This window comes from Eptesicus fuscus, chromosome 12 (assembly GCF_027574615.1).
Source record: "Eptesicus fuscus isolate TK198812 chromosome 12, DD_ASM_mEF_20220401, whole genome shotgun sequence".
NCBI classification, from domain to species: domain Eukaryota; kingdom Metazoa; phylum Chordata; class Mammalia; order Chiroptera; family Vespertilionidae; genus Eptesicus; species Eptesicus fuscus.
The window spans coordinates 54,291,774-54,363,690 of NC_072484.1; the positions used below are offsets into that span (position 1 = coordinate 54,291,774).

Consider the following 71,917-nt stretch of genomic DNA (forward strand, 5'->3'; position numbering starts at 1 on the left):
GGGGAGTGGAGGAAACCAGGAGAAAGCTAGGAGATTCCAGTCCCACCAGCTTCCCTAGTCATGGAGCAGCCTGTGGAGGCCCCTCAGACACGGGGACTCAGACCAAACCAGACCCACCATTGCCTCATTGCCCATAATCTGCACACGGGCCGATGGGCAGCAAACACAGATGGAAGGGATCTTCAGAACACACCACCTGATTTCCCTATTATATGTTTGCTGAGGCCCAGAGAAAAGTGACTTGCTCAAAAGCTAAGAGATATCTAAATAATTATCTTACCACAGAGGACCACTTATGACCAAAATATAAGCCCTTCTATTAATTAAACCTTATTTCATCTTCAAATGCTGTAGTTTAGCCATTTTTTAAATGTTTAAAAAAAAAAAAAAAAGCCACGAAGAGAATGAGTATCTCTTTAACAAAAACGGTGATACTGACTGTGGAACGGACACGTCCCTGTGATAGCTGAGCAGGGAGAACAGTGCAGACCAGCTGTCCTGCTCCTTCTCCATTGCAGATTTGGGACCTGCCTTAGTGGACTTGGTGGGGGCATGATCGCTCACTCTGCCGTGAGTCTCCGAGGTCGACGTGCACCTGCAGCAGCCTGACTCTCCTTTAGAAGCTATTTGGAATTATCAACCAGAATTTATCTACCCAAAGTTCCTATGAACTTAGGCTTTCAGCCTATAATATCTTGTAGTTGAAACAACTGAAGACATCGTATGATTCCTCTCCTCTACAGATCCTACAAAGAGCTAGCACCCTGACCCTGAACTCTGTCCCGCCTCCAAAACCCATAGCAGATGGGCCTGAGTTAGCTGGAGCTAATGGTTCAGCCACACAGAATCCATCTCGAGGCCCCCAGTGGCCAGAGCTGCACAGAATCTTTACCCACAGACCCTGTTTCCCAAGATTTGATCTAGCAAATTTATTAATAGTTCTCGTATAAAATAACCAAACTCCTATCTGACTGCCCTTTAAAGCTTCCAAACAGGAGATTCCCAAACTGACTTGCTATTTCAACCCAGAAACAAAACGCATCTTAATTAGTTAGGGCTGCTTTACTCTGCGTCCCCCTTCCAGCCTCCCACACACCTAGCATTTCCTCCTCAGAATCACAGGGATCTGAAGACCCCATGGGCAATGCCTAGGCATGGAGAGACCTTAACGCACCGAAGGCACCACGCTGCCTTGAAAAAAAAAAAAAAAAAGGCAGCCTGGAATCTGGCAGAGTCACCGAGGACCTGCTGTGTTGCCCTTCCAGCAGCTAACCTATCTATAATCTGAAATTACATCAATTTTCCAAGGACTGGGGAAAACATTGCCCATGAGCAAGAAGTTAATTTATTTGCAGGGGGAAATGAATGGCTCCCTTTGCTTTCCTGACCCTCCCATAGGCACCAGGAAACAACACAAAGTGACCCTGAAGAGAAACCCAGACAGAGCCTTCGGTTATGTAAGATGGCCTAAAATCAGCCAGGAGTGACAGGACATAAATTCTGTAACCCTCGGTAACGGGTCTGAGCACTCTCTAAGGTGCATCTATGTCAATGCCATTCTTGAGAAATAACTTGCGTGACTTTGTAATCCTCACCTGAGGATATGTTTTCACTGACTTGAGAGAGGGAGAGGGAGAGGAAGGAGGGAGAGGGAGAGGGAGAAAAACGTCCACGTGAGAAACATAGATCGGTTGCCTCCCACACCAACTGGGATCAAATCTTCAACCCAGGCATGTGCCCTGACCTGGAACTAAACCAAAGACTCTTCCGTGCATGGGACTACACTCCAGCCAACTTAGCCACACTGACCAATGCAAGAAATGACTTTTCTTTGATTATCATACTCTGGGGTGCCGATTGTAATGTTTGGAAGAAATGATCAAACTTCCACTGTGCACAGTCACAGATGAGAAAGCGCCCGTTGAAAAAGCCCAGATCAGCGGAGTTCACGGTGTTAAAACAGGCTACCAGACGTCCCCCCCTCCTCCTCTGCCCCTGGTCATTTCTCGAAAGCCACACTTCCTTCCCCTTCGTGTTCTGAAGAGGAGCTTCAGCAACCTGATGGCACTTTAGGATTGGAAGTAGCAACATTTGGGAGCACACCCATAAGAAAGGATTTGGAAGCCTCAATAAGAAAAATTCATTTTCCAATCAAAACATATTAGCTCAACAACTACCAACCCACCAGAAAGGACTCAGAGTAATGAAAACCATAAGAGGAATGAGGGAGGAAAAAAAATGAGGGATAATAACTTTCTTTGCTGCCAGACCAGCCCTGTTCTATTAAACAATCAGCTGAACTCACACTGGTATCTTTCAAGCATCCTCCCCATCCATCTCTGCCACCTCCTGGGCGGGGGGAATCCCTTGCATCCCTCTCCCCAGCATTGTTGAAGAAGTGCAGGTGAGCCAGGGATGTCTTAGTCCCTGTGATTCTGCAAGGGCCCAAGACATTCCAAACACCCATTTGGTAAGAGCTCCTGCTACCCTTTTCCAGTCATGTTCACACTCAGTGCTTACTATGCACCAAGCCCTGCACTAGGCACTTTATATGGACGCTCTCCTTTGAGTTATAAGTTGTATGTTTCCGGCATCATTTTACAGGCGAGGAAAATGAGTTGGATAACTTGCCCAAGGCCACAGAGCTCATGCATGCAGAGCAGGACTTGAAGCCCAGTGATCTGACTCCAAACCCAGCACTCTACCCATTGTTCTAGCCCACCCTATGGTTTTAGCGTGCATGCGGGCTTCAGTGACTTACTTCCCCAGACACACACATACCCCAGCCCTGTGTCTGACTTCCAACACCACCCCACCCCAGAGGAAGACTTCCCTTCCCTTGAATCTAACTGGACCCCACGGAATGGCTGTAATCAGTAGATGAAAAGTAAGTGCCCCACACCTTGGAGCCAAAATGGAATCACACCATTTTGTGTTGTGGAACAGCTTCTTGACTTCCTGAAACCCACCCAACAGGGAAGGAAAAGCAGAGCTAGTTCAGATCATTTTGTATCTTCTGGTGAGTGGAAGGACTTCAACCTCAGATGAGCTCTGAGACTTAGTGGCACTTTGCAAAAAGGAGGTTCCAGAGAGGAGACCGTTTCTGGACTATCAACTATTTCATTCAAAGGGGGAAAAACTCTAGACTTTTTCAGTGTTTTTCAAGAACTGTTCCTAAAGAGAATGCTTATAATCTCAGATAATGTGATCTACTACTGGGTCCCTTTTACTTATAAAAAGTGTCCCCAATGCAAAGTGAAAGTGATAACTCCATGCCATGTGCCAACTTCAAATAAACCAAGTTATAAAACAACTCCAAAAGGACAATTCATGGACAGGAAGGCCATAAGGCAATTTGCAAAAACATCACATGTGCTTGTTTTATAGGAATGTCTATACAGTATTAAAATGAAACTAAAAGGGAAGGAATTCACTGTACAGAAGACAAAACAATACCCTTTTTATTTTTAAAACTCTGGTGAAATAGGTTTCCATATGACATCCCATTTTTAAAAAATTAATGTAAACCAACCTGCCTGTGGGTTAGTCACACTGTAGAGACTTCACCTTAGTGTGTACAGATGCCTAGAGTATTTACAAATGTTGTCTGTTAGGTAGTAAAGTTTTGTTGCAATTTTTCCAGCACATATTAAAGGGGGGATATTGGTGTTCTTGTATAAGAATTCTTAACAAATGAATAAAGGCAATTTTCCTGAGAGAAGATTTGTTCTTGAAATATTTTTCTTTAACAATTGGAAATATAGAAATGGGATGTAGTTGTAAAAGAAGCATAAGAATGTCTAAGTTAACATTTTTCTTTTAAATTATTTAAGTACCATTAAGTTAAAATGTTTACATTCATTATAAAAAAAATGTTGTTAAATCTTATGCAAATGATTTAACACTGATTGCTGCAACGCAAATTGCACTTTTTTTAAAAAAATTATTGTATACATGGAAGAAAAATATCTTGTTTGCTACCCTGTTTACAAATTCCGACTGACTTCAGGTCAGTCACACAATATGAACTTTGAGAAACGTCAGTCACAGTGTATGTTACAGTTATAATGCAGTCCTGCAAACTGAGCAATATTTTTGACAAGTGACCTCATGAACCGACTCAGCCTCCAGAGGTGTGTACCAAATGGCCTCAAATGGTCTTCTCCGTGAACGCATGTGAAATCTGGGTGCGGAAAGGTATTAAGAAATCAGAAGAAGCACATGATTTGGGGCAATACACATAAAACCTTTCTTTTAAAATCTCAATATTCCTTAGCAGGGCCTAGTCCAGGTTTCTGGTAGTGGCACAGCGGGTGCCCTGGCAGACCCGGAGGCAGGCTGGCTGGAAGTGGCTGCAGCCAGGGAGGAGGCAGCGTGCTGTGGGCTGCACCGGCCTTCCCAGGAAGCGCTCCATCTTCTCCCTGGCTCTTCATTGACAGGGGCTGGCTGGTAAGGCAGAACAAGCCTCTTGGGAAATGCATCTCTTTCAAAATAAAGGCACGGAAATCACACATCAGAGGAATGTTCTGTCAGCATACTCGACCCAGTTTGCACAGTGTGGCATAATCACTGCAGGTCCCGAGGGCCTTCCCGCTCCAGCAGCGGCAGCAGGCTCAGGCCAGGGCAAGCGCACACCACGAATCCTGTCTCACCGAGGAGGACGTGACTTCGGCCGGTGAGGCCAGGCTGACGCCTATGTACAGCCCATCTTGACCTGAGTACTTGAGCTCGCTGTTCTCGGGGTTAGTGCTTTCTCCCGTGCCAGACATCACCGGGGCACCCGCCTGGCAGAAGATGGGGACAGAGAGGAGGAGAGAGTTATCCATAAATTTGTTAGGTGTCATGCTCCTACTAGGTCAACGCACGGGGACAAGTGAGATGGGCAGTGCAGCCTGGCCAGGGCAGCTCAGTGTGCTGCCCAGTGCCACTGACCTAGCCCTGGAGATTTAAGCTCTCCCAAACATTCTCCTGTTGTCCTGAGGACTCATGGCAATAACCACACAGCAACATGTTCAGCTGGACAAAAGTAGAAAAGGAACTGGAAGAAACCTATTTGTAAAAAGTGCCACACAATCTCATCATTTCAAGAGAAAATGCAGAGCATTGCATACGCACACACAGCAGAGCCATAAGATTTAGCAGTTATGTCAAAGCCTAAAAGAGAAAGCTACACAGTTCAGTAAGGCCTGATAAATAAAATTTTTGAGCACTGACTTCATGGAAAATTAACCCATGCATATACAAATTTAATATCTAACTCATTTACCTTAATTCTTTCCAAGAAGAATGGGCTATGTTTGAAGCAGACCACACTATAACCAGAATGGAAACATCCTTTATCTGTCGTGATTGTGGCAATTATTTCTCAACGCAAAAGGTGACCTTTATATTGTTTCATTCATTCCTTCCATCCACATGAGAAAGGCCATATAGAAAACATATAATTTATGTGATATAATTTAGTAGAATAAAACTAAAATCACGTTTAGACTATGGCTTGAGAAAGCAGTGCATTTGTTTTATTTTAAATATCCAGCCATGCCTTAGCTGGTTTGACTCAGTGACTAGAGAAGGGTCCCAGGTTCGATTCCAGTCAAGGGCACATGCCTAGGTTGTGGGCTGGATCCCCAATACGGGGCATGCAGGAGGCAGCTATTCAATGATTCTTTCTCATCATTGATGTTTCTATCTCTCCCTCTCCCTTCCTCTCTGAAATCAATAATAATATATTTTTTTAAATCCAGCCATAATCACATAAACCCATTATTTCTTCTGTGCTTTCAGGGTTCTACCCCACAAATTACTAGATACTTGTTTTTTGACACAGGTAGGATGTTTTGTACTTCTCAAAGCATTCATTTACATACACAATCCCATTAAATCCTTGAAATGTGTCTGGCTGAATTGATGTTACATTCACTTCCGGGAAACACAGGGCACAAGACACCAGGCTGAACTGATTGGAAGGTGCACGGAGTACCCTTGGTTCCCGGGGCCTGGAAATAAATGTGGTCCTACTCTTCCCCCAGATAAAATCTGGTTTTCTCCCTAATCCTCACAATAACCACATGATGCTGGGAGGTAAGGCTTCGGGAGACCTAACCATATGACTTAGCTGTTTTCCCATCCCAACTTCCTATTAGTTGGACAGACCAAAGCCAGCCCCTCTATAGGTATCCAATCCTTTCTTTTCCTAGCCAACATGAGTGTTTGTTAAAACCCAGCAACAACAGTACCCAAACACCCGTACTTCTTTTTAAGTAATACAAACTTAAAGACTTAAACTGAGGGTTTTAGGTGCATAAAAAAGAAAATTTCAAAAAGTCACTGACATGCCTAAAATTTAAAATCGATTTTTATGAAATAGCTGAAATAATCCTGTCAACACACTAAAGCTATGGATTTGGTTGCACAAAGAAATATGGTGATTAACTTCAGCCCTTAAATCCAGAACCTCCACAATTAGCAAAGCCAACATGGATCCAGACTTAACTCCCAGAGCAATAAACAAAAGGGTGGTATTAAATTACAAAAGGACTCTTCATTTTAGAGTCTTCATTAGCTATCACTCAACTCGTAGAAAGAATAAGCTCCTTTGTAAATGACTTATGCCACACTCAACTTTGTGTTGATTTATTTATTCCCCCAAAATAAGCACATGCGCGTTTATCTGACTAACCCTGACTTCAGCATAGCAAGTGCTGTTCTCTGAAATGAAGAGGGTGCCTGGATTGGCCCAGGAAGCAGCCCACCTCAAATAGCCAGACGTGCTGAGATAGCAGAGCGGTCTGTCGTCACCACAAGTCAGTAGCAAGGTACCCATGAGAGTCAGGCCCTGGGACTGTGAGCCCCAAAGAGATAGTTGCTCCCTGGACCAGCTCCCAGGCCACATGAGGAGCCAGGACACTCACACACGCGTCACTAAGACTGCTCAACGGCCTATCGTAAATGATAAATGAGTGGCTGAGACAGGGAGGTGGGGTAAGAGGTCATAAAAAGAATCAAAGAGGGGGAAGGATTCCTGGAGAAGAGCCACAAGCAGCCTGCACTGGGTGGGGGGGGACAAGCGTGGGCTTTCAAGTACTGTCCTGATTCTGCCACCCACTGAGTGTGGTCACCTCACTGAGCCTCCTCCTCAACCTGCCCTTGCCTCACCTACCTCAAGTATGGTTGTGACAATTCATTGAGATGTTGGTAAAAGCATCAGCATGATGCCTTGCCATGAGTTAAAACATTCCATTAAAAGAAAGCTATTGTGATGAGTAAAGAAAGGGTGCTCAGGTGGGAGGTATGCAGGACATAGGAGAACTGTTCACAGGGAAACCAGCTAAAACAGAAGTGCTAAGCAAAGGAGTTAAGAGACAATGTGGGAGAGGTAAACTAGAAGACCCAACCTAGCACTTTCTGTACCTCAGTTTCCTCACTAGAAAATGAAAATAAAGAAGCACCTATGTGTAATGTTGTTGCAAGAATTAAATTAGCTAATAAACTGTACATAACTATATGCTATTATGAGTATTTTACTATTGTTAAGGATAAGTAGTGTAGACCTAAGTTAATCTTCCAGTTCCATCCTTTACCACGTGAGTTAGCACCATCACTGGGTGGGAGCAGTGGGAACTCATCTAGAGATAAGGGAAACCACCCACTTCAACAATAACTTATTCTAAATTGTTATCGACAACATTTCGCAAAAAAAAATTTAGCAAGTTGCTTCCACAGCCCTTCAAAAGCTCAATGTCCCTTTTTCAAATAAGCCACATTAAAGAAATCTTAATACCTGGATTATTATTCTTATACCTGAGCAATAATCCCAAAGGCTACCAGTTAAAATACCTATTGTCTTCTTAGTTCAGACAAGAACATTAAGCTATACAGCAGGCCAAGAGTCCTACTGTCAAGGGGCAGGCAAACCCAAAATTACATGAGTGAAGAGTTTCTTAAAAAAATATATCAGCTCTAGGGGGTTAATATCTAAATTTTATAAAGAACTTATACAACTCAACACCAAAAAAGCAAACAATCCAATTAAAAAAATGGGCAAGGAACCTGAATACACACTTTTCCAACGAAGACATACAGGTGGCCAATAGACATGAAAAGATGCTCAAGGTCACTGATCATCAGATAAATGCAAACTAAAACCACAGTGAGATATCATCTCACACCTGTCAGAATGGCTATCATCAATAAAACAACAAGTGTTGGCATGGATGCGGAGAAAAGGGAATGCACTGTTGGTGGGAATGCAGATGGGTGCAGCCACTGTGGAAAGCAGTATGGAGTTACCTCAAAAAATTAAAAATGGGAGTGCCTTATAACACAGGAATTCCCTTCTTGGAATATATCCAAAGAAACCTGATTCGAAAGGACATATGCACCCCTATATTCACTGCAACATTATTACAATAGCCAAGATTTGGAAGCAACCCAGTGCCCACCAGTAGATGAATGGATAAAAAAGTTGTGGCACATTTACATAATGGAATACTATATGGCCATAAAAAAGAAGGAAATCTTACCCTTTGCAACAGCATGGATGGACCTAGAGAGTATTATGCTAAGTGAAATAAGCCAGTCAGAGGAAGACAAATACTATATGATTTCACTTATATGTGGAATCTAATGAACAAAATACACTAACAAAAATAGATACAGAGAACAGACTGACAGCTGTCTGGGGTGGGGGGGGAAGCTGGGTTGAAAGAAGTGAATGGATTAAGAAAAACAAACAAACAAAAACTCATAGATATAGACAACAGTATGGGGATTACCAGGGGGGAAGGGGGGTGGGTGAGAGAGAAGATGGTACATGGGGGATAAATGTTGATGGAAGGAGACTTGACTTGGGGTGGTGAACACACAATACAATATACAGAGGATGTATTATAGAATTATATGATGTATTATAGAATTGTACATCTGAAACCTATAATTGTATTAATCAATGTCACCCAAATAGATTCAATACTTTTTTTTAATCAGCTCATTTGAAATCAAAAGGAACATTAGAGTCTCTCAGAAAAAGTGGGGCAAGTACTTGTGTCCAAAGCTTGAGAACCATATTTGTATATGGAGATACACTATTTAAACATGAAATACTACAACGTAAAACTTTTATGTATGTCAATCATATCTCAATAAAAAATAAATTATGATTTTTATGTAAGATACATAAAATCATAATGATGAGATCTGATGAAATTGTGATAGCCCCAGTACGCTCATCCATAGCCAGTGGGCTATATTCTGGTACATGCCCGAGAAAGTAGTTAGCAGAGATATCAAGAATTCTATACCCTACTTAGCTCTGTAATTTCATTTCGGAAAATGTATTATAATGAAAGAATTCAAAAGAAGGGAAAGGCTCCACACAGGAAGACACTCATTGCAAGTTTACTTATAATAGTGGAAACCATGGAAATAATCTAATGTCTAATGATATGGGAATGGTTTGGAAAAGCAGAGTGCATCCGCTCAATGAACTATTATGCAATTATTAAAAATAAAAAGATCATGTAGCAAAATGAAAAAAAATCCTCTAATGCAATGTTAGGTGAAAAACAGCAAGATATAAAAATTCTATGTCATAATTACAATACGCACGAGTATTTCAAAGGGAACCCAGAAGAGCATGGGGGACAGGGGACCATTTGAGAGGGGCCAACCTATTAGCCCTTTACGCCTTTTAATATTTTAATTTGAATGGCATAGTACAGCCTAACTTTTTGGTAAGAGTAGAAGATACTAGCACCAGAAACATGGGGCACAAGCACTTGAGGGGTGAGTCAGGCTGGATAGAGTCAAAAAGTAGCAAGAAAAAATAGGGAGGAATCAGAGTGGAAGCACCAACAGAGAGAAGCGGGGATTGGAAGGGGCCTCATGCACCCTGGGAGTCACCTCCATGCGACCTGGCATAGGCTAGAACCTGGTTATCCGTGCCCATGTGAAACATGGTTCCACATAAGTTAAAGCACCAAACACGTTACATGGACTTGCCAATGGAACCTGAGCTCTTGAAACTGGCATTCTAACTGCAGAAGTCGTTGGCACAACTCTTCTGAAGAAACCTGCCTTTCATGTCATTCATTAAGTGCCTTTCCCTCATAGGTGATATTCAAGAGCTACCTAGTGAGAATCAGTACAATTTGGGGAGAAAATCAGATTATTGTGACTCTGGACCCAATAAACACAACACAAAAATACAAGTATAAATTGCAAATAACCAGTTGAAGACACATGGGAAGCACATCTAGTTAAAACCCTTGAAAGGACTTAAGTTCAGATCGTAGATATATCAACGTAGCAAAAGCAGACACTTCACTAACCTAAACCAACCCACTCTACCAAATGCTTCTGAACAACAGGAGGGAAGAGCGCTTGGGAATGCCCATCGCTTGGGAATGCCCATCGCTGAATCATCCTTCCTCCTTTCAGAGGGCAGCCTGGGCCGGCGGAGGTCCTCACTCTTTCTCTGATCAAAGTGCAGTGAGGGTGGAGCAGAAATCTGTTCTGTGTTTCCATTCACAGCTTATCTGCCCTCCACCCTCCCACAGACAACTGAAAATGGAGGCACTTCCTGTTGAAAAAAAAAAAAAATGTGTTATCAGCACCAGACCCAGCCTGGGCTTAGCGCTGAGCGCAGGCCAAGTTAGGTGGGAGACGACTGATGGCAGAGCGGCTGGGCTGGAAAACTCCCTCCCTAAAGGAATAAATGACTTCAGGGGCGACTCAGCTGCTGCAGGGGCATGGAAAACCTCCACTGGCCTGTGAACAGGCAGAGTTCATCTTTAGATCACTGGATTTTTTTTTCCCTGTGAGAATAAGCCTTTGTTCATTTTCAGACATACCAGGATGAGCAAAAGTAGGTTTACAACTGTAATACAAATAAATAATAATTAATAAATAATACAAGAATAAACTGTTTCGTGGCCTCACAACTGAAAATCTACTTGTGTCACCCCTGTATATCGGAAAAGTCAAGCGTTTCTGATTTGATGAACTCTTATAGTCAATGCCCAGCAGTTGTCTGGCTCACAGGGCTCACCAACATGGCCAGTTCTCTTTCTTTTCCTTTAGGCCACAAAGAGGCCCAGGGACAGCCTCCTGCAAGGCCGCCCTGGAAAGGCAACACATATGAGCCAACAGCATAGATTCTCTGGCTTGTGGACTGTAAACATGCATTTCATTTTTGAGAAAGAAGACCAATAAGGAGTCGACAGGGATGTACTCAGTCCTCTATGCTGTAATCTCTCTTAATGCAGCCTTCATCTGAAGAAACAAAACATTGCACCCCAGGCAGGTGGAGGGTGAGTGTGTGATCATTTCCAGAGCATGACTTTGATGATGCTCACAACTGCCTCCTGAGCTCAAATTCAGACTGTCAGCTTCCACGGCCTCTGATCTGTCCTTCCTACACATCTGAGTAAGTCTGTGGTTACGGCTTTTTCTTGTGTGAGGAGAGGCCAGCCGTCCCTCATTGCCAAAGCTCTCTTCTCTGCTTTTATAACCTCTAGGTTAGACTCTCGCAGTGCTTTATAGCGGCCTTCCTCAAAACAAAAAGTAAACGCTACGTATAAGTTCCAACAAAGAAACACTTTCAGATAAATCTAAACTTCTACCCTAACAACGCTCATTTCAGCTTGAGTGGAGGTAATAGGACCAGACGAAATGTGATTCAATCAACTAGGAGGCAACACGGGAAGATCCACAAACACCAGGACTGGAGACAATCATCGGTCACAACAAACCCCAATTCTCCCATAATGGCTCAAATAAAAAGCAAGAGAACACGAGCACTTTCTCTCACAAGAAAAGGGAGTCACGGTCCCTTCAGCTGATGACCTAACTCGGTGTTTAGCAGAATTGCTATTTTTGGTAATTTAACAAATTCCTTACTGGAGAGCTTGCTGGCTGCCCCTTTTACCCCTCTTGCCCCTTCTGGGCCTGAGTAAACTGGTTATATCCACACCCCGGGATGCTGCCTTTTCAAGGACAGAACAATTCTATGCTCACAGTCTACTCTGGGCAGAGGAGCACATTGCTTTGCACATCTGTACACACTTAAACAGAAAGCACGCTGTGGTGAGGAAAGGCATGGCCCCAAATTTAAAAGAATTCTGGGGTTGTCTGTAAAATATGGATGTACAAATATAAATTGCAAGGGAGAGGGGGTTTGTTCTACAACTCAACGTCATTAACATACAAAAAGAGTTTTTCTTCTGAAATGAATCAAAACAAAGCAGATGACTATTCTAGCCTTCAAATTAACTGGTAAAGTACCCTGAGGCAAGATTTAAAACCTGGTGAGTTACGGTCTTTTATAACAACACTGGCCTCTCAGGAGATTGGATGAGCGCCTTTATCTCGCCAGCTCAATTAGAGAAAGCATCTCAATAGTCCAAGCACCAAGCAGCATTTACAAGAAATGCAGAACGAATATGCTTGGTATCATAAGGAATGAAAAATCGCTGCTATCAGAGAAATAAAAGCAGTATTTAAAAACAGTTACTTTGTTAACACAATAGCTCTCCATCTCTATAGTTCCCACATTAGGAAAGTAAGGATTTATTTCTAATGTCCTGCGATGAAAAACACTGCCATGCAAATAAAGCACACCACTATTAACTTCCAAGATTAAATTTAAAGTGCGATTCTTCTTGAGCTTCAAAGAGGTCCACAGGCATCTCCCACTTACGCTACACAATACTCCTAAGAACCAGATGGTGGGAATGACTTCTCCCCTTTTGCAGAGGAAAGCAGAGGCTTTACAGAACCTTGGCAGCTTACGACAGTCACACACAGAGCTGCAGCTAAGCGCCTGGCTGCCTGAAACTGTTTCCTTCCAGCTGCTAATCTGTGAAGCCCCCAAAATAAACTTCAGACCCTATCCAGGCTTCACCATCAATCAAGCAACTAGACTTAATGAGAACTTTAAATTAAAACTATTTGTGCGTAATAAGATAAAAACGATGCTGGAGCGCGTGCCCCCAGCTCCGGTGGAACCACGCCATGCTAAGGGGCCGCTCACCAATTCAATCAGCATTTAAACGCCGGCAGTTATTTATTTGGAACTGTTTTACCCACAAAACTACAACAGGACGTCGAAATCAATACTTGTTGTTTATTTGTCCAAGACTTTCTTAAAATCTGAAGTCAATACAATAATCTCTTTGTACTCAGTCTCACAAGTTCTGAGTGCTGGGCCTGCATCGTGAATTATCACACATGCCAACACCTGTCTTTGGAGATGCTTTTTCAAATCGTTAAAATTTCAGAGAAAATTACCAGGTAGGTGCGCTAACACAGTGTATTTACTTCATATTCATTAGATCTTCATATTGCTAGTAACTCTTTTGGCAGACACCCATGAAATGCATAATAAATTACTATTGTTCCAGTAAAGGAATTCATTTTCTTCAAAGATTCATTTACCAATAACATTTCAGAGCATTCTAAGCCAAATTTCTTTAAGTTTGGCCATGTCTTCCCGTAACATTATTTCCCGCTTTGTGACATTTTTGTATGTTCTTATGGAGGTGGCAGGGGGGACAGGAGCTGCAAAGAATCTGCAATCCATAAAGACAAGCTGTGTTCTGAGACAAAGCCTTCTACCTGAGGACATGTGAAAAGGCAAATGACATTCTGCCTACACTTACTCTCTGCCGAGGATTATAGTTCTCAGATTGTGATAATGGGTCATGTATTAAATAAATCACAGTCCTGTGATCAACTGGGTGAACACGTCTATTATAAACTATGTAAAGAGCGTTCGTTTTACTGTTTCCTAACACATATGCATACAAAGCCATCAGATAGTCATGTAGTACCATATATTCCCAACTGCTCCTTTGTATCATCTTCCCTGTGGCACACACCCGCGCGCGCGCACACACGGCAAAAAAGAGGGAAGTCCACAAAGGCCTTGAGATCAAAAAGAAAGTATGCAAACTCCACATGCCTCAAGGTTCCTCGCCAGGGTGACGTGTGACTTGCACAGCGAAGGCCAGTGTGGTGAGACAGGAACGTGAGTTATTAGAAGGGGCTGTGGAAGAAGAAAGAAAGGGAGCCTGGCACATAGGGAGCGTGAAGATAAAATGCCAGCAAAATATTTATGTTCATGGCTTGTAGCAAGTGGCAAGTGGGATATTAATAACTATGATGATTGGTCAACTCCTGGGAGTGGTAACAGCCCTGGCCCGGGAGGCAGGAGACGTCGGTTCCAGTCCCGGCTTCAACACGGCTTGTTTTGTGACCTTATGGAGTCACTCTGGGCCCTGGTTTATAAATGAGGCAATAATAAGGTCTAACTGCAACTCTCGCTCAGGCCCTTGTACGAGATTAATGACTTTGTAACTCTTTTTTTTTATTATTATTCATTTAGAAAGAGTCTGTTGGGCTATAAATGCTGGGAGGGAAAAAATGAACACTTGCCTATTTTTAAAAAAATGCGTTTTTGATGATTTTGTAAAAATTAACTGAAGGCAATTTGAACATTCTGAAAAGTTCCAATTAACTTAGCATTCACTGTGTATGAATTTAAATCACACCATTAGGAGAATTTTAGCACTGCAATGTTATACTTAATATTTTACGAGAATCTTTTTCCAATCACATTAACAATAGTAAATTTTACTGCATATTTGTCTATTACCCAACTCACATAGTCTTAGTATTATAATACATTTTATTAATAAGTATAATATTAACAAGAAAGCTTCTACAATGTCCTCATGAGCAAGTCACTTCTCTGGCACTCTTTTCCCACCTGTGTCAGTGGGACGACATTTAATGCTGAAAATTACTAATCAAAATTGCTCATATTTCACTAAGAAAATATTATTCCTTCTCTTTAAAAATTCCAATGTCACATACTCTATCATATATTATACCAGTATGCCACAGTGATGACAACCTGGATCCAAGTCCAAGCCCTTAATACATACCCCTGGGCCTGTTACTTACCTTCTGAGTCTCACTCCTGCAAACAGAAAATGGTAATAAAAGCACCACCTTAGTAGAGTGATAATAATTAGGAATAAAAGGTACCAATACAAGCTAGTTTCCTGCCTGCCTATGTCCACTATCTTAGAAATGAGAAAACATGGGAGAGGGAGAAAACTTCTCAAAAGCAAGAGTCCGACTGATAAATTACAAGGTTAATCCACTAATGTCTGGCTTTCAAGCACTCTAAAGGCCCTTGTGGAATCGTCCAGTAATGGGCTCAGCGGTCATTTTTGTCCCGTTTTAGCAGCCTCTTGAATCAGATCCTCTCTTCAGAGCCAAGCTCCTCTAAGTGAAAGCAACTCACACTGTACGAATGACCTTTCAGCTATTTAATTATTATAGGACTAGTTAATAACAGTAAGAACTATCACTTTGTGGCCGACCATAATGTCACCGTAAATTCAATTACTTGGAGAAAAAGTAGAGCATAAATTTGACAATACGAAGCTACTTGACAAAAGTGGTGCTTTCCAATTTTTACCATAGGATGCAACTAGCAATACATGAAATAAAATCTACATAAAGATTTTAAAATATTAACCTGCAAAATACCTCACCTTCCTTTAAGGTCTTATAAAGACATCCATCCAGATATCCTAACAGTGTCGGTCCTTAAATCACCGCCTGTCGGCTACAAGCACTTGCCAGTGTGCATTAACTCTTTCAAACCACTTCTAGCACAAGTCTTAGCCCCACGCAGCTCAGGAGAAGTACACTGTCTGACAAGGTCACTGAATAATGTCATTAGCAAGGGATGGATGGCTGCAATAAGAAAGCAGGGCTAGCTAGGAACATAGTATCCCAGAAGAATAAGTCCGCCCAAAGGCACAGGACCAGGCCCGTGAGAACAGGAGATGAGCTCCTTGTCTCAGTCTAAAGACATCTGCCTCTCTGTGGAAGTTTATCGCCAACGATGGACCACAAAGTGAAGAAGCTCTTTCCTATCACGGACACACCATGCCTGGTGCATCTCGTTCGGAAGAGCCACACGGCAGCCACCCTAACCCCTCTTGCCCCGAGGAGCCCTGGGGACCAAGAAACTAAACATTATAGGCTGTGGGGTCAGGGCATGTCACCAGCCCCAAGGAAAGGTTTTCTTCTTACTGTCTGTGAGGGGAAACCCTGCTTGTAACATGTACGAGTAGGAGCATGCCAGCATTTGTTTACATCAATTATCAAAATACTCCCAGCTAAGAATGTTTTAATTGTTGGGCTCCAACATAGACAGAAGTACATTTGTGACTGCGGTGGGGCTTAAGAGAAAGTCCATCACTTAGAAATGAATGTGGTTTGGGATCTTCTTACGGCTGACTTGGTAGTAATTTGAAATCCTTTCGAAGGTCCACCTTCCACCTATTTTACCAGCTTCATCTCCTGCCTTTGGCTTCTTACACCCTGCACTCCAGCCACACTGAACCCCTAAAACTATCCCTGAAGTACCAGATACCCATGCTCCTCTTCTTCCTGGAGACTCTTCTCCCACTGTTTCCCCCACAAAAATCCTACCCAACTAATTTGAATTTCCTCTTCGCTGTGGAGCCATCTCCAACTCTGCAGTCAGAATTCACCACTCGCTCCTTTTATCTACTACCTTACTTTGTGGCTCATTCAACATACTTCCCAATCTAACCAGCAGTAAGATCTGTCTGTACCTGCCCCCACCACTACCACCACCTTATGTACAGTTTAAGATCAGGGACCCAGTTTTACTCCATTATAAACAGGGCCTCCCATAGCACAATGCTTCGTAAACGGAACGGTAAAGCAAGGACCTGAATAAAGGCTGGGGCAAAAGTAGGACCACAGCTGTTCATAAGGAAAATAATACAATAATTAAAAATACAAGAATATAATTTCAGTTCGCTTACTCACAACTGAAAACCTACTTTTGCCACATCCTGTATGTTCAGTGATTTCTTATTCTCAGACATGAAGTCTTCTCGCTTATTTCATTCCCAAATTAATCTTTTCCATCCCAAAGAAAATTTAAGAAATACCTTTTACCTACTAAAACTTGGGGATTAACATATATATTAAGTTTATATATTATATACACATACATATTTTGCCTGTCTAAAAGTAATTCTATAAAGAATTATTAAAAATTAAAGCCTACTTAAGTTTGTATTAAAACTGCAGACATAGTATTGAAGTCATCATTAAATATATAATGTCGAAATACATGGAGATGAACTATACAGGGGTGAGCAAAGGTAGGTTTACATAATACAAATAAATAATACAATAATAAATAATACAAAAATAAACTATGTTTCACATACTCACAACTACAAACTTATATTTGCCCACACTTGTATATATAAAATATCTTGTAATTTTACAGATTTTTAGTTACAAGTCATAGGAAGGATAGTAATATTTATAAACTGTTAGATCTTATTTGAGAATTGCTGAAAAAGAACATGTTACTATATCTCCCTTCTAAATAACCAGAATAAAAAACCTATAAAACATAACTCAGTCAATAAATTGAAATCAATGCAAGGTTTTAAATATTCTTATAATCCAGAATATAAATGCCAACTGAACACATATTTTTCAGTAAAACTACATGTATTAAGACTATTTTAGACACAATGAAAGAGTATTTGGGGGAAATTTATCTTTAAGTTCAAAAGTCACAAAATTTAACCAACTGTCTCAAAAATTAAGTTTAATACATTATTAACAAACAAAGATTCCAAAGCAACAAGACAGAGGCCATTTTAATCCTGGGCTGCATGGAAGCAGTTCTTCCCAATCTCACACAGAACAAACAAACTACTCTCTCTCTACCTCCACCACACACACACACACACCACTGCACCCACAGCCTACAACAAAGAGAAACTGAGTCCTAAAACAGCCAGGTCATTCATTGACCTAAAGATCATCAGAAGGAATGTCTCCATTTTCCCCAGGCAGGGGTCTAGTTAAAACACAAAGTAGCAAGAAGCACGTAAGCTAAGACATGCAAATAAGCCAAAGAAATGAGGCTTCAGAGCAGCACAAAACTTATTTTCCTGGCACTTGTCCTGGAAGAATGCCAAGTGCTGTGCGCGCGGAGCCCTGCCCACACCTTCGCCCTGCTGGGGAGGGAGCCCTGGAGCCTCCTCTCTTAGCAGCAGACAACAAGGAGTGCCTCCTCCAGAATCCTCAGCCCCTGCCAGGTTAGTTCAAGAACCAGGCCCCGCTCGTGACCTGGTGCCCCCACCTGCCGACATGCCCACATGACCACAGGGGCATCAGGACTGAACAGAAGCATGCTGGGAATGCCTACTGATGATCTAGAGCTGATTTCTCAAGGGGAATGAAAATAACCAGCAGCTTTGATTAAGACCGCTGCAGCGGCCTGACATCTATGCTGTAACTCCCCATCAGTAAGGAAAGGCGGAGCAGTTATGCTGCCATTTACATCTCAGTGGAAGAACAGGTGATCCTTTCCCTGACCGGTTTGGCTCAGTGGGTAGAGCGTTGGCCTGCGGACTCAAGGGTCCCAGGTTTGATTCCGGTCAAGGGCATGTACCTTGGTTGTGGGCACATCCCCAGTAGGGGGTGTGCAGGAGGCAGTTGATCGATGTTTCTAATTCTCTATCTCTCTCCCTTCCTCTCTGTAAAAAAAATAAAACATATTTTAAAAAAAAACAAAAACAGGTGACCCCAGTTCCCGAGTTCCACTGGGAGTGTGCCTAAGGTCCTTTGTTTTGTAGCTCTGTTGTCCCTATTAAGGTAGGATAACCCTAATTTCCGCCAAAGGGGCCACTGGAGATCAATGGGATGTATCCATCGTCACAGGAAGTTTAAACACTGAGCCAATGAAGATGCCATGTACTACGTACCAGAGCCGACCTTGCTATGTGAATATAACATTTTCCTTACATACAGTCCTTCACAAAATCCTGCAAGTGGTCAGTACCAACACCCACTGCTCTCCAACATCATCAACCATGATCAAAATGGGGGGAAAATACATCTTTGTCAGTACAACCCCCTTTCACAAATGCTTCTGCCAGCGGCTCACAGATTTAACTCCTCTAGCATGCTCTGTACAGCTCCCCTGCTGCCACACTGGCCAAGCACACACAACGGGCACACACTGGCACTCCTTGGTGGTAACCTGGGGAGACCACTGGAGTCTACAATTATTCATAGAAGGGCACAGTTTCCAAAGGCCGGGAGCAAACTGGCTTCTGCCAAGCAGGCCTAGTTCCCCACAACAGGTACGGCAGGTAGGAGCGGATGGAGACCTTCGTGATGGGCTCACCGTCCATAGAAAAAAGCCCACAACCCAGGTGACAGTTGAGTGCCTGTGGAGCCAGGCCAGGAGTGGGTCCCTGGGGTGAAGGGAGGATGGCGGGCAATCCACCCCACACCCCCACACCCGCCAGGAAAGCTGCCCCAAAGCATGTCTGAGGCCAACTGCAGATCATACTGTACAGCCGGTCTCTAAGGCTGATCTCACTGCAGGATGGATGACCCAGCTCTCAAATCCCTGTCTCTAAAATCCTGTTGCTTTGCCTCCTGGCCTCTAGGAGGGAACTGAGTGTTCCTCCCAAGGGCACTGGCTGGCAAGCCACCTCTGGGGTGCTGGGTCCCAGGTGACAGACGCTGGGACACCAAAGCAGAACTCCCAAGATTCCTCTTGCAGACACGCCAGAGCCAGAGCCAGTCACTGCCTTTTCTCCCCTGGGAGGGCAAATGATTGGACTTGCACATAGCCAATTTTGAAATTTCACATCACAAAACCACAAGAGCAAAATATGGATTCCACCCACTAGGGTTCCAAGTCCCCAAAGCCCGTTGTTGGCAAATGCCCATTTCTTTGCCATTTTTCATTCAAATCTGGCCTTTGCCAAGTTTAAGCTGGACTGTATCACCAACTGACGTGGAGCTGGCAGCAATCCTCCTTTCTGCTAAAAGAGACTGCGGCCAAAAACCTGGCTGCTCCCTAAACGCCTTGGAAAACCAGAGCGTTGTTTTGCCTCATTTAGCCACATAATTGCTTTTGAGGACTTAAGGCATAATAAAAAATGTTTTTAAATAATTTCGACCTTTTCATTTCCCTACAAGGAACTGTTCTACTTACTACATTAGATCTTTTAAAATTGCTGCATGAAACCCTTCTGTAAAAACATGATACGCTATAGAGTCCACCTTGACGAAGGCTAGAAGCATCCTTTAACCTGTCTGCAACAGACCAAAAGGAATGAGAGGCTTTTTCCCTTGTGAATCTCAGATTGAATTTCTTGTTTCATTGAAGAAAAAGCCCAAATGAAGTTGGGTCAGAGGACAAAGAGAAATAAATATAGTTTTAAGCACAGTTTAAAATTGTGTTAAATGTTTAATTTTCATTTGTTTTAAGCCTGTAAAAATACCATGAAACAAGCCAGCTCTGTGGTTCCCAAACCCTGATGGGAAGACACCTCGAGGGCTTCCATTTCACTTGGGACACTTGTTCAAAAACATGCATTTCCAAGCCCCACCCCAGAGACTCTGACTCAGAAAATATGGGGGTGGGGCCCAGGAATCTGTAGTATTTCAACGTAGCCCTAAAAGGGCAAGATTAATTGTAGAAAAACATTGTGTCCATCGAGATTTTAATGCCGGTGTGTCATCCTAGTCTCAGTATAATCCTACCATCACCTGGGACGTGCTGCCCAAGCTCATTCTGGATTTCGGTGAGATCTAGGGTGAGACCCCGTCATTTTTAAAGAGCATTCCATAAAAATAAATAAATAAATAAATAAATAAATAGCATTCCAGATAAATTTGGGAAAAGGTGGGAAAATGCTCTTCACTTGAGAAAAACTGAGTTTCAATCACAGCTTTACAGAAACAAACTCTGTGTGTGATCTTGACAAAGACCCTCACTCACAAACCAAATTGCTCACAGGTTTATAGCAAGGTTGAATGAAAGAAGCCTGGGTACGATTAAGGTGCATTGAAAGAAGGCAGGCCTCCCAGCAAGAGGACAATGGGGTGAAGAAAGATCAGTGACTACAGCAGCATCTGACACATTATGATGAGCTATGTTTTGGGTAGATAGGAAGAAAGGAAGAAATGAAAGGAGGGAGGGAGGAAGGAAAGCAAAGGGAAGGGTTTGAGAAAAGAAAATTGAAAGCAAGAGTTGATATGATAGGCAAAAGCAATTTAAATATGAAACCACTGAGCTGATAGATTTTTTTTATCTACATTAGAAATACATATAAACTCAGATAAAAACCTGGAAATAGGACAACTAAAGCACTTCAAACCAAAACTTCTAGCTTTTACTTGGTTTAATTTAACCATAAAAATATGATATAGATCTTAATTAAGAGGTTTGCAAAGTACTTATGTTTGTCATTTTGTTGACATTTAAATGTAATTTCCTCTATAAACTATTCTTAGGTATCAGCTAACTAAACTGAACTGTTGGTTTAGACTATTGTACTATCAGATAAAATTTGAGATAATAAACTGGAGAGCTACACACTAGTTTAGAAGAGTCTATACTATTTTAACACTTACCCCTGAGGCTGTTGGTTGTGTTGTAGGGGAAGTATTTTTGCTGCAATCATCTGAGTTAGAAGAGGTGGAAGATGGAGTCATAGGAACGGAATTATTACTATTGCCTGCAACAGTCAAAATTAACCTCATTAATATACTTTACTGTTAAGGTTAGCAAATACTTAACAATCTAATAGCACTTTATTATATTTACCAGAGCAAGCCTTTGACTTATTTATGTTCTTGGGTTTTCGTTTCCTGGTTTGAATTCCCTCTTTCTTCATAGCAAGCGGTCGGGGCACCTAAAAAAATTTTCACGTAGGCCATACAGTTAATGTATATTGAAGAAAACCCAAACTTCAGCCAAAGAACCAACGTCAGCCCTGAAGGCCCTCATTTAAAAGAACTTGGCATAAATATCAATACCATTTATATATTTTTTCCCCAATAGATTCCAACTGCACAAAGACCCCATCAAATGCAGATTCCTGCAGGGAAAATGAGGTGATTTGCCAAGGAGATATTATTCCTTCAATTAATGTTTATTGTTTTAAACAACTTCAATTTCAGAGTAAAACCCCTGAAGATTTTCATTTCATAGAACTCATGTATTCTCTTCCTCCTACATATAGAAGGTTATTTTCCTTTTCAAGAGATATATTTATAATATTTTGTGCTGTCCTTAAAATGAAGTATAGAATCTTTCTAACTATAACTTTCAAATACGTAGATTACTCCTTTATATAAATATATTTGATTGCATTCAAGAATTAAGTTAATGTAAACTAGTTATTATGCATTTCTAGTTAGTTCCATGTTTTTCTCTTTTGCAGTTTTTTTTTTTAAGGGTTACTACCATTTTATCAATTCTAAAATATACATTTTTCACATTTTAATATTGCTAATATTGCAATGTCTTACAACAAATGTGTGGCTGTTTAACTGACAGCATTTTGTGTTTCTTACTGCTATTTAAGATAATAGTTTAACATGTCATCAATAACATGCATATAGACAACCAAATTTTCATTTTCATCCCCTTCTTTTTTGCTGACTTTTTTCTTAACTGAAACCATGTACAAACTATACTAAACACATATACATATGAGCAGAATACGTGGCGCACCCCATGGAGTTTCATGTAGAGTCCACAAGCATTGCACACAGGTTCGCCCTCGGCATTTCTACGCCACAAAGTGGTGGTTGTGGTGTGACAGTTGGCACAGGACAAGCCAAGCCGCCGGGAGGAAGGCTAGAAAGCACAAGAAAATAAGTGTACAGTTATAAGTGATTTTTATGTACATGCTACATACGTCAATGTATCATGTCCTTGTCATCGACAAGCATGAGCCTGGTTATTAGAAATAAGAGGTCCCTTGAGAAAAAAAATTTAAGTGTAATTAGGCTGGCCTTCCTGGACCAAGAAACTTAAGTTTTACAGTGTGCTCGATCCCACACACACATTTGATTTGTTCCAGAATATTAGTGTAGATTACAGAATAACCAAAACACAGTCATGATGTTGGCCAATAACTGCACCTACTGTGGTCAGAGGTCCGATAGAAGGATATTGAAATGCAATCATAACTGCCTGCCAATACGTTAAGTGGCTTTGAGCAGTCTCCACTTCACATGAAAACTGAAGATAATCAGCTCATATTTCCAAGATTTGTGCAGAGGAACAAATCAGAAACTTTGGAAGAACCTACCTATTAATGGAAATGGATTTTGGAAAATGTATAAAATGTTTGTAAAGAAGTATATTTTTAATAGATTCCATAATTATCATGATCAAATGCTGCCTGAATTTTTCATTTTTGCAAAGGATAAGCAAATTTTATGGCATTGTTTTAATGCCGGCATTGTCTTAAATACAATGATACTAATATATGTTATTTACCCTGCAAGTATAATAATGAACTTTTGTTCACACAAAGGGTTAAATGTTATTATCAGAAGTCAGCCCTCGGTTACTGTTATTCTGATTTCCACGTTCCCTTTATGCCCATAACATCTTTAAAGGGAATTTATTTCCCCTAAATTATGTGTGGATTATAAAGAATGAGAATTTAACTTAGTATAAGTTCCTCCCTAGAATGGCAAAAAAATCTAAATTTGTTTTTAAATAACCTAGATAGGGCAATTAAAAAATGATGTCATATGACTTCTGAAAAAAAAAAAAAGAAGCTATAGGGAAAATACAGGAAACAAAGCAAATTGAAGGTCACAGAATTTGGTAAGTGAGCTACACTAATTAATTTTTAAAAAGTTATAAAGGAAAATGCACAACAAAAAAAAGGAAAAATTGAGTATGTATTGAAAACTCACAGATTAAAAAAGGACAGAGATTTCCGAATCCTTTGGTGGCAAATTTAAAAGATACAATTGAATTTCTCATTTACATTTTAAGAAGTCAGTGCTAAGAAAAAAAATCAATTTGACTTTTGGTTGTAATCAATATGCTTGGCTTGGCTGACAGAAGAACTACTTGAGAAATTGCTTTGCTAAAATGATGAAAACATATAAAACCTTACGCATCAGGGTTTTTTTCTTTCAGTTCAAAAGATAATAATTTCATAAATGCGCGATCAGAAAACTAGGGACAGGAAGGTCCCTTTTATAAACAGGTCATTTATGACAGTTTCCAGTGGAATTTGAGCCAATGTGAAGCAAACTTGTTATCAGAATTTGCCATTATAACAAAGAACTTTATGACTGTCAACTGCAGATCATGAGAGAAGCCAGTCCTCATAAAGATGTGAAATGAAGGTGAGTGGGTTATAAAAGTTCCTTGTAACAAGTGATCTCTCGGTTATGTTCATCATTGACAAGGAATTCAAGTTAACCATAAATCTCTTATTTTGCAATGTAATACAAGTTCAAATTCAGTGATTGGTTCTGTAACTGCTGGCTAAACAAACTTGGGTTCAACATTCTACCTCTGATAACTAGGGTAGGCCCATCAAAACCATAAATAAGAAGCCCACAAGGAGAACTAATTGATAGACACACCCTTCAATCCAGTGTCATTTATAACCCATTTATAAAGCATATTGGTTGACCTTGGTTACTACCAACACAGTTGCCACATAGAAGGGAAACTAATTGGTTCAGAGATGTTAAAAACTGTTTTTCTGGTTATTTTTACTTGTAAAAGCACAAAACAAATGGCACAATCTAATATGAATGATACTAGATTAAGTTTATAAGGCAACTAGAAACAAAACAGCTATTATACTAGTTTGGTTTTTTTTTTTTTTTCTCCATCTCGTGAAAATGTTACTTTTCTGAGCTCAGCTATGTCTCAGCTCAATGCTCCTTTCCAAAAAATAAAAATAAATAATAATCAGTCTCATAGTTAATATAGAGGTTAACACATGAAAACAAAGAACTTCCTTGGAATATTTTCCAGCCATTACTTTTTTCTTTTCTTAATATCATGCACGTAGGAAAAATGAGAACCGTAGGGAGTCAGACACTGAAGTTACGGATGGCCTTTGAAGAACTTAAGCTGTGGGAGTTTGTAACAAGTTGAAGGCGCATACACTCATTAAATTAACCTTGGCCACTTTATTTTAAATGCATTAAAAACAAAACAACCATAAAACTAATTGCTCCTCCTTAAGGTGTCAGACTTACATTGTGATGCAATTTCACTCTAATCTGTTTAACACAAACAACATGTGTAGCATTTGTCCCTGCTAATTAGAGTATAACAATTAAATAAATTACTTGGATACTTAAGATGTCTGGCATCTAACTGTAAAGTATTTTACTTTAAAAGGTATTAGAGTATGGGTGCTTGGCTAAACAAATGTTAGCCTTACAGTGGGGCTTGTGAGAGCTTTATTTTTTTCTAATCACTACAGTGGCAAATACCTTCTCCTCAAACACACACATACACACACAATATGACAAGAGATTGATCCCTGAAGAAAATCAGAATTCCCATACATTAAAACACAGTAAAACATGTTCATATTGGTGAAAATACTCAACTCGAGGAGAACACACAGACTGCATATTTCTCAAGTTCTGGGTAGTTATCTGAACAGCCAGATTTCAAAATAACAAAGGTTAGGGTAAGTAAATTTTCACCAGACTCAAGGGCAATCCAAAAGACGAGTGGAATTTGTGGCTAAACCCTGTCTCGCTCGGAGAAGAGCTAGAAAGGACCCTGAGGTAGAAGGGACAAAAATCAAAGAAACGGCGGCGAATGAGGCAGTAGGGAGAAGGGGAGTGTGCGGATTGTTGTCAAGTATCAGAAAGATACTGTAAAGGAGCGTGGTTTTTCAAGAATAAAAATCCAAACCAGATCTGAGAACGCATAGAGAAAAAAAATCTCCTTCCTTCACCTGCCCTGGGTCGGTATCCTCACAATTTTCTTGTGTTTCCTCCCAGAATTATTTCGGTGCATTTACAAATACATGAAGAGATATGCAAACATACATGTTTGTACTTTAAAAGGTGATAGCACCCTACTTTCTTTTCTTCTCTTTCACGTAAGATGTCACTCCCTGTGTTAAACATGGGGGAGGCTGTTTGCATTCCCCGGGCCTGGATTCGGGATCACCTCCAGCAGCCCAGCCCCGCGCTAGCAAATGGGGAATGCAGGGGACACGTCCGACCCCTGCGCTGGGATCAGAGCGGGGACCGGGCCTCCGGCACCTGCCCCGGGCCGCCCCGCCGGCGGGGGAGGGCGGCGCTCGCACTCACCACGCGCTTCTGCGGCTTGATGAGGGGCCGGCTGAGGCCGTTCATCTTGCTGTAGAGGCCGCAGGCGTTGCACAGGTAGTGGCCGGTGCCGTCCCGCCGCCACAGCGGCGTCTGGATGGAACCGCAGTTCACGCACTCGCGACTCTCGGGCAGGTCCTCCAGCAGGTCTGCGGGGAGAGCGGGGACGAAAGGCGGGTGAGACCGCGCCGCCCCCGCCCCAACCGAGGCTCCCCGAAGACCCCCCCACACCCCCGCCCCCCCGCACGACCCCCGGCCTGCTCCCCTGCCCACGCCCTCCTCCACGGACCTTTCTGCTCAACAGCCACAGCCCCGGCGGCTGGTGATGTCCTACCGACCTGCTTACCGTTCTCTGCACCCCTGGGCGCGCCCAGGAAAGCCCTAGGGAAGTAGGAGAGGCGCTGGAAGCCCAGCCCGAGTCCTGTGCCATCTACCACCAAGGACCTCAGGGTGGAGATGAGCTGTGGGGAGATCGATTTGGGTCCCCTGACCCCTTCTTTCCGGCTGTTCACAAGCTTTTCAAAACTGAAATCCATCATAATTACAGTATGCCACTTGCCAAACCCGAGCAAAGCATGGGACCTGGACACGGATCACTGGCCCCTGCTCCAGTCCACAAGTCCCCGGGACACAGGGAGGCTGCCTTACTTCTTCCATCTTCCTTTTTTCTTTTAAAAAGTACTTCCTGTATCTGCTAGTCTTCCTTTTCCCCAATAAAAAGGACTAGTGAAATTAGAAATACTGTTCTCGAGCACTTATACCATTTAACTAGAAAATGGTTCCGATCTCCCCAGGGGGAAAATACACTAGCATTAATAAGCAGAGATAAATGTTAAAACTTTGTTTTCATGCCACAAGGACCAAATAGTAAAATATTCTGATTTTAATGTGGGTCTAATTGTTTCTACCTGCAAAATTTCTACAAACGGTTGCTATTGTATTGATCCAGAAAAATCACGAAGACCATCCCAGTACTAAATAAAACTGTTCCCTCTTTTCCTACACTGAAATTTCAACTTATGCAATCTTTCTAAATTGTGTTTATGTCATTTCTACTTGGTTAGTTTTCAGAGTAACTAAGCAGTTTTAGCTATCTAAAACAATCTTAAGAATAAATGGTTGTAACATTTATTACTTACCCTAAACTGGCTAAATATGAAGGGAGAAATATTATCTAAAATGAGATAGGTACTTCTTAATTAAATAAGTACCTATTTAGAGAAATATTATCTAAATAATATTTAGATAATTATTTAGATAATATTTAGAGAAATATCTAAAATGAGATAGGTACTTTTTATTAAATAGACTTTTTAAAACCATAAGTATCTCCTGTTTAGTGTTATTAATATTCTAGAGGGTTTAAATGTTGCAATTGGCTTTCTTTAAGGATCATTTCTGAACCAATTTTAAAGTAAATAAACATTACACTTTAGAGTTTTACTTGAAGATTATGTGAGCTAAAAAAGCCTTTCTATTCCTCCCCATTCCTGTGCAGTTTACCATTCGTTTCTACCATTGTTTGTTGTAAAGATATTTATATATGTCTTTGGCATAAAATACTCTTTAATTCCACTAATACTATTTACCCTACAAAACAAGTAAGTCTCCTTCCTCAAGAAACAAGTTTAAAAGAAACTAGCATCCTACATAACTTGAGTTCAAAGTTGTCATGGGGATACTGCAACTTACAACACATCACAAAGATTTATTCTTCTCCGCCCTAAAAGCCACTATTGACTACGGCAATCAGTAAAATGCTCAGGACTTCAAGGACACTGAAGTTAAACAAGGTATTTGTCTTTGTTGTTGACTTTAAAATGTTACCTATCAGAGCCTCCCTCAATAGAGGAGTGGGGCATTCCCTGGAGAACCCAGCCCTGTGCCTGGCCGCCTTCCCCAAGATGGGAACAATAGGGAGAAGACAGTGTGAACTCTCCAGGTAAATCTTTTTAGTCATCTGAAAACCCCAAGACAAAACTTGAAGATCACTGTGGACTTAAACAAATATTAGTAAGTTTGCTTCTTTTTAGGTAAGTAAAATCTCTAGCTCCCATTTATCCTGACCTCTCCTCACTCCTCGCCCAGCAGCTACAATCCTGTAACTGATTAAAGTCAGAAAAAATGTTTTTAAATAAAAATTGTAAAATCTGATGGCGCTGGTAGCCCCTTCATCAACTTCCCCCTACACCTCATCATCGCTCTCCTAACATGGCTGCCTTCAGTGTCCCTGGGGAATGCAGACACAGGGGAGAAGGGTTCAGCCAACAAGTGTAGTCCCAGAACCCAAAGAATGGAACACAGTTATCTGGAGTTTAAGAGAGGGCTGGGCTTGGGGACTGAAGGGCTATGAGCACAACCGAGCACAACCCACTCACTCACTACCAGAACCAGGGAGAGATGTATGGAGCAGATTCTCAGAAACCTCCCCCGGGCAGGTTGAGAGAGCTCAGCACTCAGGTTTTAGCCCTCCTGTTTGCCCCAATCAATTAAAGAGTGCCTCCAGAAATGGTTTGGTTTTTTTTAAAAAAAAAAATCCAAGTGGAGAAGTGGGGCATTTAGCTAGGAAGCTGGGAGGAGAGGGGCTGGGGGGTCGAGGTCTCTCTAGCAAGAGAACACCTATGAGGACAAGCAAGGTTGGGGTGATTCGCCTCCACCACTTCCAGACTGACCTAGTCTCGCTCAGTAGTTCCCCACCTTCTTAACAGACTGTGTGCAAAAGCCTTCCCATTTTTAGTTGTTTGGGTTTTGAAAATATACTCTGGGTCTACAGAAAATTGTTCTCATTTTGCAGTGTCCTTTCCAGAAAGTAAAAATATTAGTGAAGGGATAGGCTAAGTTTACTGATTTTTTTTTAAGAGAGAGAGAAACGATTTGTTGTTCCACTTATTGATGCATTCACTGGTTGCTTTCTTGACCGGACCAGAGGTCGAACCCAAAAACTTGGCATAAAGGGACAACGCTCTAATCAACTACCCAGCCAAAGCAGGATAGGCTAAGTTTAAAATGAAAAAAATGAAAAAAAAAGAGGAAAAAAACAACTAACTTTCCTGCAATCGTACCTTATTGCCTCTAAAAGGGTTTTCCACACAGAACCAGTTAGTTTAAACACTCCAGTTCTGTCTTTTGGACTACTTCTCTTTCTCGGTCCTGTGAAATGCTGGAAGACGAGGGGAAAGGAACATGGAGATCACACTAAGATGGGTCATGGGACAGGCAGAGCCACACGACCTTGCTCCAACAGCAGCTGCACCCCCCACCCACCCAACTCCCACACCCTTTCAGATTCCCTGCTAGACTCCTGACTGACAAAACCCTCACACCCTAACAGCCACCCCCTTCCCATCCTTTGAAGAACCCTCATCTCCCCCCTCTCTCTCCTCTGGAGAGCCAGGCGTGGGTCCCTATGCAGCAGGAAGGCTGGCAGTGCTGTGCTCTGAAGTCTCTACTCAAAGGAGCAAACCTGCGGGGGCCCCTCACCCCCACCCAGCGATGGTGGTCTCCGGAGCCCCCTTCGCAGGGGAAGAAGAGGGAATTTTGAACCAAAGTCTTCGAGCGGGTGGAGGAAGAGAACCTTCCCTTTCAGGCCACTAGAGTTTCCAGCATGTCTTTTGAACACGAGGTTGGCAATGTCTCACTTGATCCTAACAGGACCCCTAGAAAACTTCCCGTCCCTAAATAGAAGGCTGAGGCGCTCAGACCTGGGGTGTGAAAGCACCAGGTCAAATGATTTAAGCTCACCCGCCTCCTCTGTGACTCCCACAGATCCCTTCAAACAAACAAAGTTTTGTGTTAGGAGTCTGTCAGGCTATCCAGCGGGTTAGATATAAAGTGAGAGGGACCTGTGAGAGCACCAGAATGGGGAAGCTAACCTAGGCAGGCACACCCTCCCCTGCTTCAGGGAACAAAACACTTCAAAATGGGCTCTTTCCAGGTATTCTGGCACTTGTTTTTTTCCCCAGTCCACCCTAAAATTGCCCCAGTCACTGCCATGATAGTATGAGTGGGATTGGAAACTGAAAAATGGGTGGGCTGAACTCTAGAGGAAAAACAGATGCGGGAGCCCCAGACACCGGCCGGAGGATGCCAAGCCAAAGGGTCCCCCCGCCAGCTTTCCCTCGGGATAGTCGCAAGGCTGACCAGTCCATGTGTCCTGTCCTGTCTTCTTTCCTTCTCACGGAGGTGGAAGTGTGGGTGTCCTTAGGTCCTGCCCCACCTGGAGCCCTTTTAAATACTCCCCTTGGGGAAAACACAGCTCCCCACCTTTGGAGAGGTGAATTGAGTGGGCCTGTGTGCGTATTTGAGGACAGGATGAATCCAGTGTCCAGCATTCTCCTAAATGTACCCCCACATGGAGTCTCATTCTTCCACCCACACAAAACTAGAGTCTCCCAAGGGGCTCGGGCCCTGCCAGTTCCCTCCCAGGCTGAGTCCTTCCTAGTACCCATCCCATTCACTACTCATCGAGTTCTTGGAGCTTCTCCAGGCGCTGAGGTATATATACTGTCCGTGCGCATCCAGTCTCTTTCGTGGAAAGGAACCGAGACAATCCGCAAAATAGAAGCACCACATCAAGGCTGCCAGACTCTGGGTCGCCCAGCTACAGGCTGACTTCTGCCCCTCCCCCTCACACACACTCACAGGAAAACCCTGAAAACAGCGCCCCAGTGAAGCAGCTCTACACCCTCACTTTCGCCCCAGTGCCCTGGGTCCCCAACCCCCACGCCGAGGCGCGACCCTTACCTGCGCTGGGGCCCCGCGGCACGGGGAGCGGGCCTCCGGCGCGGCTCTGCAGGCTGTGCAGCACCGGCGTCTCGAAGTGTCCGGCGGTCCAGGCGGATGTCAGCGGCGCCCCCACGTAGGGCGAGTAGGGACTCGGGTGGTGGTGGTGGTGGTGGTGGTACGTCCCGTTCAGCGACCGCGCGGCCGACAGCGAGCTGTACTGGTGCTCCCGGCCGCCCATGGCCGCCAGGCTGCCGCCGCCGCCCACGCCGCCAGCGCCCCCGCCGCCGGCCGCCGCGTAGCCCCCAGGGTCCCGCGCCGCGCCGTTGGCCATGGGCGGGCTGGCCGAGTAGGGGAAGCGCGCCGAGACGTGCGCCGCGGCTGAGCCGGCGCTGCCGGGCCCCGCGGCCCCGCCGCCCGCCGCGCCGCCTCCACTGCCGTAAGGGGGGCTGTCGGCCGAGGCCTGCGGCCACCCGGGGTGCGCACCCGCGCCGCCCGGGTGATTGGCGGGCCCGCTGCCCGCCCCCTGCAGGTACGGCAGGCCGGGCAGCATGGACCCCACGCGCGTGGTGGGCACGTAGACTGGGGAGCTGGCCGCCGCCGCCGCTGCGGCGGCGGCTGCCGAATGCACGAAGCCGCCGGGCGCGCCGTCGTAAGCGGCTGGCCCCTGGCTGGAGAGGGCGGCGAGGGTCTGGTACATCTCCTCGGGCTGCTCGGGTGCGAAGGGACTCAGCTTGGCGCCGCGGCTGGACCACAGCAGCTTACTGGCGGTCGCGGCCTGATCGAGGTCAGCGAAGAGCAGTAGGTCCTCCCAGTTCGACAGGGCGCTCCCTGGGCCAGGGACCCCGGGCGCCGAAGGTCCGTGGGGAGTCCCGAAGGGATGCGAGGCGTAGGGGCTGAGCAGCAGCGACCGGGCCGGGGGTCCCGCCGCCGCCTCCGTGTCGAGCTGTGGCGTCCTGCAGTTGCCGACGCCGCCGGGGCCGCGTTCCCCACCCCGGGAGCAGCAGGAGGAGGAAGAGGAGGAGATGGGGGAAGGCGGCGTGGAGGGCTCCCGCGCGGGAAAGGCTCCGGAGTCGCAAGCGTCCGCAGCCGCGGCCCCCAAGCGCTTCGACAGGCACCAGCCGCTGTCAGTCAAGGCCATCCACGGTCCTGCGCCGCTGCACGCTGACTTCTAGCTCCTGGGGCGGACAGGGACAGGAGGGGAAATTTAAAAAAAAAGGTTACCAAAAGCGCAGGCTGTACGCCATCTCACTTCCACTCCCTTTCCTAACTAATGAGATTCCCCAAAGATCGCTTTTCTGCCCTGGGCGTGAGAGTTGGTAAATGAGAGGGGACTGTGGCCTGAGCAGCCGCCACCAATCCTTCCAAGACCGGTCTCAACCGCCCTCCCGCACCCTCCCCGCTCACCCTCTCCGCAGCATCCTTCATCCGCGCGCGCGCGCGCCTGACCCCAAGGGTGACTGCGAGGCTGGCCAAGATTTACCTCTCCCCAAAGCGACTCCCTCCTGGCCGTTCACACACAAAAGCCCTTTTAAGGGGTGGCCTTATCCCGCCTCCCTGCGGGTGCCCTTCGCCCAGAGTGCCTCAGTAGGAAGACTGCCCGCTTGAAAATCATCAGCGCAAGGATGGCAACCTGTTCCGAAAACGAAACTGCCGCGTCCTCTCGCCCAGCGGCTTTCCCAGAGCTCCCTGGACTGCGCTGACTAGACGGAACGCAAGCCCCAGAGAAAAATGCAACTCAGCCCCGAGAAGGTGGGGCCTGGGGCGGGGACGGCAGTCTTGGACCTTCCGGGCGCAGGCAGTGCGGGACGCCCGAGGGGCCGAGTCGCACGCCCAACCCGCCCAACCCGCGTGCCCGCGGCTGCACCGCACACCTTACACGCGGCTCGCGTTCCAACCACCAGCGCGTGCGCCCTCGCCCGCCGGGCCACCCGTCCCATCCCGCGGTCTTCCCCAGCCGTGGAAAGGCGAGACCGTGCCGGAATCGGACGTACCGGGGTGGATCGGAGTTCAGAGAGGAGGAGGAGGAGGGGGACGTGAGACCGCCCCGGAGACGAAGCCACCCCAAAGGAGAGAGCAGGAAGAATGACAGGGAGACCAGGAGGGGGGCGGTGGAGGAAGACTAATGCAGGAGCCCTGGCAGGCCTCCTCCGGGCCGCCTTTCCGAAGCGCTGGGGCTCCGCGGACAGAGCCAGATTAACGCGAATGCTCACACACAGACCCGGGCTAGAGAGCGAGAAAGAAGTCTCTCTGCCCGCCTGACTGGGGCTCCCGCCCCTTCGCGCCGAGATAACTCGGAGATAAGGCTGCGCGCAGATAAGCGCTTCGGAGAGAGAGGAAAAGACATCAGAAGTTGGTACGCGGTGTCCCGGGAACCTGGGAGCCGCTAGAGCCGGGAGTGGAGGCGGGAGACACCCTCGGAGCCGACCGCGGGCCGCAAAGCCGCGGCCGGGAGAGTCGAAGCCGGGGCCCACGACGGGTAGGGAGCAGAGGGCAGGAAAGAGCAGAACGCGAGCAGAAAAAAAAAAGTAGCCGAACCTCGGGTGGGAGCTGAGCATGGAGAACGGCCGCGGCGGAGGGTGCTCCCGAGCGCGGAGAGAGGCCGAGGGCGCCGACCGGCGAGCGCGAGTCCGGGGTCTGCGCGGCGCTGCTGGTGAATAAAAAGGAGAGAGGAGGCGCCTCTTACTGCCCTGCCGGAAAACTGCAGCCTGCGCTCCTGATTGGACTCACCGAGCCCTAAACAAACAGCGCACGCCGAAGGGTGCCAGGCTGTGGGTCGGAACTGCGCTCTGCGAGCAGCTGGGCGCTGGAGGTGAAGAGGAGGAGAGGGAGGGAGGGAGCAAGGGGAGGAGAGAAAAGAGGGTGGGGAGGGGACAGGGGCCGGCAGGGGGGAGGGGAGCGCGCCGCCCCGGCAGACAATGAGCGCTACGCAGCCTGCGGGTGTGAGCTCGGCAACCAGCACAGTCTTGGGAGTGGGGGCGAGTGCAACCAGGGGGCGCCGAGCCCGGGGACGCCGGGGGAGGGGTGGACGTGGCCGAACTCCAGACCTGGCAGGCAACCCACATCCAACCTTAGGCGGAGCACTTTCCTCCGCCCCTAGTTACGCGCGCACTCACGGGGTCGGGGGGGGGGGGGGGTAATGGCTCGGGAGGAGCTGGCTGTGCACAGCTCCACGCTGCCACCGCTGTGGGAGGGAGGCGCCAGCTCCGGGGTCAACGCGCCCCCAGAATGACGGGGGGGCGGGGGGAGGGGAAGGTTTTGCTCCGCTGGCCTTCCCCGATCCTCCCTCCACGTCAAATGTAGAGCTTCTTGCTCTACATTCGCGTGTGATCGACCTTAAACTTTCCCCGACCGACCTCTCCTCTAGACCCTGGAGTTCACAGGGTCGTGGTGGCCCTCGGGGGGTTGAGGCTTCCTTGATGTGGGGAAGAAGGAACACACGAGTGCCCAGCTCCCCATCTGTGCTCTGATTTTTAGAAATAAATTAAATTCTTAGGAACTTTCGGGACGTTCACGTCGGCACTGCTCAGCTAGCCCTTGGGACCTTTAATTCGGGGTCGTGGTGTACTCACGTTAGTTAGTGAGTGAGGTGCACAGGGTGGGAAAAGGCTGGCGCGCCAGTAGCGCCAGTAGCGCACGCAAATGCTTTCCGAATTGGGGTGTCGCGTTTGCTCTGAGATTTCCCTGGAGAACTTCAGGTAAGTTTCAGGTACGTCGATGGAAAGAGGGGGGGTCACCTTCTCTGCACCCAGCGCGACATATCGCTTCCCAGCCACCCCCACATACACACCCCTTCTCCGCTCCCTGCGAACGGCTATCACCACTGTGTACAAACTGATACGGCCCGTAGCCGGCAAAGGGACTGGAAATAGACGTCGCGGGGTTATCAGCGCCGATCTGTCATCAGCGAGTCGCGCGGCCGCGGGTTCGGCCGCGGCAGGAGCTCTGATACTGAGTCTCGCTCCCTTTCGCTCACAAGAAGAATTTCTTCCGACAGGCGTGACCCCAGAAGGCTCCTGAGCATTTTAACCAGGGCAGGAGGCGTTGTGTGGGAATGGATTTTTACCCTCTTTTTTTTTTTTTTCAGGTAAATCGAAGTAAATGATTTTCTAAAGGTCAGTCTCCTCTGAAGGCGTGTGGGCTCTGTTTTTTGTTTGTTTGTTTTTATGTATTTCAGTTGGGGGAGGGAGAGGAGCCTAAACTAGTTAAACGAGGGTAGGCAGGGACATTGTAAAATATGGTTTGGAAAGGTTGTGGGACTTGGCCGCTAAGTGTACGATTCCTCTCCACGTAACTGTGAGCTGTGAACCTGTGTGTCCTGGGGGAGCAGGGGACAGGGCCTGGGCGGAGGAACCAGCATTCAGGAAGTTGGTGATCATTTTTTCCCCCCCTTTCATTCTTCGTTGCAAATTGCTGCTAAACACTTCTGAATTTTAAATTGCTACTGAGAAGGCGCATAAACCGTTCTCATCTAACTTGGTCACTCTCATGACATTCCTCTCCGCCTCCCCCAGTCACGGCTCCCAGTTTCCTTTGTGACCGCATTTCAACTGAAGGTAGAAAACTCTGGAAGGAGACTGGTGACAGGAGCAGGCTCCGGGGGGCTTTAAAGTTTAACCGGAGTTCGATCGAATGCGACTACCAGAAGCGACAGCCGGGCGGCCGCCTTGCACTTAACTCAGGCCTGGGCTTCCAGTGTCTTCTTTTGGGTTTTACGTGAGTCCCGACCAAATTCTTAAATAGACTGAATTTTGCAAAGGTTCCTTTTGTAAGCAGTTACAGAAACGTTGTGGGCGTTTGAGTTCCACTGGTTTTAAGTGTTTCTCGGGTTTGCTCTTAAAACCGAAGTGTTTTGTTTTTTTTAATTCACGTTTTGGTGAGCTGATTTTTACTGAAGACGGGTTAGCAAATAAATATGTTGGCTACTTAGAGTCCAGGCCTCCGAGCCGGAGCCCCAGGAGACCCCGCTCTGCACGACCACGATTCCCGCTGTGCGTTTCTTTCTATTTGCAAGTCCCCGGGTGTCCGTGTGAATTGCCCGGTACAATAGCTCGCCCCCAGGGGCCCGGTTCCCGCAGCTCCACCGCAGCGGTGAGAGGGCGCGTTGGCGCTGGCGCCGCTGGAACTCAGGTGAGCGGCCGGACAGACCCCGACCCCAGCCTGAGGGTTCTAAGCGCTGGAGAAGGGACCGGCGTTTTACCCTCCAGATTCCCAATCTCCTTTTAGCATTGCCTAAAACAAAGAGGGGGAGGGAGGAAGGGCATTGCTCCTTTGCTGGGTCACAAATTGTTTTGTTGTTGTTGTTGTTTTTTTAGGTTGGTTTTCCAACCAAGGGAAGGAATCGTTAGTGAAATGTTTTTCTCGTCAGCTAATTTTAAAATAAAAACAAACCTCTTTAACCCGTAGCGTTTATTCAGACAGAAAGCCAGGCTGCCTGACCCCTCCAGTTTGCAGTTTTCCCGAGGCAACCACTGGGGCCCTGGGGACGACACCCCGGGGAGCGGCACCTTCCCAGCGGCTCCCCCGCCGGCCCAGGCCGCTGGGCGCGGGGCTCTGAGCTCCCAGCGGGGCTCGGGGGGAAGAGAGAATAGCGGGTGCGCAAAAAGAAGCACACCCCGAACTAGAGAGAAACGCCAGAGCTGCAGGAGCCCCCACAGCGTTCCAGGTAGCCGGGCGGGCTCTCGGTAGTAGTTGTGTTTCCATCGCGGTTTTTAGTGGAGTTTTTTTTCTTAACCCTCCCTCCCCCCTTCCCTTTTTTCCTTTTCTTTTCCTTCTGCTTGTCTCCTCTTTTGGAGTTTACTAATCTGCAACGAAATCGTGTTTTCTTCGGACTATTTAGACCCCAGGGGTGACCCCTCCTAAGAGAGCCCTCCCTCCCCAGCCGCCCTCCCCACCCTGGGAGAGGGGCTGGCTCCGGGGCGCGGCCTGTCCCCCCGGGACTGATTTATTTGGGCCGCACCGCGCCACTCCGATTCGAATTCAGCCAGAAATCAGCAGCCAATGGGGCAGGGGGCGGGGGCTTTCCTGCCGAACCGGAGAGGGTGTTTGGGGACCGAGGCGCGCGCTGCTTCCGGAGGAGCCGCGAGACCCCCGGACCCCCGTCACCAAACGCCTTGACGCCCCGCAAACTGGAGCTCATTGCACTGTCATTTTCCCAGCGCTCCTGGCTGCTGCAGCGACGTTTCTGAAAGGAAAGGAACACGACGTCTGACTTAAAACATATTTTTAAATTAACAAGTGTTTTTAAAACCAGATTTATGGGGCCTTCTCGCTTATATTTCTTCCGGTCCCAGGGACGCTTTTGCCCAAGGACACAAGGTCACCCCGGCGCCCCCCGCTCCCGCCAGCGTCCGGGCGGTGTGTCTCCCCCACCCAGCGGCTGTCAGTCCCACGCAGGCCATCGCCCGGCGTTTCTCCAGGGGAGAAGATTGTTGTTGTTTTGTTCTATTTTCTTTTTTTTTTTTTTTATTCTCGAACCCCACCCCCCACCCCCCAAATACTCTTTAGAAATGTCAAGTGGTGGCGGCGGAAGCGGGAACGCGGCGCAGCCTAGAGGTCGCCCTCACCCCCTCGCCCCGCCGCCGGTCCCTTTGGGTGCAGCGCCCCGCCTGGGCCCGAGCGGCCGGACTCGAGTCCCGGAGCGCGGTGTCCGCGGGCCCGGCCGCCCGCCCCGCCCCGCAGCCCCGGGCGCCCCCCGCGCGCCGCCGGCGGCCGCCAGCACGGCGCGGAGGTCGGCCCGCGGCGGCGGCGCGCGAGAGGTCACCGCGGTGGCATTCCTCCCCGCGCGCTGTTTACGCGACTTAATGTACTTCGTGCGCCGCGGGGAGGCGAGGGCCGCGATAAGGGGGAGGGTCGCGGTAAAAGGCCCTCGCTGGGCGCCTCCGAGCCCTCCCCGCGTCCATTAACCTTTTTACTTTCTTCTCCCCTCTCTCTTTTCAAGCTCGTTATCTGGGCCACCCAATGACCGACGAAAGATTTTTCCCCTCCCCGCTTCTCCCGAGGCCGCTTTAAACCAAATAAATTTAGCTGTTAAGGGCCACGACGCCTGACAAAAGATGGAAAGGTGTCTTTCCGCGACCGCTGGGAGGAGAGAAGGAGGAGCGGGTGGCTCCCGGATCCCGATAAAGACATTCCACGCCGGCGCCGGCCTCCCTCCCCGCGGCCCGGGTTGCACCCTGACATCCTGAGACCTCGCCTGCAGCCGCCCGGACCTCGGATGCGCCGGTGGGGACCTGCGGCCTCCCCGGGAATGTGCCGGACCTGGGAGTGCCAGGCCCTGGGGGTCCCGGATCCGGGGGAAACGCCAGGCGGGAGCTGGGCTCCCAGAGCAGCCCCCCTGCACATCGCAGAAAAACCAAACCGAGCTCAGCGGGGCCTAAATTCCCATCCCATTTTTATTACGGTCTGATGCTGGAGACGGCAAAGCCAAACCACCTCCACCTTCCCACCCGCACCCCCTGCCGCTTTGCTGAGGGGCAGTGTGACTCCACGTCTCTGGTCCTGGGGAGCAGACCTTTTGGAACCCCCCCCCCCCCCCCGTCAGAACACGGTGGCTGGAACCTGGCAGCTGGATTAGGCCCAAGCTGATGGGAGGGTGTGGACTAGCAGACTGACAGCATGCAGGTGGGAGGCAGAGGTCCAATGATTCAGTCATCCTCAGGTTGGGTTTGGTTATGAAGTGTGGTATTTATTATCATTATTAATGACTACTGGCATTACTACACAAAGCCCAGGGCTGCCAGCTGGGCCCTGGCCCTGCCCTTGGGGTGATCCCTTCCCTTTTGCCAAAGGTGAAGCGAGGGATATTCAGTTTCCTGATCCTGAAAAGTGGACTTGGGGAGTATGATGCCATGTTTTCGAGTCTCCCCTAAGGCCTGAATTAGCCTTTTCTACCGCTTTTAAAAGGCTGGGGCTGGCACATGAGACACCCCCCCACACACACACACTTCCCTGCAGTGGGGCTTCTTCCCATGTCTTCTGCCTTCCCCTCTCTGTGCTCTGTCCAAGTTGGAGACGGGGCTCTGAATTCCCAAAGTCAGTCCAGCATCTTTAGCTTCTGTCTGTCACCTCATGCTGGGCCCCAGAATTAGATGCCTCTCTTTTTTCCTCTCCCCATCCAAATAAGGTGAACTCCGAAATCTAATCCTTTCTCCTCACCCAGCTTCCGGGGAAACGGAAAAATCAGATCATCAGAGAGAAAGGGATCATTTCTACACCCAAGAAGCTGAAAGAGATGCAGCAAGTTCCAAAGCCCAAAACCGTGGGCTTTCCCTGGATTTGGCTGGTATTAAGTGTGAGCGCAATGCCAATTCTAGGGTCAGGGTCCAGGTGCCACTGCCCCAGAGCTGTCTCCGGTCAGAGACCTTTCTGACTGGGTGGTGTTGTGTTTTTTCCCCAGGGGCAGGGTGTTGCGGGGTGGCAGAAAAGGGAGGTAATCGGCTTTTGAAGATTTGCTAAGTAAACTAACGTTTCTCCTTGAATCAATTAAAGGAAAAAAAAGCGGCCAAGAAATAAAAACAATTACTGCATTTGCCACCCAGAAATATGACCTCTCCATTTAGCTATGCTGCAAATATGCAGAGAATTATGACCAAAGGGTTGTCTACCCAGGGTCCTGCACTTGCCCAACCATACGCACTGCAAAAAGAAAAATTAGAGTTGGCCTCTAGTTTTGAAGTGTTTACAGTCTAGAAGATTGGCACTTCTGTAGAGCTGGTGAGGCCAAGTACCACAGGGAATTTCCAAGATGGAGGGAGATGTCTGAGCCTTTTTCCTTCTCTAGTGAAATACTCAGGCTCAGATTTTCCTCTCGGCTTCGTGGTTGATTTGAAAAGAAGGGAGTCGCTCTAGCTCACACACTGAGAGACTTTCTAGAAGCCCAGACGCTGGGCCAGCCTGCCTGGGTTTGAATCCCATCCCTACCACTTACTAGCTGTGTGACCAGGACAAGTCGCCTAACCTCTCTGTGTCTCCGTTTCCTCATCTGTAAAATGAGGATGATAAAAGTACCTCCAATACAGGATTGTTGAGAAGATTAAAATGTTTCTTTTGTGTAAAGTGCTAATCGTACTTGGCACATAGTAAACGCTATATAAAAGTGAACAGTTATTACCAATATCCATAACATAATAGATTCGTATATACTGCACCAAATTTTAATTCTTGCCCTAATTGTCCCCTGAAGCTAAATTAATTCCCAGGAAAGAGCGTCTTGGAGACTGCCGTTCACCAGAGGTCTCAGGCTTTTCCTACGCACCAGCAGTAAGGACTTTATTTATTGCATTATGGTCGGAAAGGGGGGAAGGAGGGGTGAGGCAAAAAGGTCCTTTACTTGCTTTTGATTCCTTTGAAGAGGAAACATTCCTTGTTGTTCCCCCTTGCAAATGCCAGCCACCGACCAACATCTTCTGCAGGACAGAGATAGTAATCTCGAGGCTCATCCTCTGCTCCAGGAAAGCAGCACCCTCTCCCTGGAACTCCTTTGGGGCAGTAGATAGGAGCGACTTAACAGATGGGGCCATGAAGGAGGGAGCTGTGAGGACTGGCATTAGATATCAGGGAGAAAAAAAAGAGCTGATTAAATTGACCTGGTCAGCTAGCTACACTTCTCTCATGCTCTATACCTTTCAATTTGGTATTGCTATATATATTTGTACAGGAGACTTATTCTACTTTAATTACATTGTTGTTATGGAATAAAAAAAATTATGTCTGATGAGCTATGGAACACATTTTTTTCCAGTTTTTTTCTGAGAATGGAACACACTATTGACAGAGGAAAATCTAGGCCATTCCAGACATTTTCCAACTGATTTTCTTTCAGTTTTATTTTTTTTCCCCTTATAGTACCCTGTCTTCTAAAACAAGACCTAAACCTCAATCAGGAAAACTTAAAAAAGAAATCTGTGGTATATAACAAAGAATACTGTTCTCTAGATAAAATGACAGAGAAGGAGATTTGTTTTTCAAGAGGCAGAGTCTGGAGAGAACATAAAAGTCTTCCCCGCCCTGCCGGTTTTCAGCCGGGTTTGTGCCCAGAGCCTGTTTTTCTCTTGTCTCTGACAGTCCTGATCTTCTCTATGTTTGATTTACTGAGTGCTGTCATTTCTCTGCTCTTTACTTTCACAATCACACATTTAAACCTGATAAAGTTCAAGACCCTGAATGCTTGCAGCTTTCCCAGATTTACAGTCCTCCTGCCCCCCACCCCGGCCAGCGGTCTGGGGCTGATTGAATCCTCATGCACTAAAGCCGTGGGGGATCAGCAGAGAGCCAGCGGGTCCAAGAGGGTTGGGTCCAGGGGGACCGTTAGCTCCGTGTCAGCTCTTTTAGCTAAAGCAAAGCTTGGTAGCTTCCTTCTCCTAGAAAGTGAATGTCGGCAACATCCTCTCATTTTAGATTCAACTTCCAGCTTGTAACCTACCTGTAGGCAGGTACAGGAACTGTAACTTGCAAAATTTAGAATTGGTGAGAATTGGATGCGAAACCAGGATTACCTGGAATGAGTACCTGATTCTTCTGGATTTACTAAACAGCTTTGTGATTGAGGGCAAGCCACTTAATCTCTCAGTGCCTCAGTTATTCCATCTGTGAAATGGTAGAAATATTACTCACTACGAGCATTCTTCCTGTGTGTAGCTTTGTCAGGACCCCAGGAAGCCCACTCACATATGTCTTATCTGGCTCTTTGGACTGTCAGGTAAAAGAGAAACCTATAAGATAATCTAAATACTATACCAATTGGGCTAGCCAAAAGGAGTGATTTATCTCCAAAGACTGAACAGTTAGCTTAGGTTCAAGTTTTCAGACCACTGAAATGTCTTCTGATGGAAGATGCTACCTAAATAACCTATTCTTTACATGTAAATACATAATAAGTCAACTAAATCACAGAACACTGATGAAAAGCAAACACTGACTATGGATGCCCTTGTTTCAAATATAATTACTATCTGGGGACTTTATATTTAAAATAAGTAATTGTTTTACATATTTAATGTTTTTATTTATCAAGAACTTTCTGAGAAAAGAAAAAAAAAGAACTTTCTGAGTAAGGTAAACATTTTAGGTAGCAGCAGTTTAAATAGGTCTTTAAAGACCAATCACTGTTCCAAGTCCATGAACTAAAAAGGTGTGATTTACTTTTCCCCTTTAAAATTTATATTCTAAAGAGAGCTAAACTGTCATAATATCTAAGGGGAAAATTATATTTACTTGTTCTGTTAGCGAAGGAAGGAAGTGGAAGGAAGACTACCTTCTTCAAAAGGAATTATTTTTTAAAATCTATCCAGTCAGGCGACACCTACTAGAATATATTTCATGATGTTGCTTTTTCCTGACTGTAATAATACTCACCTCTATGGAGGTGAATAAAAATAAAAACTTGACTTAATGGATATCAAATAACTTTCTCTGGCTACTCCTGAGCCAGATTATTGCTCTGTTTATAATACCACAAATTAAAGACATGCAATTATCCAACAAAAACAGTATGGATATTAAACCATTTTTAAAGACTGACTACTATGAAGTCAGTTACCAGCAGACTAGCCAAAACCACAGTGTGGATCCACAATTAAAGCTGTCAACCTCTGCATTTCAAAGGTATCTTTCTATAGAGAGCTCTGCATGCTTTGGGCAGGAGCAGAAAAGGCTAGGTGAATGGGGAAGAGCCTACCAAGGTTTGAGCTGGTGGGGCCACAGCAGAATCTCTACAACCCCTCAACACTGCAGCTAGATTAAGTACCCTATGGAGGTCTGGGTTCAAATCCCAGCCATGCAGCTTGCTCTCTCTCTGGCTGTGTGTCCTTATGCACGTTCCTTAATACCTCTACTTACCACTTCCTAGTCTGTAAAAAGGGAGTGATGATAACAGTAGATACCTCAAAGAATAGTTATGAAGGTTAAGTGAGTTAATATTTACAAAGCGCTTAGAAGAATGCCTGGCTCAACAAACAGGCTATTTGAACTGTTTAATAAATAAGTAAGAACATAAACGTCTATTTCAGGCCACCTCTAAGGGGAAGAGAGAGATGAGAGGGAAGAGAGAGCATACCAAGGCCTCAAAAAAGGTAGGAAGCGATCAAAGGCATAAATGGGGGAGAGGGGAGCCTTTGAGAATGTCAGACATTTCCTACTGGGGATTATTTAACAACATAAACTCACCCTTTCTATATGTAGTACCTTCCAATGTGCTGTTTTCACAATGAAAAATGTGCCAATAATTTGACCTGTGAATGGAGTCATAGGCTTTCACGCAGCATATCGTGTTTATAGAGAGGTAAAAGTGAAGATTGGAGAGGCAGTAAAACTCTTTCAAGGCACCAATATTTTAATGTCTAATAAATGTAAAAGGTTCTTCCTGATAGAGTCGTCACACTTTCTCCCTTGCAGAAGCACGGCATGATGGTTAGAACTTGGTCAGGGGTTGCACCACCCATTCTGTCCTCATGAGCACCCCAACTTGCACCCACAGTCACAACTGGTATGACTCTAATGACCGCAAAACCCATCACAAAATTAGTGAAGGCTGTCATATGTGTCTCCATCACACAATGGCCCCTTCTGTCTCCACCCACCCCACCACACTCCCACAATCATGGCTGCCCTCCTCACCCTCAGGCAGCACTGTGGTCATTATGACATGTGGTGGATGACAGGTGGCTCATCTTTACTGTGTCCCTGTACTTCACTGCGACCACGTCTCCTTCATCTCTGTGTCCCCGCTGACACACACCGTCTCTAGCACATAGCACTCACGGAATGGGTGCTGGTTGAGTGTGAAAATATTGAAAGTTTTTAGATACAATGCTCCAAGCCCAAAGCATGAATTCCAGCAAGGATACTTTATAGAGATTTTGTGATCAATAGTCCTAATACAAAAGAATCTTGACTGTAGCCTGTGGCCCTTACATGCTTGGTCCTAAAAGAGATATCATGAGGCTATTGTTACAGCTGGCATTGTTCCTTTACTTCCCAGATTTTTTCTCAGTTTTTTTTTTAATTTCTTTATTGATTAAGGTGTCACATATTTGTCCTCATCCCCCCATTCCCATCCCACCCCCCTCCCCACGCATGCCCCAACCCCCTGTTGAACTTAATCGTTGGATAAGCTCATATGCATGCACACAAGTCCTTTGGTTGAACTCTCCCCCTCCCCCCACCCTCCCCTATCCTCCCTCTGAGGCCCGATAGTCCGATCGATGCCTCCTTGTTTCTGGTTCTGTTCTTGTTCCTCAGTCTATGTTGTTCATCATTTCCCCTAGATGAGCGAGATCATATGTCACTAGATATATACTTATAAGAACTGAATGTGAGACGAGCAATAATAGTTATGCTGACAGGCAAATGAATCAGTCTGTAGTGAGTTTCTTTCTGGACCAACAGTTCTTTTGAGACCCAATTTCAATGTCCACCAGTTCCTTATGTGTACATGTCAGCACTGACCCCTCAGCTCTGGATGGTGGACAAATGGTGGTAACGTAGGTCCGACTCCCTCTGGTTTGGTCTCGGCCGGACCCAGGGGCACGGCTTTCTCAGTTTTGATGGACTTTATATTTTAGCAGTCTAGAGGGAGAGATTTGGCAAGGGGGGATAGGGAGAATATCGAAGGAATACTTAATTCCTAACAGGTGAATCACCTGCCATACCTATAAGTAAGGTAGGTTTTGCCTAATCATGATTCTAAGCATGGCTCTTTTTATTTCAATGCATTCTTTATGCTTACTTGGTCATTTGTTTTTCAATCTATAACTGAAGTGTTGAAGCAAAAGTATTATGAACCATTACATTTTTGTGTTGAAACTATCTAAAGATGGCAAATATCTCTACTCTTAGAAAAAAGTCCCTGCTTTGACTAACCCCTGGGTGGAGAAGAAGGAAATTACTGTTTGTGTTTGCTTAGAAACGTGAACCTATATGGATCTTTCAGGTTTCCGTAAAACTGACAACTCAAAAAGTTAGTTTGCTGTAGGAAATAAGGTATTCTGTGTATAAATATTTAGAGACAAGATCTGAGCACTATGCTGCAATTTCAAAAATGGTTAAAATAAGGATGGCAAATCTTCAATTTCTGTGAAAACAAACAAGATATAGCTTGCTGAACAGGAAACGAACAAACTTCAAATGCCACATTATTCAAGAATGCTGCCCTATTACAGGGATTTGCTTGTATTTACTTAAAATAAACTGGTAACAAAGAATCATAGAATGTTAAAGGTAGAAGATGCCTTAAACTTCATTTAATATTACACCCTCATGAGACAACGGAGACCTAGAGGGGCCCCGAAATTGATTTATAAATTGCTTGTTTGGAAGTTGGAGCAGATTTTCTCATAGAAATATGTGATAAATGATGGGTAGATGATAGAATACAGCCCTTCCCCTCCTTTTATACAGTACTATATCCTTGAACAGATTTGTTTTCTAGTATTGCTCACTGGGAGTGTATAACATTTCATCTATATTCTAGGTTAATATGAGTAATTGACTACTCATTACATGTCAACAGGAAGACACATCCCCCACAGGTGGGCCTATGATGCCTCAATTTAAGACTTCCAACCTTCGGTAAAGATTGCAAGACACAGAAACTCTTTCCTAACTGAACTGAACAATGAAAACATTCATGTGTTCATGTAACTGGAAGTTCAGAGTCAGTTTAACCCAGGAGCTCCTGCTCCATTTCTCTGCCACTCCTTTGTGTGTGTTTCTCCCATTTGTTAACATCATCTTTAGGTCGTTTTTCTCAGGTAGCAAAAGGACCGTGGTGGTTCCTGAATATTCTGGCATCTAGACGAAGAAAGAGAAAATCCCAGTCACAGGATTCCAAGCAGGCGTCCTGAGACTGAGCTTGATTGGACCCTGTAAGTTATATGCTCACCCCTGAACCAATGACCTTAACTTTGGAATGGAATGAGCTGATTGAGTTAAGCCAACTAAGACTTGAAGTTGAGGTCATCTTCCCTTAAAATACATGGGTGTTCATGTAAACTAAAATGAAAATGTGAGTCCACTGAGAGGGGGATGGTGAGAAATGGATATTTAACCAACAGTATCCTCTAAATCATCTTTTCTCATTAACTCCAGGCCCAGCCACTGACTGAGTGGAACTAAGGAAGCTAGAATGGCATCGGGTGGCACACAAGCATGGAGATCAGAGGAAGAAAACAGAAATGTTCTACTTCCTCTAGATGCCCCAGAGCCCAGACCATAGATCTCCACTCTTTGCCTCAAATCCCAGCTACTTAGACTTTTACTCCAGCTTAGAACTTTCAGCTCTACCACCACCATTAGAAAGAAAATTATCAATAGAAAAAAATATATCCTGCATCTTTTAGAAGTGGCTACACATCTTACATCTTCCTCTCCATCTCACTTCCTTGTCAAAGGGAAGCATAAGGGCCCTAGAAATAGGACTCATTCTTTATCCCCGGACAGCGTGGCTTTAATACCATTGGCTTCTCAGTATATTTTGTAACAAAACTATGGTGGCTTTGAATCCACTTTTGATGGTCTGTCTTTAATTATGCACTAAGAATTGCAAGGTTAACCATGAGACTAAAGAAATTTACAAAGAAAGTGAGATCAATACTACTTCCTAAAAATACATTCACCCAACTCTACAGCATATCCTTGTTTTTACTAATGGTGGTTCCAAAGTTCATTCATGAGCCATCAAGCTGTAAAATATAATAAATAGGCTTATGATTGGAAAATAAGCCGGAATTGGATTCATGACAATCCATGAAAATACAAAAGTAAAATAAAAGGTCAATTACTCAAGCTTTTCAGCAAAATTGTCCCACATGAAGATTGATTTCAATCTTGCTCCCACTGTATCCAAAAAATCCCACTTTCTAAAATGGTGGTTTCCCACTAAATGACTGGCTCAGAGCCCAGGACTCTATCTCTAGAACTTTCCACATAATTCCAAGTAGTGTAGCCTTTGCTCAACTGGAAACCTGGAAATAAACTGTCCTATTAAGGGTTAAATTTAAAATATCTAAGCTGGCCCTAGCCGGTTTTGCTCAGTGGATAGAGCTTCAGCCTGCAGACCAAAGGGTCCCGGGGCACATACCTTGCTTGCAGGCTCCTCTCCAGCCAGAGCCCTGGTTGGGGCATGTGCAGGAGGCAACTAATCAATGTGTTTCTCTCACATCAATATTTCTCTCTGGCTTTCCCTCTCTCTTCCACTCTCCCTAAAAAGTCAATGGGAAAATATCCTCAGGCGAGGATTAACAAAAAAATAAAAGTAGCTGAGCTATTCTGTTGCAATAGTACTTTAGATATTCATAATAGCTCAGAGTTATTTTCAATGCTGATGTAATAAAGAAATGTGTACATGCTGCATTAGGGATACCTGCAGTGGGTACTGAGCAAAGCTTTCAGTCAGACACCTGGTCTACCAGTCTCTGAGGTGGAATACACATCGGCAAAAAAAAAAACAAGCACCAGAATGTAATTTCTTTATGATAATGGCAAGTGATTTTTGAAAGTTTTGGTTTTCATTATATATTGTTTTTGAAAATTATGTTTTTGTTTTAGAATGAGACAAATATATTCCCCAGAGTAGAAGTGACTGTTAATTTTTTTTTACTAGTGCTCTTTCCTTTAACTGATTCCTCGCCCCAATATTTTCCCCTTTTATTTAGCATGATTTTATCTTGTGTAAAGAGAAAAAAGTTCTTAACTTGAGGCCATGAATACAGTGATAACAATTAGCATAATGATATTAGCTTTTTTGTGTTATTAATCACTCAATTTGGGGCATCGTTTCTCCTTCATTTTATCTCACAAGCTCTTATTTGAGGGGCTAATGGTCTCTCCTCAATTTAGGTTGAGGTTTTCAAGCATGTTTTCCAAATTATCCATTCCCCTGTGGTTTACCCTACCCTTCACAGGGGCCCAGAGTTAAGTTTGGAGGAAAACATTAGTTCACTCTCATCAGACTGGAGGCTGTTTAAAAGGAAAGGGTTTGACTCAACACCCTCATTTCTCAACTGTCAGCATTTAAAATATCTGAGGCACTAGCATGTGGTCTTAAATGGATATAATCTTTTTGGAAAGTAACTTAATAATCAGCTTTAATAGTCAGAGAGTTTAATGTATAGCATTACAACATCATCTCCAATAGTGGCAAATTGTAAAGAATTTACATGACCCCAACAAGGAAATGGTTAGATGTGGCTCATCCACACAATGGATCATTTTATTGCCATTAAAAACATGTTTTTGAAGAATACTTCGTAAATAGGAAAACGCTCATCATATGGCATAATCATCTCTATGGCTAGTAAGATAAAGAGAGCTTCATTTTCTCTTTTGTGTGTGTGAGTTTCTCTATTTTACAAATTTATATAATGAGCATGTATTGTTTTTGAAATAAGAAAAAAATTCCAGGAATTCAGGAAGGCCTAGGCTGGGCCCTCACCCTGGATGTTAAGTCTGGCTGTCGGTGGGTCAGTGCCTCAGTTAGCAAATATTTATCCAGTGCCTACTTTGTGCCAGGTATCAGGACAAACACAGGGGACACCAATGACTTAAAAATAAAACAAAATAACCAAAACCAGGAGGAGTGCCTATGCTCAGGCACTCAGGGATTCTGGGTACAAGTGTAGATGTTTGCTATCCCAGTAGTGGAATCTAATCACTGGTACCCTGAAGAAAAGATGTTAAACAACAGATATATGGGTAATGTTTTAAAATTCAAGATACCACTCACCAAAAAGCCCACCTTAATCTAAAATTTCTTTTTCCTACATGCTACTTTTAAGAGAGAAAAATTAAGTGACAAGAAAAAAAAGAAAAAAGAAAACAAAGTAACATAGAAAATGATTATTTTTTTTACTCACTGACCTCTTACCTCCTTTTTCAATGGGACTACATTGCTGTCCATACTAATGCAAGACACTGTGATTTTAAAGAAGTAATTGCTTTTCCTTCATCTTTGTGTTTGGATTCTTTGAAACGTGGGGATCCTGCTCCATACAGTAATGTTCCATTAACCTGCCCCTCCTAGCCATTCTGCATAAATGGAAGATTCCATATTTAGAATATAAGATCATCATCACGAATTCAGCTTCAAAAAAAAAAAAAGAATTCAGCTTCAAGTTAAAAAAGTAATTTTCAATTGATGTCTGTAAGAAGCTTCTATTTAAATAACTCTTACTGTTGTTTGCAGATAATAGATTGGATTGTATGGATAAAATGTACATAATAATTTGCCAAAAGAAGGACAGTCCTACTCATAATGATTTTATTCAAAAGCAACATCTTTTCTTGAAGAGATATCATGTTTTCCATATAACTTTTAGAGCAGTCCCAGATAGGGACTAAAAGGCTGCAGGCACTAGAAACTAGTCCCAGTTGGGCCACTATCTAGTTGGGGGGCAGTGTATCTACATTCCTGGGTTTCATTTTTCTCATCTATAGAATGGGAGTGACAATTACTATTCATTATTACTTTACAGTGATGATTTCAGGATAAATAACAGATAAAAATGCCTCTGTTTCCTTGGCAGCATAAGCTATTTTAGCTGAGGAAGACTCAGAAAGCCAAGAGTGAATGCAAACACATGAAACATGCTCCCTCTTCTCCATGCCTTTGCCTGGGCACCTCCACCTTTGGTGGTCTCCATGTGTTATAACAGAAACAACACAAAATAAGTGATAGATAAACATTCTATTTTTTTTGCTTTAACTAAGGATGATCTAGGTCTGTAGAGGTCAAGGCAATTTGTAAAGCATGTCCAAGATCAATTACAACTAATAACCATAGAATGAATAATGGAGATAGAAAACTACCCTCTGGAAAACACTACAGTAATAATTGGTTCAGGGAAGAAGCACAAAGAAAAACTATAATTATTCATTGAAAGTATGATGAGAAACAAGATTTTTATGTAGTCCCCAAGTAGGTCCCTATAATACTTACTAAGGAAACAGTAGTAGAGTAGTTCCACCCTATCCACAGTTTCACTTTCCTCGGTTTCAATTACAGACAGCCAAACACTGTCCAAAAATTTTATGTGGAAAATTCCAGAAATGAACAATTCATAACTTTTCAATTGCACCACCATTCTCAGTAGCATGATGAAATCTTGACCCATCCATTCTGTTTCACCCAGGACATGACTCATTCCTTTGTCCAGTGTCTCCACACTGTATACACTAAGTGCTCATTAGTTGCTTAGTAGCTATCTTGGTGACCAGATCAACTGTTTCAGTATCACAGTACTGTGTTGGAGTAACCTTTATTTCACTTAATAATGGCCTCAAAGTGCAAGAGTAGAGATGCTGGCAATTCGGATATGCTAAAAGAGAAGCTATAAGTAATTTCATTAAGTGAAAGGTAAAAGTTCAAGAAAGAAAGAAAAACAATCATGCTGAGGTTGCTAAGATCTATGGTAAGAATGAATCTTCTATCCATAAAATTGACTAATTTGTAATTGAACTTTATGATAGATATGTGTGTATAGGAAAAAATAGCCTATATAGGATTCAGTACTATCTGTGGTTTCAAGCATCCACTGGGGGATCTTGGAACATAGTTCCCCCACAGTTAAGGGGGGGAGGGATACCACTTTAATTAGGTGATTAAAGATAGCATTACTTGCAAAGTGACACATATGTATCATGTGCCCTGAGAAGGACCCAACATCACTATGGTGGAACAAAAAGTCCATGAGGAATACAAGATAACCCAAATTGACAAATTCCATGGATAAATTATTGTTATCTGGTAAACTCCTGAGTTAATTATTATTTCCCAATTTTGTGAGATGCCCTCCATCCCAAGCTAAAAACCCATCCTTTTCATAGCATAACTACCCAGAATCAGGATCCATAAATCCAAATTCAATAAAACAAAACCATCTTCATGACCTGCCACTCATGTTTCAGACCTTCTCACTTTCAAACTTACAAATGTCAGTAGTAAAATACAAAGGAAATAACCAACTGGGCTCCCAAGTCCTGAACTTTATAGTCTCTTAAAAATGCTTCCTTTTTTTTTTTCTGATGAAGTCATTCATTTCCACAAGAGACAGAATGATCATTTTTTAAAAGTCCTAGGTATTGGCTTTGCAGACGCTGCCACCCCGAAGCCGCCCGTGACCAGCCGTGGTGAACCCCACCGTGTTCTTTGACATCGCCATCGATGGCGAGCCCATGGGCCGCATCTCCTTCGAGCTGTTTGCAGACAAAGTTCCAAAGACAGCAGACAACTTCCGTGCTCGGAGCACTGGGGAGAGAGGATTTGGTTATAAAGGTTCCTGCTTTCACAGAATTATTCCGGGATTGATGTGCCAGGGTGGTGACTTCACACGCCATGATGGCACAGGCATCAAGTCCATCCATGGGGAGAAATTTGAGGTCGAGAACTTCATCCTGAAACATACAGGCCCTGGCATCCTGTCCATGGCAAATGCTGGGCCTACCACCAACGGCTCCCAGTTTTTCATCTGCACCGCCAAGCCTGAGTGGCTGGCTGGCAAGCATGTGGTCTTCGGGCAGGTGAAAGAAGGCATGGATATTGTGACGGCCATGGAGCGCTTTGGGTCCAGGAATGGCAAGACCAGCAAGAAGATCACCATTGCTGACTGTGGACAACTCTAATAAATTTGACTTGTGTTTTATCTTTACCACCAGACCATTCCTTCTGTAGCTCAGGAGAGCACCCCTTCACCCCAATTTGCTTGGAATGTTCCATAATCTTTGTGCTCTTGCCAGTTTATTGGGTTCCATAATTTCCTTACCCCTTCCCAGTCTAGCTGGATTACAGAGTTAAGTTTATGATTATGAAATAAAAACTAAACAATTGTCTGTCAAAAAAATAAAAATAAAAGTCCTAGGTATTATCTTCAAGCAGCCAATCTCTTCCACTCACCTCAGCCAATCCATTGTCCTGTCATTTCTCCCTTCCTGGGATCTGCCTCAGTGTGATCTCTTTTGCATTGCCTTGATTGAAGCCTTCATTATAACACAATGGTCTCTTTTACAGTTTAGTCTTTACATTGTCATCAGAATTGTTGCCTGATGCTTCTCAAAAACTGTCAGTAGCCCTCATTACTTCACAGTAAAATTCACTACTTTGACCCTTTCTTCTGGCCTCATCCCATATTTTGTGCAAATCCTGTGCAAAGTGAGCAATTTGTAATTCCCTGAATGTATCCTGTACTTTCATGCTTTGAGGGCTTTTCCCATTCTCCAGTTACATAGCTATGATCTCATCTCTCCAAGCTCATTCAGAGAACCTTCTCTGATTCTCCTCCATCCCCACACCTCGCCAAAGTTAATCTCTCCTTCCTTTAGTTTCTCTTTGAGCTCACCCACTATATTTCTGTCTCCTGGCAGACAAGGATTGCATCATAATCTTTTCTCCATCTTCCTCAGAACCTAGTACATAGGTGTTTGAATTGTTAAATTGCCAAGAATTTATGAGCTAGCTGATCTTACATTGGTTGCTTGAAATTAGCAAGGGTGGAAGTATTTGCAGCATGGAAATGGACAGCACTGCAACAGAAACATTCTCTAAAGAAGAAATAGCTGCTTCTTAAACATTTATCAGCCCGCCGAAGATTATACAAGTGATACATGAATCCAGTCAACATCAACTGTCCTTTTAATGCCCTCCATACCCAGTCCTCGATTCCTCCCCAGAACTAAACAGTTTGGTGTGTATCTTCCACACCCCTTCTCACGTGTCTTAGATATTATAATATTTGCTGAGTTTAAGCCTGATAATTCACTGCCTCTCATCTCTGAAAACCTCTCAGACTGCCCCTACTGTCACTATTGTGACTTTCCTGTCACCTCCCTCAGCACCAACTCTACCATTTCTAACTTCATGTGTGTGTATTAACTAGATTTTAAGTTGCTTAGAGAAAGATATCATTCATACCTTAAATGTCTGTATTTTCTGCAGAACCGACCCTCACTGAGATAAATAAGTTCTGGGGACCTTACGTACATCATGGTGATTGTAGTTCATTGTATTGTGTACTTGAAAGTTGCTAAGAGAGTAGATCTTAAATGTTCTCACCACACACACACACACACACACACACACACACACACACAAAGGTAGTTATGTGAGGTGATGGTGTTAACAAACTTTCTTGTGGCAATCATTTCACAATATATACATGTATCAAATACACATGTTGTAAACCTTAAACTTACACACTGTTTTATGTCAATCACATATCAATAAATCTGGAAAAAATAAAATAAAAAGAGCATGCCCTGAAAATGTCAATTGTTTTATTTTTTTCTCCAAAACCTGTTAGGAACAGGTGCTGTCTGAATATACCATTAGATATGAAGGTATCTGTAATAATAAAATCGTAATATGCTAATTAGACCGGACTTCCTTCCGGATGAAGCTGGGGCTGCGAGGGAAGCCCAGGTCCCAGGTGCCAGAGGGAAACCGGTGCTGGCAGCCGGGGGAAGGAAGGCCTACTCTTGCACGAATTTTGTGCATCAGGCGTCTAGTACAAATAATAATAGGCAAGACTGGAGGTTTTTCTTGGTTGTTTTTTTGTTGTTGTTGTTGTTATTTATTTATTTATTTATTGTATAAATGACACCTTCAATTTTCTCAGGGTACTGCATTGCCCTGGTCAGGGAATAAAAGACAAAGGAACAAGGGTCTGTTTTTATCTGTTAGCATGTCTTTAGGTAGGTAAGGCCTTCATCTCTTCTACTTCACTCTGCCAGCCCAGAGCCACACCACATATGAGAGAACCTGCATGTTCTCAGAAAGCAGAGATGCTAATGCTCAACTGCCTTTCCTGTGGGTGTGGAGCTGCCATCTGACAAGTAAATCTACTGTCAAAACATTGTGCTACAGCTTGAGGGCCAACCTTGGGTTGTAGACCTAAATTTCAGATACAGAGAAGAGGCTGTATTAACAAGTCCAATGCAACTGAGTTTCCTTTTTTTAACATTTTTTTCTTTATTGATTAAGGTATTACATATGTGTCCTTATCGCCCCATTGCCCCTCCCCCCACACACACACACACTCATGCCCTCACCTCCTGTTGTCTGTGTCCTTTGGTTAGGCTTTTATGGATGCATACAAGTCCTTTGGTTGATCTCTCCTGCAACTGAATTTCTTTATGATCCCCAGAAGCAAGAAGAGTGGAGGTTTATCAACAATCTCTTCCCCATCCTCTGCCACAACTCCTCCTAAAGTGAGGCCACCATGCCATCCTATCTGAAGGACACCAAGAAAACAGTTGTAGTACATTTAAACAAATTAAGCAAGCTAAACCAGCCCTTTCCACAATAAGAGTATACAATTTAGATATCTGAAACAAGGTGCTAGAAATCACAGCTTTTAGTCCTATGAGTTGTTTTCTTAAACAACTTGTTTTGTTAAATGAAAAGGTTAAAGCAAATATAGATATGCATGGGAGAAGTTGGTCCTCTTGGATGCCATATGAGACAAGCAGTTAAATCTTCCCCAGAGATGAGGAATTGCAGAGAGGGCTGCCTTGTGCTATCAATCACTTCAGAGCCATATAGAAAAACTAGGAGACGCTAATCTCCTTAGAAGGAGAAGTGATTCCTGTATCCTTTTAAGTCTTCCTGACATTTCAAGTGTCTTTCTTCACTTATTTTCAAATAAGAGGGTCCATTCCCTTTCATTCAAAATTTTGTTGTAACTACTGAGGGTAATTTTACTGCAAGGTTCACTTCTGATGGACTTCAGGAAATGGGCATCAAGTTATTGCTAGAGGACAGGGCTCCCAAGAGCTCATGAAGACTAGGGCCCCCAACATGTGCATTCCCAATACCAGGTCTGACACATCAGCAGAACAATTCTGAAATTCAGCCACTCTTGAGTCACCAATACATTCTTCAAGCAGGATCCCTGACAGTCACCAGCCCCGGCAACCATTTTATTTCCCTTTCATAAAGGAACAGAGGCAATTCCTTACCAGTTTTGAAAAACATTTTTAGCTTAAAATTTGGGGGTTGGCCAGCTTCAGTATCTTCTAGAGCCGGCATACATTGGGCTTCTCTCTTCTCAGAATCTCTTACTTCATCACTGATTTGCATTTCCTCAAATCTACCAGGCCTTTTCAAATTCCCTTCATCCATGCTGCTCCCTTTGCTCAAAATACACTTGCGTGGAATATAAGATTATCAGGCCATATTATAGTTGTTTTGTTTTTTTGTTTGTTTTGTGGTCTCCCTTTTCCAATAATCCATGAGCAGCTTGAGCTCAGGAAGCAGGATATACTCATTTTTGTTCATCTAAAGCAGTGATGGGCAACCTTTTGAGCATGGTGTGTCAAACTTTGCCAAAAAACTGAGCATAACTCGGGTAGTGTGTCACTTTGAGGAAAAAACATTATTTTGCAAATGTTTCATCCTCAGGAGCAGCAAATGTTTCATCCTCGGCATGCGGCCGCGTGTCATCAGAAATAGCTACGCGTGTCAGTGCTGACACGCGTGTCATAGGTTCGCCATCACTGATCTAAAGGCTATCACAGTGTCTAGTACATAGTGGGTAACATATAATAATGAACGTCAACTGAAAGAATCAGTGACTCTAGGTGAAGGCTTTTATGTAGGCTTGAAGTCAAGAAAAAAAAGTTGGGGGGCAGGGGAAGATGAATTGAAAAGAGGTCACTAAATTTCAGAGTAATAGTACTTGGGACATTGAGTTTGATAAATGTATTCCTTCCTTAAGAACGGAATACCTATCAGAATCTAAAAGCCTTTTGAAATGTTTAAAGGTGCCTCTGTTTATATGTGAGTGTACGTTGGAGGGGTGGGAGGGATGGGCAGGAGCCGCCAGGTAGGGACATGACTACAGAAATAAAATATCCCAGCTTCCGTCAAGGGAGGGGGCTCCCTTTTGAGCCTTGGGTCTGCCCATGGAAGCCGTGAATGAGGACATTGTAAGTGGAGTGAAAATCTGAGATGCAGAACTCCACCCACTCCACACCCTGAGAGCAATAGCGCTCACAGGTGCAGCAAATCTCGCCCCTGGGAAGTGGCCACCAAGGATATCAGCACCTCACCTGGCTCCACAGTCTGGATGTCTCCACCACCAGGATCCCTTTCTCAAGCTCAGGTCCATCGGCTCTGGCTGCTGATCTAAATGAGTCAAGACCTTTATCCCACCTCACCCACAGCCTTGTCTGGCCATCCCACCACGCCAACTGCAAACTACAGTTACTTAGAGGGATGACAACAGATATGTTTCGGAGTGAAAAGAAAAACACACACGCTGAGTCTCAACACCCATTTGAAAGAGGGTTTCCCCATATATTCCATCTGGGCTCCTCCTTCCCAAGCAGCTGAAGCTCCCCTCAAACTAGGTGCTCCCCTCAGCAAATCAGAGGCAGAAGGATTTAAATTCCCTGTCTTCTTTTATGAACTAATTATAAAAGAAGCAAGCCGCAACAGCAACAACAAAAAGCAATTGCGTGGGCCTCTAGTTCTCTCAAGACCAAAATTTCCCTCCCTTTCTTTTTTCTCGAACCTTACTCTACCGAAATACAGCCATACATACTGAAAGACCAGCCATCAAGAAGTCAGTCCCAGCTCTTCCTACTTCTTTTTTTTTCTATTTTATTTTTTATCTTTATTATTGAGAGTTTTATAGTGTTGCCCCTTTGCCCCTCATTGCCCCCTAAACTGATAAATAAAAATAAAACCAGAGACATGGAACAAACTGACAAACCACAGAGGAAAGAGGGGGGATGGGAAGAGATTAACCAAAGAACTTACGTGCATTATCCATGGACACAGACAATAGGGTGGTGAAGGCCTGGGGCAGGGTGGGAACCCAGTGGAGGGGACAATGGGGGAAAAAGGCGGGGACATCTGTAATACTCTCCCTACTTCTGAGTCTGCAGTCATCCATCCCTGGAGGTTCCTTCCCGGCTAGGATGTTGTCACCTGTATCACTGACAGAAATTTGCCCCTCTTTTCTGGTACACTTCAGGTTCTTATTTTCCTTTGTTGCTAAGAACAGAGTGACATTCAAGCAACTCCATTTCTGTCACTAAGATGCCTTGTGCTAGAGAAAAGGGGCTTCCTCCTGCCCTTGACTTTTCTTCCCACGGAAGTGACTGGAAGCAGGTGTGAGTTGGGAGAAGGGTGGGTTAGAAATGCTGCTACTGTGGACCCTGCAGGAAGGATCTCCAGCCGAGGGAAGGGCTGCTGCTGACTCTTCAGTGCATCCCACACTGGCTTAAGTGTCCTCAGGCATGCAAGGTGCCCAGCTCTGCTTCCTCACACCTTCACCTTCTTGCTCAGTGGTGGCAGGTAGGGGGAATAGATGAGATGAGATGCCTTTTTATTTGGGTCAACTCCAATAAAATTAATTAAAGGCAAGCAAAGCACTGGAGGTTGCTTTCAGAAAAAATAATTGTCATTAGAATGACATTTTTTTATGTTCAGTTCATTAAAGAAACTATAAAATCACTGTGATCTTGAGCTCTCCAGATGACTCTAACAGGCAGCCTAATTTGAGAAACACTGGTCTACACCTGCCAGATAGGAATCAGTCTACTTACTAATAAGGCTTTTAAAGATACTTGATGAAGGAGCATTAAGTCTGTCCATATGCTTGGAGTGTATTCAAATAGGCACTGTCTGGAATTCACTCTCAATCTGGAGCCAGTATGTTAAGAAGCAGCTGTCCCTGGTGGGGTCCTGGGCACCCACTTCCTCCTTCCCACAAATACGTTCATACAGGTGAACTCTGCTGCAGGTGACTTCTGGGCCAGAAGGGAGAAAAGATGACTCCGAAGAACAACACTAAGCCAGATGAGTGTGAGGAGCACAGGGCATTTGCCTCCTGCCCCAGACTCCCCTGGACCAGGGTGCTGCTTATTATGGGATGGTTCTGTGTATATGGATTGTAGGACTTCTGCAGCAACTCATTTGGTTGGAAGCCCATAATGTTTCCCTTTTTGGGCTGCCTCATGGGTAGTGATTCAAATGCAGAAAGAGAAGTTTCACTCCCATTTTCTTTGGCACTCCAAGTAACATGTATTTTGCCCCAGAGCTTAATGACAAAAGTCCAGCTAACTCTGAGATCTTCTTTAGACCCCAAGGAAAATAGGTACCACTCATCTCTTCAGTATAAGCCACCACATCCCACAAAGCCTCTCAGCACTTCTCTAATGGAAGCAGGTTTCCCAATCTCCAACTGGATGCCCCAAAACACTCTGGCGGATGACCTGGGGGCAATGCCAGTGACCCCCAGGCACAGGGCCACTTCCAGTGTGTCTGTAGCAGGCAGGATGCAGGGATAAGGTGAATATTTCCAATGGTTTCTAATCCCTCACTACTAGTTTCAGCTATCTCGTCTGATATCTTTTTATTATTTAGATTAGAGGCCCATGCATGGGTGGGGTCGGGCCGGCCCACCCCGATGGGGGCCAATCAGGGCTGGGCCAGCTAGGGAGAGGGGCCGAGGCTGGCCAGGGGAAGGGGCCATGGGTGGTTGGGGATGCCAATCAGGCCCTATTGGGCCAGTTGGCCACTGCAGTGCGCGTGATAGCAACTGGTTGTTCCAGTCATTCTGGTCGTTCCATCCTTCTGGTCGCTTGGCTTTTATATATATAGATATACTAATTTTTTTTCTTATTCACTCACATAAATCAAGGAGGCCCAAATGTTCCAGATAACACTAAATAAATAAGTGTGGCAGCAATTCACACAAAGTAAGCCATAGCATATGTAGGAAACAGTCCTCACAAAACAGGTGTGCATCACAGACACATGGAAAAACTCCAAATATGCTTATAAAGCAGGTACCTCTACACATTTAACGCTGAACACCAGGTTAACACCACCCTGGGGACCTTTTAATCCTTGTCAGAAATAGACACCTGAGGAGAAATTAACTTGATTTATAATGTCCATCCCAGACATGCATTTAGAAGTCTAACAAAGGAGCCAATCACATTTGTTTATTAAAAATATACCAAAACTCTACTTTTGTAAAAATGTATTTTTAACATGACCAAATTAAATATAAAAATTGGCAACTAATCTATGGATGGACACTGTAAATGCAAGTCAATTTAATCACAACATTCTATTATTTCCTTTTTCTACCTGGGCCATCCCCATCTCAACTAATGTCTGTTATATAGTTTTGCATATCTACAATATGGTTCAGTTTCCACTTATACAGGACCACACAGGCAATACTTTTACGTCTTGTAAACAGTTTAAGGAGTACTCAACTTACCCCTAATTGAGGACATTGAGGGCTCAAGAAATATTCCTGTGTCCCCACATATGCCTCACCCAGCCCAAGGGTTTGTTGCATTCTGCCAGGTGAGCAGGTGACGGAGAAGCACAACCTCAGAGCAAGGCTGATTTGAATTCAAATTCAACTCCACAACTCACCATCTTCATGCAAATTACTTTGCCTACCCCTCCCCCAGTCTTGGACCCCTCATCTGTAAAACGGAGATGTGATTGCCTGCATTTCAGGGTTGTTATGAGGCTTAAGTAAGATCATTTAGGATGCTTGATATGTAGCAAGTGCTAATAGTACGTGCTCAAAAAATACCAGTTCCTTACTTCTTTCCTTTAGTTTATTCTTTTATCCTCATTATCTTTTGGATGTTTTGTCCAATGGGTTTTTTTTAAACAACTCATAAATACCTTTTAGATGTGCTAAAGTAATAAAAATAATGAAATAGGGAAGCTAAGCTCCAGCTTATTATGAAATGTGTTATTAGAAAAATGACTTGAAATTGGGAGTTCTAGTTATATTTTCCCACACATGAATGACCCCACCAGGAAGGGTATAACACTCACTGTTCATCCCTGCTCTGTAGGGTCTGGGTGGCCTTGCTGCTCCCCTTGTCTTGGAGGTGTGGGTCCTGTGCAGGAGAAGAGCAGCAGCTCTGGACTCAGAAGGCGGTTTCTGCTGTCCAGTTGCTGAGAACACTTTGATCCAAGTGAGAACTTTTCAAGTGCTGATGGCAAGTGCTGACCACAAATGTACTGAGTGAGAGTAACTGTCTCCCTCCATTATTGCTCCCTATTGCCACTTCCCCCAAACCCTGAGAAGCTCACCCATTCACCTCCCTTGAGCAAGGTCCCACTGGTCTTTATCATATGAGGATTCTTAGGGTGACAACAGGAGAGGGAGTCCCTGGTTTCAACTTGGGGACAATTTGGTTGCTGCGCCAAAGCATTGCATTACCTTCTCCCACAGTGCAGGTGAGTACCTTGAGTCAGTGGAAGGTACAATCCCAACAGGGGGAAAAAAAAAAGTGAGCAAGCCAGCGACCCAGAAAGGTGAAAAGTCCTGGAAGTCATCCCAAGTTGGGGACAGGTGGGCGCTAATCAGAAGAACCAGGTTTCTACTTGAAATTTCACAGAAATGTCTGAATGAGTTACCTGAAAGCACCACCAGAATAACTAGCTGATAAGGTAGGTGGTAAAACTAAGATAAACCAATCTATAATAATTAGATAAAATGTTAATAATACCTCCAGAAAGTACCACATCTCCAACTTCATCAAAGTGTTGAACATAAATATATCTCCTCAAATCTAAATTGTCTGAGTAAAAACATTTTTATCTTGCCACCCTGGTTTCACATTTTATTTTCAGTCTCCTTGTGCCATATTTTGACTGTGTTTATTAAATCACCCTCTTTATATACAATCAGAACACTGCAGGTTTTTTTCATTAAAAACTCCTTTATAGCCCACTGGCTTAGAATTTAATGTCTTTTATTTTCAAAATTGCACAAGCAATTACCAAGGCTTTGCTCTTGAGCAAATACAGCTTCCAAAAAATCATATGCATTATCTAATGCAATAGTGAATATTTTCCTTATTCAGTCATTTGATTGGACTTGTTTTTCCAGTTAAAATTATTTGAGTTTACATACACATTCATGTCTGTCATTTAAATAAAGCTACATGTTTTTTTTTTGTTTGTTTGTTTGTTTTTGTTTTTTTAAATATATTTTATTGATTTTTACAGGGAGGAAGGGAGAGGGATAGAGAGCTAGAAACGTCGATGAGAGAGAAACATCGACCAGCTGCCTCCTGCACACCCCCCATTGGGGATGTGCCCACAACCAAGGTATGTGCCCTTGACCGGAATCGAACCTGGGACCTTCCAGTCCGCAGGCCGACGCTCTATCCACTGAGCCAAACCGGTTTCGGCTAAAGCTACATGTTTAAAAGCTTTTTAGGTGTTTGAAAGCTTAAGAAATGCCATCCAAAAGCAGGCACAGGAGTTGATGAGAAGGACTCTGAGGCATGGAAGAAAGAAATCTGGAGAAAGACTGGGTAATATTCCAAAGTGCTATTCTAAAGAATGGTGAACATCATCATACAGATGGTTCTCTATCACTCAGGCCTGCTCGCTCCACTCCACCCTCCTAACTCGTTTCTGGCAGCCTTTCTAACAGGACCATAATGCCCCTTCGCAGGTAACTTTGGGTGCTTACAGAGTGCAGGGAGTTAACCAGGTGGCCTTAAGTCCTTTCAGCTTCACTAAGCTCTGGTGTAGACCACAGGTTGTGTTTCTCCCAACACTCTCCCACAGTCCCAAAGGTGCTGCCTGACTTAGAGACAGGGCCAACGACAGATGGGACATATCTGATGCCATCTATGAAGAAATACTGTACTTCCCACTATACAGAAGAAACTGAAGCCCAGAGAGCTCAAGTGACTTGCCAAGGCCACGGGCTCATTAGTAGAAACGCCAGGATTCCAACTTATGTCTGTCCAACACTGACTTCCATGCCTCTCCCACCCCACACCAGCTCCCTGCACCCAGCGCACAAACTGGCTCAGGCTCTCTCTTATTGCTCCTTTGAACTAACTCTGTCCTCACCTGAGAGGCTCCAGAGCCTGATGAGGGCACACCTGTACTTTTCCCTGTGTCTGGCCTCTGTGTGGTTCTGAGCGATAGTGGTGGTAGTTGGTGAAAGGCAGAGCGAGTTAAGGAAGATGAAGTAAGTAGGCAGAGCCAGAGCAGCTTTACCCCGGCACCCTGGGGCCTTTCTCTCCATTTCAAGAGGAAGTGAGATGCCTCCAGACGTAGCAGATGTATAAAGGAGCAGGCCAGCAACCTCTGACTCACCATTTCCGCAGGCACCACACCTGGGGCCACATCTGCCCCAGCGGTCAGTCACCTTAGAGGCCTCTTCACCTCGTGAAGAAGTTATCAGGCCTGCATCAGATCCACCTACCACCACCACGAAACAGGCGAGTCCTGACACCAGGGTGGGGACTAAAATGTCAAGGTTCTGGAAGCTCCACTGACCCAAAACCAATGCCTGGTGTCCTCAAAAGAAGCCTCTAGAAATGTATGGTGGCCTTTCAAGGAGCACATGGGGAAGGTGGAGTTTGGAGGTGGAGGCCACAAGGGAGGAGCAAGCCTACCCAAGTGACCTTGGGAAAGTCACATCTCTAGGGAGGGTCTGCCCTCATACAACGACAGCCTCCCTCACAGGCCACTGCAAGGAGATGCAAATGAGCAAGAACTCATCTCTTGGAAATGGAAGGAATGTTAAAACCTGGCATGGAAAAAGCCTGGAGGAGCCAGCCATGCCAAGGGGTGAGAAGGTTGTTTGCATAGGGGCTGGTCCCACCAGCACCATCTGTTGGTGAGATCACGTGGTTAAGTGGGATCAGTCACCTGGGATTATCAGGTGTTGTTTAAAAAAACAAACAAACAAAATAGCTGTCTAAGGACCTTTCCCATGCAGAGTCAGTCCCAGGAGGCAACCATGGGGGACCCATAAGTGAAGGCACCCTGGACCCTCCCTGGGGCCAAGCCAATAGCTGCATGGGCTGCTGACACAGAGCTCTCCAGCCCAGGACTTTGCTTAGGCCGGAATTGGACTGGCCAGTGCAAGGGAAATCCTTGAGCTCAATGAAAGTTTCTGGATTATCTTTCCCCTATACCCTACATATTCTACCCATCCGCATTTATAATGCACACTGCACATATAGTCTGTGTCTGAAGATTTCATTCATTTTAGGTGCATGGGGCAGGGCCAGGATGGTTGGATGCCCCAGTGCTCTGCCCACAGCAGTGCTGGGATGGCCAGCGTTGTGAAGAGAATGTCAGGAAACTGTCCTGAGAGATGCATTCAAATAGCATTTCCACCAACGAAAAACATTCAAAAAATCAACAATTACCATACTGTGTGTCAAAACTTATTTGAGATACATAAGGACGCGTTTTAGATACATAGCAGAGTTTCTCTCCATTTTTATCCAAAGAAGAAATAAGCATTGAAATGGAAGAAGCTTAATTTTTCTAATATCCAGGGATAATAATTCCAACAATAATAATAACATTCATATTTTCATTAGGATAACTTTCACCATCGATATAACTTTATACCAAATATCCTCAGGGTATCTTCAGTCTGCTCCCATTCCAGGCACACCAAAATATTGTCAAAAAAACAACAACAGAGTAATTCCCCCTGTGTACAACCCTCAAAGGCTCCCTATTGCCTTCAGAAAGAAAGGCCAATCTCTGGCATGATACATAGTCCTGCCCAGCCTAAGTTTCACCTCCTCTTTTCACTGTAACTGAAAGAAGTTCTGTTCTTTCCTTCTTAACCTTGAACGTACTGTTCCCTATTCCAAGAATTGCCTTTCTCCTTTATCTGTTCTATGAACTCTCATTCTTCAAGAGTCTATTCAAATACTGCCTTTTTTCTGATAATTTCTCATTCCCAATAATGTTAATTATGCTCCCTTCTGTGTCCCCACTTTATAACTTAGTGCATGTACCTCATGATACAGTTAATGATTTGTTTGTCTGCCTCTGTCACCACATTGCAGTCTTAGCAAACAGGAGCATAGTGCTCACTAATGGGTACCTCAAACCTAGCATAGGATATCACAAGTATTGTCTAGGCATTATTGTGCTGCAAATGACAAAAATAACATTGCTCAGGATTTTCATGAAGATTAATATCATGAGTAAGAGGTTTAGCAGCCTAGAATGTAGACCTGCCATTAAAAGTATTAATGACAGCTTGGCTCAGTGGGTGAGCATCAACCTATGAACCAGGAGGTCATGGTTCGATTCCAGTCAGGGCACATGCCCAGGTTGCAGGCTTGGTCCCCAGTAAGAATCAATAATTATCTCTCATCATTAATTTCTCTCTCTCTCCCCCCTCTTCCTTCCTCTCTTAAATCAATAAAAAAAAATATTTTTTTAAAAAAATTGCCCTGGCCAGTGTGTGGCTCAGTTGGTTGGAGCATCATCCCATGCACTAAAAGATTGCAAGTTCAATTCCTGGTTAGGACACATACCTAGGTTTCAGGTTCAATCCCTGGTCAGTGCTTGTATGGAAGGCAACTGATCAATGTTTCTCTCTCACATCAATGTTTCTCTCTCTCTTTAAAAATCAATAAAAAAACAAAAACATAACCTCAGATGAGGATTTTTAAAAAGTATTAATATTATATGTTTTCTAAATGAATATTTGTATCTCACTTTATCAAATTATACTCACACTAGAGGCGTGGTGCATGAATTCATGCAGGGGTGGGGTTGGGCCTGGCCAGCAGGGGGGAGAGGCAGCAGACGGTTGGCCGGCTGGCCCTGCCTCCAATGGTCTTGGGGGCTAATCCAGAGTGGGGCCAGCCAGGGCAGGGGCGGGAGCGGGGCGGGGGGGGGGGGGGGCAATCAGGGCCCAAATCAGGCTGGTTTGTTGCTGCAGTGCACATCATAGCCACCGGTGGTTCTAGTTGTTCCGCCATTCTAGTCGCTGGGCTTTTATATATATAGATGGGCATGCAGAAAGTTCACTTATTTAAATTTGTACAAAGCTGAGCAAGTTAGTGAGGCAGTTTGGAACAGAGCTTGGAAGTGAGTTCTGGAAGGTTCAGGCCTCGATTCTGACTCACTTCACCTTCTGTGGCTCAGCTTCCCATGCTCCACAAATTAGCCATGAGCATTAGTCACCAGTCCACCTCACAAGGCAAGCAGGTCCAGAAGAGCCGGTTGCTAACATTCCTGGAGTTCTCTAAATAGCACCGAGAACTTACTATGAAGCAAGAACACAAAAATAAGTCAGCATTTTTCTGGCTCTCAAAATCCCTATAGTTTCATGTGGGCAGGAGACAAATACATGAGGGACAATATCACAAGCTAGAATTTGATGAATGTTATAAGAGAGATATTAAGCAAAGTACATTCATAAGAGAGGGAGAAAGGAATTTTATTCGAGGAGATGGGAGGTAGAGTCTTGGGTGTATTCTATGCCCATTCTGGGCCCTGTGTGGTCCATGGTTATCTCATTTAGTCCTCATAATATGGTGAGGTAAAGGTTATTATCCCATCTAAGAGAGCGGGGGAGAGTGGCAGGAGGAAATTGTGCTGGAGAAAAGGCTGGTAGACTAGTAGGCTAAGGCTAGACCATCAAGAACTTCAGTCCTAAGATAATTTTTAAATAATAATAATGATACACTAATATAATAATATTTTGTTGTCATTGAAGCACCTTTATATAGACAACTTAAAGGTGTTTCAAATCTATGATGCCTGCTTTCATTTACCCCATTTTATGGGTTAGGAAACAGATAACAAACGTCTTAGTAACTTGTGCAAAGTCATGACACAGGAGGCACCTTGAACACCCGGTTTCTGGCAATCTAAAGTACGCGATGCAAAACTTAGTAACATATGAACCCCGAGCCTCAATTTTCTCGTCTGTAAAATGGAGACAATGACATTTACAGAGCTGTCTTGAAGAACTTTTCTAACTTTATAAGATAGCACAGAGTTGAGTTGAATGTAGAGACAGGGAGATTAAGCAAATATTTTCTGTAAACCTGGAAACATCATTACAGCCCTTTGGAATACGGAGAGATTTATCTGGAAGACACAAATCTGCAACTCAATGAGCCTGTGTGGTGGGCGTTTGGGAGAGGAAACCACTACCTTTGCACAACTTAACCACTAGCAATGACTTTTGTTGCTGAACGTGCTACTTTGCTCTTATTAGTAAAATCTTGTCAAACAGGAAACAGGTTTTTAAGGCAACAGGGTCCCTGTGAGTTCAAACTCCTGTTTTCAAATGTTCTTACAAGATGCACAGTTGGCACAGACTTACAGGAAATATTTAATTGGAATCGGAAGACGCTGGCTCCACGGGCCTTGTTTTATATTGTCTGCAGGCTCCTGCTGAAATGACTTCAGTGTGTAAGCACTGGCCACTCATTTTTATACTTGCCAATGGGGAATGAAACCAAAACCGACTCCAAGGGTGCTTTGGGGGCACAAGCACAGCCTCCACGGTGTTCAGGAAAGAACGGGAGAGAAGGAATGTCATGTGAGAATTACTCTTAGGACAGAGAAGGGCTGAGACTGAACTCCCAGTGACATATTTATGAGCTCAGTATCGGTTGCTTGTGCTGATAAGCGTTGGTCATTCAAGGAAGGAAAAGTCACCTTTGTGTATATAAAATATACAAGATTCATAGTCTGAAAGGACTGAACAGGAAGGCATTAGGTAAATAGAGGATATCCCTTAAAGTATAATGTGAAAATTAAATTACTTCAAGGAGGGAGAAGGGAGGTGTTTCTTTCTTAGTTAAATCTTGAGAAAACTAATGACTCTTCCATTTGAAATCAAGGTTAGCTGGCTTTCAGCCTTTTGTGACCCAATTCTGAGAACGTATGGAAAAGAAATTCCTCTTTCTAAGAAAGGCCTCTCAGCCCCTCTTTGGTGTGTCCCTTGCTTACCTCAGTGAGAGAGGACAGGTCTTAGAGTCAACTGGATGGAGTTTAGTCTCTCAGATCTGCCTTTCATTGGCTCCATGAGATTGGGTGCATTACCTGATTCTCCAAGTCATTTCTTTATTTGCAAACCATGGATAATAACAGCACTCGTCTCCTCAGACTGTGTGAGGATTCGATGACTAAATGCACTTGAGTTGCCTGCCATGAAGCCTGGCATTTTGCAAGCATTCCATAAATGTAAACTATTGTTGTCACTATACCATAGACCAGTGGTTTCCCCGGAGTTTTTCAATCTTTGGACGGACATCTCAGAGGTTTGCAATTATCCCAACTAAGTGTCAAGAAGTTCTCCCAATGCTCTCAAAGAAATAGATTTTAATTTTATTTATTTTTACATTGATTTTAGAGAGAGGAAGGGAGAGAGAGAGAGAAACATCAATAGGTTGCCTTCCATATGCACCCCAACTGGGGATTGTACCCGCAACCTAGATATGTGCCCTGACCAGGAATCAAACCCACCACCTTTTGGTATACAGGACAATACTCCAACCAACCCAGCCACACTGGCCAGGGCAATAGACCTACTTTTAAAATCCATGTCAGAGTCTAGAGCACTTTGGTAGGTGAGGATGGGGGTGGGTATAAAAGAAGATTTCCTGGAAATTCTAGCATGATTGTTTCCCAATCCCCAAACTACTTTGATCCATGGAAATCATTTCCTTCCTTTCCCCACCCCACGCCTTGGTTTTAAGAGTATTCATCTTAGGGTTTTCAATAGCTTTTGGATAAGGCTTTGCAAAGTAGATAAAGGTCCTTCTGCACACTCTAGCTACCCCAAAACCTCCCCCATGCCTTATTCCCCACTTCCTCTAGGAACCTGCAAGATTCTGGCCTGATAAGCATATCTCCCCTAGCAATCCAGCTTTGCATATCTCAGAACCCACCCTCACCCTCAGAATATTTACCTCTATAACCTATTAACTGACCAGTCCCCATTCAAGCACAATGTAGGTTTCTTCATGACTATGGTTTGTAACAAATATTCTTCCCTTAGACTGAGTTAGACAAGATAGTCTCAAGAAAAGACAGGAAAAGGCCTTATCTTTGTAGAACTTTCTATTGTACAGGATAACCTCCTGTGGATGTGCATTTACCAAGCGTACCCCTTTCGGTGTCTCCGGCTTGTCAGTGAACGGACTGATGGAGTGAAAGTTATTCACAGAAGCCCATTTTCCAGATCTGTTATAAGTCACCTTTTCACTCCTCAAGCCTCTCTATGATCTCTTCCTCAGTAGAAGACATTTCTAGTTTAAGTCACTGCCTCATAACTCCTCTCATGGGTTCACCCAAATGAACAGAGGCATCCTAACACTTCTCTTGAGCTCATATCCCACAGTCCATTAACAAACCCTAATTTGCCTTTATTTATTTTCAGAACCCATCCATCCACTGCTCATCCCCTCCCCCCATTACTGCCCTGGTTCAAACTACCATCATCTCTTACTGGTTTACTGAAAGAATCTCCTTTCAGTAATTAAAAGGAGAATTAACTGCCGAAGCCGGTTTGGCTCAGTGGATAGAGCATTGACTTGCGGACTGAAAGGTCCCAGGTTCGATTCTGGTTAGGGGCATGTACCTTGGTTTTGGGCACATCCCCAGTGGGGGGGGGGGGGGGGTGTGTAGGAGGTGGCTGATCGATGTTTCTCTCTCGTCGATGTTTTTAGCTCTCTATCCCTCTCCCTTCCTCTCTGTAAAAAATCAATAAAATATATATTTTTTTTAAAAAGAATCTCCTAACTGGGTTCCTTACTTCTACCCTCTTAAACTAGCTCCACATAGCAGCCATAGGGATCCTGTTAAAGCTAAAGTCAAAGCATGTCACTTCTCTGCTCAAAACCCACCAATGGCTCCCATTCTCAAGCTGAGAAAAAGATAAAGTCTCCATATGGCCTACAAGGTCCTACCCCACCAGCCTCCTTGTGCCTCTCTCATCTCATCTCCTGTTCCCTGTTTCTCCCCTCACCCTCCCCCACCCCTGCCCCTTGCTCAGTACTTCGGCAGTCACACTAGTTTCCTCAAATATGCTAAGCATGGCCCCACCTCAGGGCCTTTGCACATTCCATCTGCCTGGATGGTTCTTTCTCCAGATAGCCAGATGATTCACTCCCTCACCTCCTTTAGCTCTTTCTTGAAACCTTACCTTCTTAACAATGCCTTCCCTGACTGCTCCATTTAAAATTGCAAACCCTGCCCTCACATCCTATATATTCATCTCTTGATTTATTTTTCTTCATATCACATGTTATCACTTAACTAATGTAGAGTTGATCATTTATTTTATTGATTCTGGATCTCACTAGAATGTAAGTTCCAGGAGGGCAGAGGTTTTGTCTGCTTGGGTCCTGTATCTCCAGTGCCTAGAATAATGCCTGACACCCAGTAGGCACTTCATCATATTTGAGCTCAATAAATGAATGAATCAGATGAGCAACCTTCATTCAATGCCCTGGTGCTGTGCGAGATGGACATAGCCATTCCAGTGAGAATGGGAGTCAGACAGGACTGGTGTTGAATCCCATTGTCCACCATTAACAAAGCTGTATGATCTTGAGCAAGATACCTAACCTGAAAACCTTGGATTCTCGTCAGTAAAATGAGAATGATAGTAACAGCAACCACTTCGTGGGATTGTGTGGCTAACCCATTTGTAGAAAGTGCTTTCTGCAGTATTTCATAAACAGCCTTAAGTAAAGCTCTTCAGGAAGAAAAAGAATATAGAATCTTCCTTTAACTAATTACCAAGTAGAACAAATAGCTACAATGAAGGAACTTATTAGATTTCTACATTTTCGCCGACTGGTGTGAGTCAGTGGTTGAACGTTGACCTATGAACCAGAAGGTCATGGTTCAATTCCCGGTCAGGGCACAAAATCACCCTCTCTAGCTTGATCCCCAATGGGGGTGTGTGAGAGGCAGCCAACCAATGATTCTCTCTCATCATTGATGTTTCTATCTCTCTCTCCCTCTCCCTTACTCTCTGAAATCAATAAAAATATTTTTTTAAAAAAGAAATTGCTGCATTCTCATTATTATCAAGCACACCATCAATAACTTCATCAGAGAAGCAAAAAGGGGGCATGGCAGGATTTTTAAAAAAAACAAAAACATTTTCCAACCAGTGCAGATTACAAAATAGACTCCCTGCATTAATCAAGTGTTTTCTTCTTCCAGTGGGGTAATCTCAAGTACATGACACAAGATAAACACAGAGCCATGCTCCATTACACTTATGAAAGGATGTTTATTTTTATCACATTTATTAGACTTGAAAGATAGCCTTTAGTTCTCAAATCAACATCAGCGTGCATGTTTATTTCTGGGTTGCTGAGTACTTTAACAAATAATAGAAGGCTGATTCTCTCACCTCATGCAGGCTAGTCACATGCCAGAGGGCAGAGGGTTTAGGATGTTAGGGTTGTGGTACACCATACTGATGTGCTGGGGTTTTGGAACAGCTTTTGCCGGTGGTTTAAGGCCACCTGAAATTCTGTGAGATTCAGAAAATGGGAGTGGGGTGTGGTTCTACCTGCTGGGAGAAGCGATCAACTCTGTTAGGCTGTCTGGGGCCTTATTTAGGCCTCTCATGAGTGGCAACGACACTATCCAAAATGCAGGGAAGTTGGTGCTCTGCTAGCAGCGGCCAAGAAATAACCCTAGCCACCCTCTCTAGCTTCCCCCTGCCCTCTCCCACCCCCTCCCAATGCCCTTCCCTTCTGGAAGAGTCTAAGGTATGCAGAGATCATGGCAGGACGAGGAAGGGTGGACGCGCACATGTTCCTTCCAGCACCGCAGTTCTATCCAGCGGTGTGCCTGCACACTCGGGCTGTATTGCTGAGCTGAAAAGGGGATCAGGCGCTTGGTAGGCAGTGAAGATTTCTCCATCTTTTATCCTTCGCTACCCTCTTCATAGCAAAAGTATTAAACTGACTTTAACTCCAAATAAAAGTAAAACTGGAATCTCAGATATTTTGTCTTTTTTGGGGGGTGGGGGGGCAATTTGGTAGGGTTTTTAAGGAGAGAGACTCAAGGATAAATGCCCTAGAAGGCTTCAAAATATTCTCCAAATCCTAAGCAACAGGCATGGCATGACTGGAGCACTGAGGGTCGAGTGGGGTGGCCCTGGGTACTTGGGGATTTCTGTGTCTTGCTGCTCAAAGAACTTCTGCTGCTAGCTGAGTAATTCTGAAAGCTCCCCCGCCCCCACTACCATTTCCAGTAAATGTCTTTCCCAAAAGATTTAGTCTAGGACCAGGCCAGCATCCCCCCTCCTCTACCCCTGCTGGTATTATCAAATCTCCCCATCCTATTGCTCAGCCCAAAGTCCACCTTTCTGGGCATTCACACCACAGATGCCTGTGATCAGGTCCCCCAGATAAGCCACTGCTCCCAACACAGTATCGATTAGGGCAGTGATGGCGAACCTATGACACGCGTGTCAGCACTGACACGCGTAGCCATTTCTGATGACACGTGGCCGCTAAGGCGGCCGCATGCCGAGGATGAAACATTTGCTGCTCCTGAGGATGAAACATTTGCGAAATAATGTTTTTTCCTCAAAGTGGCACACTACCCGAGTTATGCTCAGTTTTTTGGCGAAGTTTGACACACCAAGCTCAAAAGGTTGCCCATCACTGGATTAGGGAGTCTCCCCAAAGATACCCAGTCTGTTCTCAGAAAGGGTCTTCCCTGTGGTTGGATCAGGATGATGGCCGCCACCCCTTTGGAGTTAGGCCATACCGAGGCAACGAGCAGCATCTGGAAAAGATACTCTTAGTCATTTACCTTCTAAGGAAAGGCGGGGTCTTTGCATTTCACCTGAAAGAAAAGGTCACCCTGGAGAAACAGGACACTGAAAGTAGACATTCCTCAGGCCTGCCTGGGAAGGCTCTCATCCTCAGTGATTAAAACAGCTTTTAAGACTGATAAAAGGATGCTTGAAACCTCCTGGCCACGCCAAGAATGCGATGGTTAGGGAACTTTGTCAGGCCGGGTTTCTATTTTCCCCTTTTGTTTTCTTTCTTTTTTTTTTAAATATATATATTTTTTATTGATTTCAGAGAGGAAGAAAGAGGGAGAGAGAGAGAGAAACATCCATGATGAGAGAGAATCATGAATCGGCTGCCTCCTGCAAGTCCGCCACTGGGGATCGAGCCCACAACCCAGGCATGTGCCCTT

At 44.5% G+C, this 71,917-nt stretch overlaps 2 protein-coding genes across 2 annotated transcripts; one reads left to right on the top strand and one right to left on the bottom strand.

Annotated features, from left to right (window-relative positions):
- Positions 1–3,427: 3,427 nt before the first annotated feature.
- Positions 3,428–33,557, bottom strand: GATA6 (GATA binding protein 6). The gene is made up of 7 exons (XM_028139280.2): positions 33,490–33,557; positions 30,973–32,129; positions 26,212–26,378; positions 22,622–22,747; positions 21,710–21,797; positions 21,517–21,620; positions 3,428–4,784 (listed from the first exon to the last, which is right to left on the bottom strand). The coding sequence occupies exons 2-7, from the start codon at positions 32,090–32,092 to the stop codon at positions 4,614–4,616; spliced, it is 1,776 nt and encodes a 591-aa protein (XP_027995081.2). The 5' UTR covers positions 32,093–32,129; positions 33,490–33,557; the 3' UTR covers positions 3,428–4,613.
- Positions 33,558–37,460: 3,903 nt separating this feature from the next.
- LOC103304760 (peptidyl-prolyl cis-trans isomerase A-like) lies at positions 37,461–51,797 on the top strand. Its single transcript, XM_054724304.1, has 3 exons — positions 37,461–37,808; positions 39,113–39,242; positions 51,071–51,797. Exons 1-3 carry the CDS (start codon positions 37,461–37,463, stop codon positions 51,565–51,567), a joined length of 975 nt encoding a protein of 324 aa, XP_054580279.1. The 3' UTR covers positions 51,568–51,797.
- The last annotated feature ends 20,120 nt before the right edge of the window (positions 51,798–71,917 follow it).

What these genes read in the sequence shown, in the direction of transcription:
- GATA6 (XM_028139280.2), bottom strand. Translation starts at nt 32,092, where the DNA reads ATGGCCTTGACTGACAGCGGCTGGTGCCTGTCGAAGCGCTTGGGGGCC. An exon ending in GCCGCGGGGCCCCAGCGCAG is followed by an intron (nt 26,379 to 30,972) that starts GTAAGGGTCGCG and finishes CTCTCCCCGCAG; the next exon opens with ACCTGCTGGAGGACCTGCCC. An exon ending in TCTACATGAAACTCCATGGG is followed by an intron (nt 21,798 to 22,621) that starts GTGCGCCACGTA and finishes AAATTTTTTTAG; the next exon opens with GTGCCCCGACCGCTTGCTAT.
- LOC103304760 (XM_054724304.1), top strand. Translation starts at nt 37,461, where the DNA reads ATGTCAAGTGGTGGCGGCGGAAGCGGGAACGCGGCGCAGCCTAGAGGT. An exon ending in CGATAAGGGGGAGGGTCGCG is followed by an intron (nt 37,809 to 39,112) that starts GTAAAAGGCCCT and finishes CTCCTCACCCAG; the next exon opens with CTTCCGGGGAAACGGAAAAA. An exon ending in CTGGATTTGGCTGGTATTAA is followed by an intron (nt 39,243 to 51,070) that starts GTGTGAGCGCAA and finishes GCCCGTGACCAG; the next exon opens with CCGTGGTGAACCCCACCGTG.